Raw genomic sequence first — 64054 nt, forward strand, 5'->3', positions numbered from 1 at the left:
TGAAACAGCTTCTGTTGCTGGTCCTCTGTTGTCTTCTGTGAAAGATACCCTTCTGTCAACACTTGCAGAATACTTTTTCATACTTTTACATAAAGTAAATATTAGAGCTAACAGGGGGGATGAATACAAACACAGTTAACTTTTCAAATTTAAAAATATATATTGATAAAGAAGGATCAATACAGATTTTATAAGATTGTTTGCGGAAAGATAAGGTAAATAAAACCTATCTAACCAATCTAAAGTTACACACTAATTTTGAGCAAATAAAGAAAATATTTGCTGTAAAAGACTTAGAAGAAAGTAAGTTCTATATGGGAGAGAACTAATTAGAATACAATAAAGGGATTCTAACTTGCTCTTGAAGATGAGCGTATTGTGTTCTTAGATGTGTGCTCTTTTACTTATGCGTAAGTAAGTTCAGAGTGTAGAGAGTATCTTTGCATGGAGATGAAACACATCTATTTATACCCATTGCATTAAATTCAAATTTAATTCAACGTGGTAGGTTTAGAACACATGTCAAGTATTTAGAGAAAGACTTGTCCTTTGCTACAGTGAATAGTACAAAAGCCTATTCATGAGCAGACATCCTTTCACAAAGCTGGTGGGTAATAGAGTCGACAAATCGGCTTCGTACCGTACTATCTTTTAGAAAGGGTACGGGTTTGTCCTTTGTGTGTGTAAGGACAAGACAAAAACAATCATGCTCAACAAGCTTCTTTTGATCGCTGAATGCAGGAATAATCTGAAGCTCTCTTCAGCATTCACCGAGGCTTGGGCAGTCTTCACACATATGTAGACAAGGTTGTAATCACTAAATACCGATTCAGATCACGTACTCGCCAGTCTCTAATCTTCAGTTTCAGTCTTCGACTTTCGCTGAAGGTCCTTTGGTGTGAGTTTTGTCTTCTTGAAGTATCGTTGTCGCTGATTGGATTTACATTACAAGTTCTTCAGCGATCACTGAATAGACTCAGTGATGATCGTTGGAACTGAAAGACAGAAACGTAAATACTTTGTATAAGGTAAAATGGATTATCATCAAATCAATGAGAGAGAGGATCAACATTCTCCCCCTATTTGATGATAACAAGACAAAATAAAGAAAGTTGTCTTATCAAATAATAGTAAGGAAAAGTGACACATAAAGTACATGTTCCTTTTAACTATTTTGGAATCTTTTTATGTGAGTCAGTCTTTACTTAGAAAATTTTCTTTAGTTGAGTCTAAGAAAAGTTACAAGAAGGGAAACTGAAACTGAAAGCTTATTCACTGACTTATAGATTGTCAGTGAATGTAAAAGTAACACTGGAACTCATAGACTTGTGTCTCTATTACTTTTTTCAGGGATCTTTTTTAGTGATGCACAAAAACACATATATTAATTTCAAGGGAAATATTACAAGACATCCAATCCATGTCTAAAACTTACAAAATATAAGATTAATCACTGAAACTAGACATAGTAAGTAGATTACAATACATGGACAATGTTACAAAGAAAATAAACTAGTCTAAGTTGTTTAGATTAATGTAGCCATGTACATCTTCTCCAAGCTTCTTTCGACGTAGAAATTCCCTTCGTATCCTTCGGTCCATAATTCTTTCTTTCAAGTCATCATCTAGCCAGAACATAAGATATACGAGGTGATCCATGGGGCATAGATGTAACTTAGACATTCTCTAAAATCTTACTTCATCTTCATAGTCAAGGAATATAACTCCTGACTTAGGTTTGAAGTGCACAGTGTTGGGTGCATAAGGACCCTTCGCTGGCAGTTCAAGATTCAGCATAGAGATGTCTTGACTCTCATGATCCTTCAGGACTTCATCTAAGGAGAACTTTGTTTCATGTTCGTTCCTCGGGTATGGTCCATCATTAGGACTAAAGGGTTTTTTCTTCCGTTCTCCTTTCTTCAGTGTTGGTCTATCAGGGACTGCGGCATACATGGACATCTTCTTGATAAGATCATTGATGATGTCTTCGATAATCGACTTATATATGGATTTGGATCGTTGAATAGCTTGTTTGATATCCAACCATTCGTTGTATCCATATTGGCCAAGGTAGGAAAGGTACTCAGTCATGGCATCGAGATTATCCCTGGTGATGAGCACTGATAGTAGCTTTCCACCATCTTTTGATTTTCCGCTGATATTGATGCTCTTGATTCGGTGAGGACTGATTCTCTTGTTCATTTTAGCTTCGCTCCAGTGCTTATCTTGCTCAGCCAACTACAGACTTTTCTCGTGCTCAGCTTCTGCAAGAAAGAGTAGCTTAGCTTGGGCTTAGACAGCGTTCACCGTCTTTTTGGACTTTCTCTTTGGAAGAATTTTCTCAGGTAGAGACTTGGACAACTTTAGGTTGTCCTCTGTCTGCTTCTTTTGAAGCTCTAGCTCTTCTTCATATCTTAATGCCTCGAGTCTTTCAGCTTCTGTCAGGAAGTCGAACTCACCACCACTAGAGGTATGAAGAGGAAGTTTTACTCTAGTCTGGTCGAGTGACTCCCTAAGCTGAGTCATCTGCTGGTCGGTAGGAGCACTGGAGATAGGGTTCTCAGGGACCCATTCCAGCCGACTGCATGTAGTAGAAGAAAGGTGATGACTACCTGAGAGGTAGAGTCATCATACAAGGGTTGAGGGTGTTTAAACAGTACCTTCAGGTTCCCTTCTTCAGCAACTCCTTTGCCTTTCGACGAAGGGCCCTAGTTCTTTTCAGGCGCTGACTCTTCTACCATTTGCTCCCCCTGGGATACGGAATCCCTGAAGGCAACTCCTTTGGTAGTGATTGTTAGATGCTGGAACTGGATGGTGAAGTCATCTTCATCATCATCGTCGTCATTGTCATCAAGGTCACTGCCGGAGTCTGGAAGATCATGTTCATCACCTTCATCATCGTCTTCTTCATAAACTTCTTCTTCCATATCACCAGATACTGGTGCAGAGGTGATAGGAAGGTCATCATCAAGAGGGATGGCATCATCATGAGGGATGGCATCAACTTCCTCAGCTATAGCAGCTTCACCGGACGTTGGGATATCACAGGCAACCTCAGCTTCAGCTTCACATTCGTTGGTTGCTGGTTCAGCAAATGGTCCAACAGCAGCACTGGACCTTATCTTCCCCTCTCTGGCTAAGGCTTGAGAGCATATGCCAGAGAGTTGGTCCACGCTTTGAATTTGGAGAACCATCATCTCCTCTAGTCGTGTCAGAGTGCTGGCCAGGTTGTTCATCGCTTCTCACGTCTTATTGAGCTAAGTGCGGTCATCAGCGGTGAAAGAGGGAGGGATCACTGGTGTTGGTTGGTAAACAGTGACCAGGACTTGTTGGAGGAGCTCTGTTTGCTGGAGAGATTAAGCCTTAGCTTCATCAGCCCTGCTAGAGAGAGCAGCGATGGCTTCAGCATTGGCTCGAACTGCCTCTTGAAGAGAGGAGAGCTGGCTCTTGACTTCTTGAACTTCAGCTTTGATAGCTGAGAGGTCCGCAACGATGTCAGCCTTGCAACATATGTCCTTATGGACTTCGTCCATTTGATAGAAAATGGTATCGACGACTGGAAGGAGGAGCTTGACATCAGAAGCCATGTCCTAATCTTCATCTTCTTCGTCGTACTCCTCTTCTTCTTTGTCCACGGCTTGAGGCGCAAAAGGACCTGAAAGAGATGGAGAGTGAGCAAAGAGAAGCTTAGGGTTAGAAGAAGTGAAGGGGGTAGAAAGATGGAATACCTAAGGGGTCATCAACGACATCCAAAGGCTTATCATTAGCTTGCTCCATGATGCCCTCCAGAGGATGAGCATCTGTATAATGAGGAGCCTCGAAAGAAGCAACCTCAGGTCCAGTAGTGTGTGTCTCATCATCAGGGGGGACATTCGCTAATGATTCATGAAAACGTGTAGCGACCAAAAAAGGAGGAGAAGAGAAGATAGCTGAGAGAACTAGTGAGTGGTCAGCGGTGGCGGCGCTGATAATCACACCTTCAGTGATTTAGGTCACTGAGGCGGTTGGGGTAGGTACCACTGATACGACAATGATTTCAAGGATCACTGAAGATCTTGGGAAGCTAGACGAAATTGCCTCGGGGTAAGGCTAGTTTCAATAGCTGAGACCTGTCGAGAGGTCACAGCCAGAGATGTGGCTATCCCCTTTTTGGCTTTCTTGGCTCTCTAAAGAAAACCAAGAGTTGGTTGAGAAAGTCGTTTGGAGGAAGGGGTTTTGGTGGCTGGGATAGATGCAAGGGGGTTTGTCTTTGTCTCCACTACCTGAGGAGGAGAAGGAGGAGAGAAGTGCACCACTGAGGATAATGTGACATCTCCTTCCTTAAGCTTATGATCCAGAATCCTGGATCCAAGCTTGCACACCGGGAGGTTACCTTCCTTGGAATATTTTTCGCCAAAAATGTTGGCAAAAACCATGGAGAGAAACCTGGTGTAAGGAACCACCTTTTCTCGGTGGCGCTTGTTGAGCTTTAGCACCAAGTCATCGAAAATGACTGCAGCATAATTTATAGCGCGACGCTGAATTGTGGATACTCCGATCGTGAGGGTGACATGAGAGGCCTGATCCTATCTGTCAGTTTTCCCACCCATTGATTGGATGAAGTAGGAGAATAGGTATTGCCAGACAGCTGACATCCTGTTCTTCTCAATCTTGGACAAGGACTTGATAGGCTCGATGGTGTCCTTCTTCAGTAGCCATTGATAGCCAGTGGCGTCAAGACAGGCAATGATCTTGTAGGTGGAGGGTTCGCTGTCGAAGGAACCCTTTGGGAGACGTAGAGCGTGCCTCATAGTGGCCACACCAAAGTTGACAGTCATACGGTTGAAGGTGAAGGTGATTTTCTCCACCTATTGATCGTGTTTGTCTTCTTCTTGCACCACTTCAGCAGTAAACGAGAATTGTTGAAGGGCCTCTCTAACCATGACAGGTTCATGGTTGAGAGCAAAGGCGAGAGGGGACATTTTGAGGAATGCAACAGCGTCCTCGTACATTGTTTTTCTTGAAGGGATGTCCAACAAGGCAACATGGTTGTTAGCCTTGAAGGAGACGTCTTCAACGGAGAAGTTGACGTTCTTGGCAGCCATTTCTTTTTTTACTAACAAAGATTAAGAGGGAAAATAGTTGTTAGTAGAAAAGATTTTTAATTGTAAATTTTAGAACAAGTAAAACTTCTTTTGAAAAATCCACAACAAGATATTATGGTTCTTCAAATAGAATACAGTTTTTGAAACAAGATCATAACCAAGAAAGAGAATGTGTTGATAATCTTTTATGTTTGTTTTTAAGGAACAAAGTTCTTAAAAATGCAAACAAATGTTTCAATAGAAATAAGAAGAAATAGTTCTAAGTAACAAAGAAAGATATCGAGGTTAGAGTAGTAAATGAGGTCGAAAGTATGAGTTCTTAGCTGTTCTTGAGTTCTTGTGTGCAAAAAGACAGAGTTTCATCAAAGATATTTGAAAGCGTAAAGAAAAATATGAGAAACATATCCCATATTTATAGGTAGGAGGAGAGAGAAGCAAAGTAGGAGAGATAAAAATACAACGGTTGAGAAAGAGGCCATGATGAAAAATATGGCATGTTCTCATCCATGATTGAATGGTAATAAATGAGATCGCGTGTGACAGACCTTTTTACGCGTCCCAAAGCGTTGCGCATTTTAAACAGAGAATGTCGTCATTAAAATGGTTCATTAACTATTTCTTTTAAAATCAAAAAGGTTTTTAAGAAAATCGAAGAGTCTCATTTAGTGATAGAAAGATCACTGAATAAACCTTCTAAAACATTTTAATCGCTGAAGAAGAAAAGCTTCAGTGATGAGTAAGTTTTAAGATAAGAAACTGAAAATAACTTAGAATATATTTTCATAAGGACTTCAGTTTCAGTGATAAGTGAATCACTGAGACTGCCATTTAAAAACATTTGAATCACTGAAAAAGGAAAGGTTCAGTGATAATTTTGATTTTTAATAAAAGATAAGTATAAAAGAGATATACTTGAATAAAAATGTTCAGTGAATTAAAGAATCACTTAAACAAACTTTTAAAACATTTTGATCACTGAAGAAAGAAAAGCTTCAGTGATAGTTTTCAGTTTTAAGAAAAAGAACAAGTAAACATACCTTAGAGAGAGTAGATACATTTGCTCAAGAGTTCAGTGATAGAGATAGAGCACTGAATCATTTCACTTACTGATTGATATGTATAGTTGAAGAAATTTATTCTTCAGTGTTTAGCATCCTCAGTTCGCTGATCAAGATGTTAAATCTTGTCTCATTAAGAGACTTGGTAAAAAGGTCAGCGAGTTGATAATCAGTTGGAACAAAGTGAAGTTCAATATCACCATTCATAACATGATCTATGTTAAAATGATATATGATCTCTATATGTTTGGTCTTGGAGTGAAGAACAAGGTTGTTTGCGATTGCAATAGCATTGGTGCTATCACAATAGATAGGAATCTTCGAGAACTGAAGATCGTAGTCCTTCAGTTGGTTTTTCATCCAAATAATTTGGGCACAGCAACTACCAGCGGCTACATATTCAGCTTCTGTGATGGATGTGGACACTGAGTTTTGCTTTTTACTTGTCCAACTCACCAACTTTCCACCTAGAAGTTGACAGCCTCCAGTGGTGCTTTTCCTATCGATCTTGCAACCTGCATAATCACTATCTAAATAACCTATTAAGTCAAAACCTGAACCCATAAGGTACCAGAGACCCAAGTTATGAGTTCTCTTCAGGTATCTGAAGATGTGTTTTACAGCAATCAGATGGGATTCCCTAGGTTCAGATTGATTTCGTGCACAAAAGCATGTAGAATACATGATATTTGGTCGACTAGCTGTGAGATACAGTAGAGAGCTGATCATTCCTCTATAAACGATTACGTTTACAGGCTTTCCATTTGGATCCTTGTTGAGAGAGAGTAGAGGAGCCATTGGAGTCTATATAGATGAGCTATTTGATAAATCAAACTTCTTCAGCATGTCACAGACATACTTACTTTGACTGATAAAGATGTTTTTATCTGATTGCTTGATCTGGAGACCTAAAAAAGGTTAGTTCTCCCATCATGCTCATCTTGTATTCTTTCTTCATGCGATCAGCGGATCAAAAACATAAAGAGGGATTAGTGGAACCAAAAATAATATCATCAACATGAATTTGGGCTAGAATGATATGACCTTTAACATTCCTAAGAAATAAGGTCTGGTCAATCTTTCCATGAACAAATTTCTCAGAGATGAGAAACGAGGAAAATGTATCATACCAGGCACAAGGAGCCTGTTTCAACCCATAAAGAGCTTTATCCAAACGATAGACATGGTTTGGATACTTAAGTTCAAGAAACCCTGGAGGTTGTTCAACATAAACTTCCTCTTGAAGTTTTTCATTAAGGAAAGCGCTCTTTACATCCATTTGGTAGACTTTAAAGTCTCTATGGGCAATAAAGGCTAGAAAGAGTCGAATTGCTTCGAGTCTAGCTACTGGTGCGAAGGTCTCATCATAGTAGACCCCTTCTTCTTGTCTATAAACCTGAGCAACAAGTTGAGCCTTGTTACGGGTTACCACACCTTTTTCATCTAACTTGTTGCGATAGACCCACTCGGTGCCTATCACTGTCTTGTCAGATGGACGTGGGACAAGGTACCAGAATTTGTTCCTATCAAACTCAATGAGCTTCTCTTACATGGCAATGACCCAACTAGAGTCTGAGATAGCATCACTGATCTTTTGGGGTTCAACTAAAGAAAGAAAATTAACAAAGAGATAGATACTACCTAGACCACGACGAGTCTGAATACCTGCACCTGGATTGCCAAGAATTTGATGAGTTGGATGGTCATTAGTCTATTGTTGAGCTGATAGAGGATTATCATCAGAGTAGATACGTTCAGGAATAGATGATGAGGCTTCAGCTGCAATATCTTTAGCGGTTGGAACAATTGATAAAGAAGCCTCAGATTCAGTGACTGAAATAGGTTCAGATGCTGAAGGCATTTCAGTCACTGATTGATCAGTGTTTGAAGAAGAAGGAGGAACATAGTTAATAGGCACAACAGTGATCTCTGAAGAAGATACATTGGTGTGAATAGCTGCAACTGGAATGATTAATGGTTCATCTTCAGCTTCTGGGGCTTCAGTGTTGTGAGGAACGCTAAAGGAAGCTTCAGGTTGTCCATAATGAGAGAACATCTATCTTTCTAATTCTTCGTCATCATTCAAGATGGGTTTTGAATTAGCTGACTGAGATTCATCAAAAGTGACATTAATAGTTTCTTTTATCGTCTGTTGATGTTTGTTGAATACTCTGAAGGCTTTGGATACTGAAGAATATCCAAGAAATATTATTTCATCAGCTTTGGGATCGAACTTTCCTAGTTGATCACCGTTGTTGAGAATATAACATGCAACTGAAGATGTGTAGGAAGCTAATAGAAGGCTTTCTTCCATGGAAAAGTTCATAAGTTGTCTTCTTGAACCTCCTAACAATCGACGACCGATTTTGAATGAAACAAGCAGTGTTGACAGCTTCAGCCCAAAAATGAGTAGGAAGATAGGACTTGCTGAGCATTGATCGAGCAGCTTCAATGATTGTTCGATTTCTCGTTTCATCAACCCCACTTTGCTAAGGAGTTCTCACTGAAGAAAAGTTGTGAGAAATTGTCTTGTCCTCAAAGAAGTTATCCATAGTACTGTTTTTGAATTTAGTACCATGGTCACTTCATAGATCGTACTTTAATGTTGTTAAACACTTTTATTTTCATGATGAACAATATGATGTCTTCAGGTGCTTCGCTTTTGGATCTGAGAAAGAAGACACATGTGTATCTGCAACACTCATCAATAATGACGAGTGTATACTTCTTTCCAGCAATATATTGCACGTTGGCAGGACCAAAGAGATCCATGTGCAGTAGCTGAAGAGGCGCTGTCACTGAATAGATTTGCGTTGATTTAAAGTTATCTCTTGTTTGGTTTTCTTTCTCACACGCTGAGCAAAGAGATTCATTTGCAAAGGAGTGTTGAGGAAGACTAGTGACAAGATCATTTCTAGACAACTCACTGAGTGTCTTGAAGTTAAGGTGAGAGAGCCGTTTGTGCCACAACCAGTTAATGTCTGACGAGGCTTTAGAGAAGAAACAGTTGTTCTTAGTGATAGAAGAATCCATATTGACGATATAGACATTCTCTAGGCGAGAACCGGTCAAGGCAACCTTATCATCTTTGTCATAGACATAGCATGAATTATTGGAGAATTTCACAGTGTAGTCTTTGTCACACAGCTGATTGATGCTGAGGAGGTTGTACTTCAGTCCTTCAACGTATGCAACACGTCTGAATGTGGTTGCACCATTGGTTAATATACCAAAACCTCTGGTATATCCTTTCCCATTACCTCCGAAGGTCACGGAAGATTTTCTTTCTTCCTTGTAGTTGATGAACAGGATTTGTCTCCGGTCATGTGCCTTGATCATCCACTATCTAGATACCATATGCCTTTGACATCCTGCACAAGGAAACAGTTTAAAAATGCTTTTGGTACCCATCTATTTGGGTCCATCAATGTTAGAGGCTTCATCTACTGATGCTCAAGAGCCAGGATCAGCGGACTGGAGAGGTTTTAGTGGAAAGGGGATCAACCTCTGACGCTAGTGAGATAGAGTCAGTGGATGTCTTGACTGAGCCTGATGAAGAGGCTTTAGTGGTGGGAACTACAACATTTGATACCTAAGGCTTAGCAGCAGTTATTGTCTTCAATGAGACTGAAGAAGAGGCTCTAGTGGTTTTCTTCACCTTGGTTGTTTTAGCAGCCTTAGTGGTTGATTTCTGGCAATGTGTGTAGTTTTACGACAGTGCTTACACTTCTTATAGCTGAAGGTAGCTTTAGGGCCAGGAAGTACCAGATTTGAAGATGGACCAGCTCCAAGGATTCCCTTCTCATTAGTTCTAGGAGGAACTTTTGAGGCTTTGGAGTCCTTAGGTGAAGCATTCACCTTGAGCTGAGACTTAGATTTCTGAAAGGGTTCAGATTTCTTAGTCACTAAAGAAGAAAGTTTACAAGCTGAAGGAATAGTTTTAGATCTATTAGACTTGTTAGTCTTCTTGGGAAGAGGTTCTATGACAATGGATTTACCCTTGTCTTTGCAACCTGAACTCGAAGGAATTCCATCAAGATAACTCTCAGTGAAAGAAGACTGAGAGAAAGAAGTGTCAGGAATGGAAGAGACAAAGGTGCCAAACTTGAGCATGGACCTGTCAGTGACACTATCTTTCTGATCATAGGAAAATCCTAGACCAGTCTTTATCTTGGTCGGGATCTGAGCGTTAATGATCTTTGAGGCCTTAACAGAGGCTTTGCACCATCCTTGTATGGTAGCCTTCTCAACCTTGAGTTCAGCGATTGCTCGCTCACGCTCAGCTATAGCCTGTTTGCGTTCGACAGTGATGGCTTGGCTCACAATGACCTGATCCTTAAGGTTTTCTTCAACCTTGGTCAGCTCTTTGATCTTTGAATGGCAAATCTTCAATTGTTCTTGAAGATCAAGATTAAGCATTTCTGCTTTAGACTTTCCATTCAGGCCATTGTAAAGGTCCACGTCAGCGTGTCTAGTGCTGATAGGCTAGAAGAAGAAGAAGATGATGAAGAGGGTTCATTCATGATACATACCTGAGCAGGTGAAGATGATGAGGGATCATTCGAAGTTGATGTCTCTGGAGCTTCCTCTTTGACATATTTGGCCATTAAGCAGAGATAGGTAGCATCTTCCTCATCAGATGAATCAGCCCAGTCGTGCTCGTCAGCGACAAGACCCTTGGCTTTTCGTTGGTTGTTCTTCATCTTTTTATACTTCTCCTTTAGCTTCAGGTATTTATCATCCCTGGATTTGAAGGAGGATGGGGTTTTTGAAGATTGCATCACAACCTTCTTGAACCTACATTCACCAGTAAAGTGACCTGTGCGGTGACAGTTGTAGCAGATTGCTAAAGCCTTGTCTATCTTATCAGACTTTGGCTTTTCCTTTATGGTCAGTGAAGGAGATCTGCGGAAGTTACTTTTATTGGCAAATCTCGTAAAAGATTTAGTTAATAACACCAGTGATTCATCAAAATCTGCAAGATCAGATTCTGATACATCCTCAGAGTTAGTAGAATCTAACTCAGTAATAATAACAGGAGGAAGAGAAGAAGAAGAAGAAGATGGGATTTCAGCTGAAGATTCTTAAGAGATTAGAGCTAAAAGAGAGCTCTTCATTTCCATGGAATCTTTAATCAGATTTCTTTTCAGCTGACGAGATTACTCATAATTGAGCAAGATCCCGTAAAGAGTGCTAAGAGAGAGAGAGAGAGAGATAATATGTGACATCTTGGAACACATGGAATAAGTATCCCAAGATTCAGGAAGACAATCTAGAAACTTAGTTAAAGTTTCAGAATTAGAATATTCTCTGCCTACAATCCTTAAATCAATAAGAAGACAGTTAAAACGTTGATGTACTTCAGAAAATGTCTCAGTCTTTTCACAGAGAAAGCTTTCATATTGTCTTACTAGATTAATTTTCCTAGATTCTTGAACCTGAGAAGTTCCTTCATATTGAACACATAAAGTGTCCCACATGGCTTTAGAGGTTTTGAGTTTCATCACAGAGTGATAAACCTCATCAGAAAGAGACATGGCTATTATAGACCTTGCACGAGTGTCTATAGCTATCTTCTTCTTGTCTTCATCGCTCCATTGAAGAGGGAGCTTTGGAATTTGTCGTTCAGAAATCGCGGCATTCGTAGTTGTTTCAGGAACAACCGAAGAAATAGCATATGGAACATATGGTCCATTTTCTATGTAGTGTGGAATTTCAGGATCCACATCTTCTAAAAAGAGGGACATCTGATTTTTCCAAAGACTAAAGTTGTCTCGGATAAAACAGGGAGGTTTGGCAAGAGAGTCATTATCTTGAAAGTGTGTGTTTGTGTTTTATAAAGCCATTTGAAAGCAATAAGATTATCTAAAGAAGAAGATAATATAATGCAGAAAACAACTAAACAACTAGAATAAAGAATACATTGCTCTGATACCACTTGTTGGTCCTGTTAGGGTTTACAAGATGTGTATAACAGTTTGTAGAAGGGGAGGGATAAATACAAACACAATAAACTTTACAAATTTAAAATATATATTGATAAAAAAGGATCAATACAGATTTTACAAGATTGTTTGCGAAAAGATAAGGTAAATAAAACCTATCTAAACAATCGAAAGTTACACACTAATTCTTAGCAAATAAAGAAAAGATTTGTTGTAAAAGACTTAGAAGAAAGTAAGTTATATTTGGGAGAGAACTAATTAGAATACAATAAAGGGATTCTAACTTGCTCTTGAAGATGAGCATATTGTGTTCTTAGATGTGTGTTCTTTTACTTATGCGTAAGAAAGTTCAGAGTGTAGAGAGTATCTCTGCATGGAGATGTAACACATCTATTTATACTCATTGCATTAAATGCACATTTAATGCAACGTGGTAGGTTTAGAACATGTGTCAAGCCTTTAGAGAAAGACTTGTCATTTACTACAGTGAATAGTACAAAAGCCTATTCATGAGCAAACATCCTTTCACAAAGTTGGTGGGTAATAAAGCCAACTAATCAGCTCTGTACCGTACTATCTTTTAGAAAGGGTATGGATTTTTCATTTGTGTGTATAAGGACAAGACAAAAAAACAATCGTGCTCAACAAGCTTCTTTTGATCGCTGAATACTGGAATAACCAGAAGGTCTCTTCAGCATTCGTTGAGGCTTGGGCAGTCTTCACACATATGTAGACAAGGTTGTAATCACTGAATACCGCTTCAGATCACGTACTCGCCAGTCTCTAATCTTCAGTTTCAGTCTTCGACTTTCGCTAAAGGTCCTTGGTGTGAGTTTTGTCTTCTTCTTGAAGTATTGCTGTCGCTGAATGGATTTACATTACAAGTTCTTCAGCGGTCACTGAATAGACTCAGTGATGATCGCTAGGACTAAAAGACAGATACATAAATACTTCGTATAAGGTAAAAGCGACTATCATCAAATCAATGAGAGAGAGGATCAACAGAATCGTCGATGGTAGGGTAGGGGAAGGGGAAGGGATCGTCAGCGAATCGATGGTAGGGGTAAGGGAAGGGATCGTCGCCGATTTGAGATGTGGGAGTCACCGATTTGGTAGCCGATTTGAGATTTGAGGGTGGTGCGGCTGTCGATGGGGGTCGCTGATTTGAGATTTGTGGTTAGTGCGGTTGTTGATCTAAGGAAGATGGTAGGGTTTTATTTTAGGATAGTATCGGCGGATTACCAATGGATATGTCTGCCAGGAACATTTTAAAAAATTAAAAAAAACGGGTTTTCATGAAAATTTTGAAATTTTCATTTTCCGGTGGACAAATCTCTCGGTAATCCGCCAGTTTTCTTTTTTTATTATTACTATTATTATTTTTAATTATCATCATCATCATCGTTGCTGTTGCTGCTGTTGCCGTTGTTGCCGTTGTTGCCGTTGTTGCCGTTGTTGTCGTTGTCGTCGTTGTCGTTGTTGTTGTCTTTGTTGTCATTGTTGTTGTCGTTGTAGTTGTCGTTGTCGTTGTTGTCGTTGTTGTCGTCGTTGTTGTCGTCGTTGTTATCGTCGTTGTTGTCGTCGTTGTTGTTACTTTTATTATTATTATTATTATTATTACTTTTTCTTATTACTTATTATTATTATCATCATCATCATCATTAAAACTCAACTAACATCTATTTAATTTCAATAGATCCATTAAAGCCCAATAGATCCATTGAAGCCCAATATGATTAAATAAAGTCCAATAGATCCATAACAGCAGAATACGATCAAATAGAGTCCAATAGATCAAGTAAAAACTCAATAAGAACCATTAAAGCCCAACTAACATCCAGTAAAGCCTAATGCGACCAATTAAAGCCCAATAGATCAATTAAAACCTAATACAACTAATAAAGCCCAATAGATCCAGTAAAAACTCAATAAGAACCATTACATCTCAACTAGCATCCATTAAAACCTAATACGACCAATTAAAGCCCAATAGATCAATTAAAGTCCAATACGCCCAAATAAAGTCCAATAGATCAATTAAATCCTAATAGATCTATTAAAGCCTAATTAAACCTTAAAACCCTACTAACATCCATTAAAGCATAACGGATTTATTAAAGCCCAATAGATCCATTGAAGCCCAATAGATCCATTGAATCCCGATACGACCAAATAAATCCAATAGATTCAGTAAAAACTCAATAAGAACTATTAAAGCGCAAGTAACATCCTATTAAAATCTACAACAAAATAAAGCGCAATAGATCCATTAAAACCCAACAGATCCATTAAAAACTCAATAAAAACCACTAAAGCCCAATAGATTCATTAACAACTCAATGAAAACCATTAAAGCCCAATACGTGTTTGTGAGAAGACATGTATTGCATATGAACATGTGGTGTGTTTTGGGCTCAACTAAAATCCGTTAAAACCAAATAAGACTTTTGTAATAGTTATTATAGTCCAATAATACCAATGACGTTGGATTATGTGTTTGTATATAGGTATGTATTGCATACATGTATGTGAGTGTGTTGGACTCGATAAGAGGATTATTATCCACTACACATACCATGTGGAAATCCGTCGGAAATCCAACGGAAAAGAGCTGCCAGAAATCAGCTGGAAACTAGCTACCAGAAATCTTCAAACAGTGATATTTTTTTAAAAATTTTGAAGAATTTATTATTTTAAATTACCAACGGATTATCGGCGGCCACCTGCATCCGCAAGAAATTTTTAATAATAAATTTTAATCTGTAATTATTTTCCGAGATTACCAACGGACATTAATCTTAAAAAATTAATCAAAAATCCATTGAAAATCCGTTTGTAATTTAATGTAATTAGAGTTAATAATTTTCCAAATATTTAATTTGTATACTCCGCCGGAAATCCATATGAAATAATGCCTGGATATAAGTTATTGTTTTCCCAACTAATTAGTGGCGTATTTCCGGCGGAAGTCAACTTTTTTTATGTCCGCCAAAATTCTCCACTATTTTTACGGCGAATTTTTCCGTCGAAAATTTCGCTGGAAATAGTCAGTTTTCTAATAATGATAACGTATCTTGATCCGAAATTATATAATCATCAACAAGAAAACTGAAATACACCAACAATCGATTAGTTTAAAGTTTTAAGAGATAATTTCAAAAAAGAAAAACTAAGGTATCAATTTTTATTGACCATTTGACTAAATATTTAATTTATATTTAATCGATCCAAAATAGTCATATATATATATATATATATATATATATAATTATTGTTTATTTAACTTTTATTTTACAATTGATTATTTAATTTATATTACAATAATTATTTTATAAAATTTAAATAGATATTTCATCATCCATACAGAACTTATATATCGTACATACACAATTTTAGGATCAAAGATCAAGCAATAATCACGAATCTATCTAAATATGAACAATAACAAAGGCCTTTAACTAAATTTTGATCTAAATTTTGATTTTTATTGGCCAAAAATCCATTGCTAGGTTTCACTCCTAATATTGTTTAATTTCCAGATCTCGAAGTCCAAATCTTACATCACAACTTATCTACAGAGTGTTCCAATTATATTCCAAACTTTGTCAAGCGATTTGTCCGAAGGACCTTAGGTCACGAGTTTGATGAAAAGTCACGTCAAGAATCATGTATTATATACCAAAAGCAGAGCCGATCTTATAGTTTTTGGAGTCCTGTGCGAAAGCGCTAAAAAATGCCCCTATCCAGAAAAACCACTAAATTGTTTTGGATTTGTAACAATGTTGAGCATGATGTTACCGAACAAGAAGTTCACACACAATATGTATTATAATAACATAAAAAGCTTTGCTCAATTATTTTTAATTCTTAAAACTTCATATAAATGTAAAGTAGCAACCATATTATAAAAATAATCATTTAATAAATAAAGCATAAACTACATTAACATATGGTAGAATCTAATATATGTTCTTGCTAAAACAATATTTTACGTTGATTACCAAATAGACATTTGGCCAAGTGGTATCCGAACTTTTGGCCTTCGTGGAAGTCGTGGGTTCAGACCTCAGTAAAGATGACGAGTGTGTATGAATTTTTTGGTTGCATTTGCCGTATATAGATATTATATACCTAAAAAAATTACATTGATTGCTTGTAGAGTACTATGTATGCTCAAATAGTTACTATTTGAAGCCAATTATCAAACAAAGTTTACAAGAGTCATTTTATAGAAATTTGAGTAAATTATATGATTGGTCGTTGTGGTTTACACGAAATCACACTGTATGTCCCTAAATCAAAATAATTATTGTAAATGTCCATGTGGTTTACATTTTCACACGCCTTTGGTCCCTTGCTCTAACTCCGTAAAAGAATTTATGTTAAGTAGGTTTACTAGAGGGGCATTACAGTCATTTCAGTTTTTCCATATTTTAATTAAGACTTTTAAGAAAACCACAAAGGGACCAAGAATGTAATTTTACTTTATTACAAAACCCATGTCTCCCTGACTTCCCCTCCGTCTCCCCCTCCCGCTCCCACCCTCCAAACCACTACCAATGACCATGAAAACTCTTCTCCACCACCACGAATCAAAACTTTTCCTTTCTCCGATCAACCCCGCCCTATCAAACCTACAATCAAAAGCCCTCTCCTTTCCAACCGCCACCATTCCATCCCATTTAAAAATGGTCAAAACTTGATCAAAACCCTTCAATCAAAACTAGGTGTGTTCCATCTCCATCAAGAACTCTTCAAGCGATGGATGCCTTTTATTTTGGTGTTGGGGTCCCAATAGAAAACACTAAATAAATATCACAAGTCTAATAAGATTGAACAAATTTCGTGAAGCATTTTGTTGGGGGCCTTTGACCCCTACCAGCCTCATTTGTATCCGTCCCTGTTCGACGACCCCCTTCTGCCATCCTCATCCACATCCGGCAGTTGAAACTCCATAACAAAAGGATGAACTCTGCATACACTCCATAAGAGCATCTCCAACCATATCACCAAAAAGAATACCAAAAACACTAAATATGATGGGCCCATCAATACTAAAAAAATCATCCAATCACACTCTAAAAAAAACACTAAATTTGTGAACCCGACATTAATAACTATTTTTAATAACAATAATTGTAATTTGTAATAGATATCATAATAATAAATAATTAGGTATTAATTTATTTAATGAAGATCGGTTAAAATAAAAACCACAAATTTTTAATTAATACATTTTACATTAAATTACATTAATTCAAATAGCACAAACTAAAAAAAAGCATAAATAATACTAATTTTCCGACCCACAAATGATTAGTTAATGCATTACGAAGTTCAAAGTGAGCGTCTTTATCCTTGATCTTTTTGTATCGAGCAAGAAACTATTCAAGTCCACCATTATTATCGTTCATCATCTCAATTCCTACGTCTTGCACTTCACTTCGTTTTTCAATTGGTGCATTAATATCACGTTCATCATCTGTGATCATTTTATGCATAATGATGCACGAAGTCATTATATCATGCAATATTTTCATCTTCCATAATCGTACAGGTCTTGCTACTATTGCAAACACTGATTACAATACGCCAAACGCATGTTCTATGTCTTTTCTACATACTTCTTATTTTATTTGCAACATACTGTTTTGTAGGGCCAAGTAACAATGAAGTTATGATGAGAAAGAATGAAGTTCAAGCTGAGAGAAATGCAATAGATATAAGGTTGGCGGATGACAAAATCATGTTCACCGATCTAAATTCTATCAGTGATCCTGTGTGTTATAAGTTCATAAAATATGAAAAAATTTGAATAATGAGAAAGAGAACAGAACCTGAGATTGATACGTATGGACAAAGATCAGAATATCAGAATGTCAATATCGAGCATCTCAACATCAAAAATTTGGAGAAGAAGGATTTCAAAACCAAAGTGAAAGATCTTAGAACGTAGCAGAAAACTTTCGTCACTATATGGCTAGCGAAAACCGATTGACATTTTAATTTATGTCTTAATTTTTAAATTTTTCGTTACGAAACTATATTTATCCAGTATCATGTATGTTAAATTATGTTATAAATTTGTATTTTTTGTTATTTTATGTTAATGTTAAATTTTCTTTTTCTTATTTACAATTTAAATTTTAAATATATATGTAAATATAAATTCACATGATAAATATAAAAAACAAAAAGAAAATATTTGTGTTATTTATTTATAATTTATTAAATAAAAAAAGGTAATAGATTAATTGGAATGTTGGGTGGGGACCACCTTTTTGTAGGGGCGGATGCATCAAGGACTTGTTGAGGTCCTGGCCCCCAACAAAAAAATATTTTACAAAGTCCAAATTTTTTTACTTGTAATTTTTAATTTAATACAATTGGGCCCCTAACATGATGATGTAAAAGGCCCCCCTCTTCACGCCTTCATCCCTTCCTGGTTCCTGCCCTTTACCGCTTCAGCCTTTACAGTCACACGACAGTTCACGACTTCACAAATCACGCCATTGAACAGCTCATCAATCTTCACTTCTTCTTCTTCATCAATCTTCATGGCTATAATTGTTGCCTGCTGCCCTGCTTCTTCGGTTCTTCCTTCCGGCTTCCTAGACGTAGACTGGACAGTGGACTGGAGTCACTGGATTGAAGCAACTCTAATAATTTGGGTAACAAAATTCTAATTTCCAAATTGCAGTCTTTAATTTTGTTTACTTCTTTGATTTTGTTGTTTGCTTATTGGTGATTTGGTAAATGCTTTGTAGGTTAATTTTGTAGGCAAGTTTGTAGGCAAATCAAATGGAAATATCAAATGTTAGGTTAATTTTCTAGGCAATTCTGTAGGCAAATCAAATGGAAATGTCAAATGTTAGGTAGGCAAATGGAAATGTTACTAAACCATTGATTTTTATCTTGTTATTGTTATTACTAGAAAAAATGGAAAGATTTTTTTAAAAGGAAAGCATCAACACCTGAATCGAGCTCTGCTCCTTCGATGCCCAACGAAATTGATTTGAACGATCTTCCTTGGGATCCAGCAGATAGAAATTTTTTTTTGGAATATCATCCTAATCAAAAGGATTAAATAAGAAGGAAATACTTGCTTAGAGGACCTTGTCAACTACGGGGTCATGCATTTCCAAAAAAATTTGTCGGGAGTAAAGGAAGACGTTTTTGTCTGGCTTAGTTTGATCAATATGCTAATTGGTTGGAGTATAGTGTAAAAACAGATAAAGCTTTTTGTTTGTGTTGTTATTTGTTTAGAAATCATTACGTAGGACAATGTGAGATTGATGCTTTTGTAACAGATGGTTTTAATAGTTGGAATAAAACGGAAAGACTTGGTCTTCATGTCGGCGACATTAATAGTTTTCACAATAGAGCACTTAAGAAAAGTGAGGATCTAATGAGCCAAGATCAATCTATTGTCGTTACCTTTCATAAGCAAACTGAGAAGGAGAAGAATGAGCACAGAATACAATTAAATGCTTCAATTAAGGCCTGTAGATTCTTGTTGAAGAATGCATTGCCCTTTCGTGGTCACGATGAATCTGAAATGTCTATTTCTAAAGACATGTTCTTGGAAATATTAGCCTTAATTGGTGATTGCAATTAGGATGCAGGTAAAGTTATATTAAAAAATGCTCCAAAGAATAATCAATGGTGTCTCCAAGTATTCAAAAAGATATTGCTACTTGTTTTGCAAATCAAATATTCAAATACATTCGTAAAGAAGTTGGTGATGATGTGTTCTCATTGCTGGTTGATGAGTCTAGTGACGTTTCTAAGAAGGAACAAATGACGGTGGTTTTACGATATGTTGATGCACGTGGTATTGTTAAGGAGAGATATTTTGGTATTGTTCATGTGACGGAGACATCTTCTTCAATTCTTAAATCTACCATTGATACTTTATTTGCTGAACATGGATTGAGTTTGAAAAAGGTAAGAGGGCAAGGTTATGAACAATGGATTAAAGGCCTTGATCTTGAATGAAAATAGCTCGGCATATTATATCCATTGTTTTGCTCACCAACTTCAATTAGTTGTTGTGGCGGTTGCCAATAAACATGACAAGTTGAGAACTTTTTTAATATGTTAGGAATGGTGATCAATGTGGTGAGTGCTTCTTGCAAGCGTAAAGACATGCTTCGACAAAGTTACAAAGATAGAGTGCAAGAAGCAATTGGTAAGTGTGAAATTGATACTGGAAAAGGAAAATACCAAGAGTTTTCTCTTATACGAGCCGGAGATACACGGTGGGGTTCTCATTACAAAACCATTTTGAGCTTGATTGCTATGTTTCCGAATGTTGTTGAAGTGCTCCGGTATGTTGAAGAGGACGGGGATAATGGTTTTAGTCGCATTCAAGCAACTGGTATTTTAGCATATTTGAAGACATTCGATTTTGTGATTTATTTGCATTTGATGTTTCATATTTTAGAGGTCACAGACTTGTTGTCACAGACTCTTCAAAAAAAGGATCAATATATTTTGGAAGCGGTTTCATTGATAAGAGGAACCAAACAACTATTGCAACAATTTGGAGAAACTGGTTTTGATCCACTTTTGAAGAAAATATATTCTTTTTGTGAAGCAAATGGTATTAAGGCTTTGGATATGTAAGACCGTTATTCAAAAAAGAGAAGACAAAGGACCAACATCACCAATTGTCATTATTACAAGTTTGATATTTTCAACACTGTTGTGGACATGCAAATTCAAGAGTTTGGGGATTGATTTAGTGAGGTAAGTACTGAATTGCTTAAAAATATAGCAGCTTTGAGTCCATGCGATTCATTTTCCCAGTTCAATGTATCAGATTTATTGAAGTTGAGTGAGTTGTATCCTCAAGATTTTAGTCATATGGAAAGGATCGCTCTTGAGAAACAACTGAACATGTACTATTTGATTGTGCGTCAAGATGAAAGATTTGCCAATTAGAGTGGTATTGCCGAGCTCGCTAGACTGCTAGTGGAAACAAAAAAGCATAAGACTTATCCTCTAGTATATCGGTTATTGAAGTTGGCTTTGGTTTTGCCAGTTGCTACTACAACAGTCGAAAGATGTTTTTTTACTATGAAGATTGTGAAGTCAAATTTGCGCAACAAAATCCGTGATGAATTTTTTAATGCTGCAATGATATGTACTATAGAAAAAGAAGCACTTCTCACAGTTTCAAATGATGATGTAATTACTCAATTTTAAAAGATGAAGAGTCGTAGGTCACAGTTAATTATTATTTTATTTTATGTCATGCCCCCTACAATATATTTTTCTGCATCCGCCACTGCCTTTTTGGAGCCCCAAACCTACATGGCATATTTGCCGTCCAAATGAAGCGACTAGCAAAAACAAGGGAAATTGGCATCCGATTGGAGTCATAAAATGACAAATTTACTTTGTCGTCCGATTGGAGATGCTCTTGTTTTACCTCCAACTCCGGCCCATATCGAGACCCACCTCCATATCCGACCAACAGGGAGACTCACCTTCATCTCCAGCCAACACCCGAGACCCGCCTTCGCTCTCTGTCGATGAGTACCCCATCATGGCCCTTCTCCCCCACAACATCACCAACCCGTGAGATGAGTTATTTGAGTTGATGAAGACGATGGGAATCTGTAGATTGATTTTTTATGAGGTTCTGTTCAATGTTATTGATGGGTTATTTCATGATTTTTTGATTTATTAAGTTTTTAGTTCTTCGTGTTGAAGTTGGTTTTATTCATTGTTGCTGATTAAGTTAAAGATGAAAAAGATGGTGGCAATCATGAAGTTGAAGGTAGCCAAAGAAAAAAAGCTCTTACCACCGAACATATGTTGGCACTAAAATAGGAAGTAAAAAAACAATTTTAAGATGATGAAAAAGATTTAGAAAAGGGGGAAAATGACTAACAAAAATAGCAGACTTAATGATAGCTTATACCATTATTATTGTTGAGGTCTTAGGTTCAAGACTTTCTTGCAACAATTTTTTCTAAGTATTTTTTAATAACAATATGACAGGCCTAACATATGAATTGATGCCCCTCGGCTTTCTATGCCCTGGGGCCAACCCACCCACCCCATAGGCCGACCATGAGTCCAAAAGTTGGAACAATTTTATGGAATTTGCCATGCGACCTAAGGTCACAAGTCTATGAACAACTTAGAGATCGTTTATCAAACGTCTATCGGGTCACTTAATATACTATCATCTACTAGATGAAAATGACAATGATTAAGAATCTTACCCGGTAAGGGTGATGCCAATGACTGTAAATCTTACCTGGTAAGTGAGAGTGACGACTTTTATCTAGTAAGCGTTTACACAATGCCATTGATGGACTTGAATCTTACCCGGTAAGGTAAGCCAGAATGGGAACTCTTACCGGATAAGCGTTTGGCTACACGCCCCCTTAATCTTGCGAGCTTATATTGCAATATTGTTGATATGCTCAACATAATTTTTCAAAACTTAGAACCATTTCTCACTCCAAAAATAGTATTATTCTTAATTTATTCCATGAAGTTACAAATAGACAAGACATGGATAACATGGGTTGGACCTTATTTTCAGTTACATGGATACATTATTTGGTTACGACTGTATAAATTATCCACATATCTATTTACCATACCATGTATAGTATTATTGAAGTAAAACATTTTTTTTGTTTGGGGAGTGTTTCAAGTTCCACAAAACAATTTTATGGCTCTCTCGTCGATGTAAACTGGGGATTTGGACATATGATCAACATACTCGAGATGATTGAATGACTTGAATCTTGATGGGTGTTCTTCATCAACAAATTCTTTTGGTATTTCTATTACCCCTTTCTTGAATGTGAATAAACCTATCGAATATCTATCTTCTTGCCCATTCATCATCACCCGGTGAGGAGCACTTCTCAATCGACCATTGCTCCATGCCTAATTACAAAAATATAAAATAAATGTAACATCTTTAACAAATTCTCTAAAAATAATATAAAGACACATTCATATACATTTACTGATTCACTTGATGAATGATGCTCGACAAATATTCTCTTAAAAAAAACTTAAATTTTATGTGAAAGAAAATTGTTTTGCAAAACCCCTCTTGATAATAAAAGATTCCTTTGTAAAATTAATCTATGTTTTTAAATATTTTTCAATTTGTTCTTGGGGAACGTGATAGCAATCTTTGTAATGGAATCGAATTTCTGTTTGTCGTTTACACACAGGATATCAACAATCTGTAATTGTTTTAATATGAAATTTGTTTTTACTTCACACTTTTTCAAAAGGTGTTTTATATAAAATAATTATATGACATTTTTTCGATAAAAATATCTAAGATAACTTATTACGGTATTCAAAAATGTCATATAAACTTATTACAATATCTTCAGATATAATGTTTTATTGTTTTGTTTCTATAAATTTAAGTTTTATAAAACAATTTATTATATGCCTAGAAATTGTTGACGTCTTATAAACTCCATTTTGTAATTGGTGAGTGTCCATTTTTAAAAAATAAGTGTCTATTTTCTTGTTATATACATAAATATGAGTTGGTGAAAGTTTCTTTCTTTATTGTTAAAGATAAAATAGTCATTTAGTTAACTAAAAATGTAATAATTCATATTTTTAAACCTGTATGTTATTTTCTTTGGAAGCATTTTATTTTAAGATCAAAAATAGTCAAGAATTAAACATTGCAAGGAATTCTTTGGTGTTCTGCCAAGAAAGTTGTCGTGTCCTCTCAAATCATTGAATTATGCTTAGACATGAATATTTTTTTTGCTAATTTCATGAATATACTGCCATACCATATGTATTTCATATTGTCATAAAAGAATTGATTTATATGAGATTTTTTAAAATATTCTATAAAATAATTAATACGATATTTTATTTTAAAAATGTCCTAAAATTTGTTAAAAATGCCCAAAAAAACATTCGATAAATATATTGTAACAATTTTAGATATATATAAAACTTTATAATTTGGTCTTATAAACTTATGTTCTATAAATCATTCTATAACGACGCTTAGACATTCAGACGTCCTATTTAAAGCCAATTTTGTTATAACGTCTTAACAAGTTCTCAAAGACACTTGAAGAAAAAAGCGTTAAATTTTTATATGATATTATTCGAAAAAATGTCTTATAACAACAAAGATGCTATAAAAAGATATGTTTACGAAATACTTCTCAAAGTTGTGATATAAAAAACCTAATATGACATTTTATTTCAAGAATGTTGTAAAAAGACCTTGTTAAAAAGACATGATAAAACCTTATTGTAACACTTTCTAATAGATGACATATAGTAATTGTTTGGTTCTATAAACTTAACTTTTATGTAACTGTTTTAGACTTTTTTCGCATTCTATAAACCCAATGTTGTTAAATATTTGTTGCTAATTTCATTTGCGACACTTGTTTTATCAAAAAAATTTAAATTAACAGAGTAGAGAATACGTTAATGTTACCATGAATCCATCAGCTGCCATGACAATAAAGGACGATGGCAAGAATTCAACAGTTACCCACTTGTCATCCCTGGTTAGGACTTCCAACCCGTTCACGTGGTTTTGGCTAAGTATGCTAACGAAGCTCCTGTCCGTATGAATCGCTGTCGTCGCTATATTCGACTCGTTTGTTTTTGCGGGTTTGTATTTATTTACTCTAAGAAGATAGGTCATTGATGATTTGTCATAAGATTCGTAGTATTTCTCTACTCCATAGCTTTGAAACACCATCTGCTTCACCGCGTTTTCTAGTTCAGAGACTAGATTCGCATAGGAGTTTATATTTTCACTGAAAAAAGGGTCCAATAAAGTAGACATATAAATACTTGTCGACAATATGTAACCTAACAAGTTGGACAACTTAATATAATATGATGATATAGAACTTAAATCGTCCTATTTAAGCATCTCCACAACGGCGAACCTTTTTGAGCGAGTTTTGTCAACAAAAAAAGTGGGACACACGTTCAAAAAACTTGTGTGTAACTGCACAAGCAAAAATGTGTTTTTTGTGTTTTATTGAGGTTATTTGACCAATAAGCTTTCAAAAAGCTTTTAAATAAGCTCCATTGTGGATGCTCTTAACACTTTTATGTGACATTTTTTAAAGGTGTCATAATATGTATGAAAGAGAAATATGACATTTTTAAAAAATACCATATAAAAGGGTTAGCAAACGATTTTTTTTGTTCTATGAGTTTGTCTAAATGTATTGATAAAACTTGTTATTTAATTTGTGTTGCATTGGCAAACCTACGAAGGGCCTATAGGCTTTCGTGCATCCGCTCAACCATTTTCGCAAGTAGAAGTTTTTTGGGTATAATCTGAGCACATGCTAAACTTTAAAGGAAAAAAGGATATCAACCAAAAACTGAAAAACAATAAAACAAAAAAACCTTAAAATTCCCTTGAAATCAACCAAAAAACTAAAAAGGTACTCAAAATCAATTAAAAACTCGAAAAGGTCCATTGAAATAAACCCAAAAGCTAAAAGAAACATCTCGAAACAGTGGAATTTGGCAAAAAAAAAAAAAAAAACATAGGCATACACCTAACACGTAGTCTTGCATGCGTCTTGCTTATAAAATCGATTTTCTTTGTAAAAATGTATTTTTCCCCCAAATTGATAGAATTCACTTCTTGAGGATCAGACCATGATGAATTTTCCACAGGGTCAAACCATGATTTTACAGGCTTTTATCCACGTTAAAGGTCTACCCGTTCAACAAAAATCATGGGTCCACCGAGACAAATGCAAGATCCCACCTTAATTAAAGACCAAACCTAACAGTAATTACCTGAAGTGGTGACTTCCAGAAGGCCACATAAGGTTTGCAAAGTGTTGAACATGATCCAAACTTGTAACATTCTCAATTCCCATACTTTCAAAAAGTGGACGAGTATGAGTAGGACCTAAATAGCCAAATAAAGGCGTATCAGAAGTATTCTTGATTTTGGTTTCTGCGGGAAGCTTATACAGGGTTTTTATTGAATCAAAAACTTCCTTGTTCAGTTCTTTAGAAACCCCTTGATATATAGCCATGAAACAACCATACTCTTCAAGAGCATGTGTCACCTCCTGGCATCTCAAGACCCAAGAGTCACTTCCTGGCTTCAAATCGTTCATGTCAATCATAGGAACTTTGGGTTGGGATATAGAAACCATGATTCTTAACTATAGGCTACACAGAGAGAGAGAGAGAGAGAGAGAGAGAGAGAGAGAAATATTTTGAGAGATAGATAGATAGAGAGAATTGTTGTGCTTTTATTGAATTGAGATCCAAAAGAAACAAAACTGTATTCTCTCAATCTCTTGCTGTTATGAAATGTTAGTGAGTGGAAGCTTGTTTCCAGAGACGGCTCAAAAGATAAGGCCATCAAAATCATTTCCTAAGAGCATCTCTAAATATCCAGCAAAAATCCGCAATCTAATTAATATAATGCTCCAACCGTCTGGTTCAATTTGGTGTTGAGGAGAGAAACACTGCATATATCTCTCGTTCACCTCGGTATAGATGAGGGTTCCAATATTAATGTATATTTACTTCCTTTTTAGTAATAACTTGATTATATTAATTATCATTTTTGTTTAAGGGTTGAGTTTCGATGAGAATGAAAGTTATTATGAGAAGGATAAGAAGAAATCTTCATCCTTACATTATTCATAATTAAAGAAAAAAATCACTAGATGAATTCTCTTTCATTCTCACACGATCTTTTTTTTTTGTTTAATTGTGTTCTAATTTTCACTTTCCCATTTTGAGAGAGAAAGAGAGATCTTTTCGGGATATAGAGAGAATTATTGTGATTTTATTAATTCGAGACTTGAAAGAAACAAGAGTATTGTCTCTCAATCTTTTACGATTATGAAATATTAGTGGGTGGAAGCTTGTTTCATGTTGGTTCTACAGCTTTGGTTTCTCGTGTTGTTCTTTTGTTTTTATTGAAATGTTGGCGTTTGATAGAAAAGTAACAGGTGGAGTCAATCAGCAACAACTAGAAATTTTATAGCACTCTTAATGGTGAACATGTTGAGTAATAATTATTAATTACATGGAAACTATTTATTTATAATTATTTCACTATGAGCATCAGTTCTAAAGATTCCGATGTTCAGAGTTGAAAGCCCAAAAAAAGCTCTAATTTATATTAAAAACAAAATATAGTATTAGTTGCTAGTGGTGATCGCAATCAAGGTTAGCATATAAAATTTACGTGAAAAATCTTGAAACAATAGCTTTTCAAGTCTTGATATCTTTCAAACTTGAATTTTTTGCCACTAAGTAAACTTGAATAAAAGAAATTGTGTAATACCAAACAAATCAACTAAAACAAGAATAAATTGAAAATGACATACTGCTAGAAATTGATATCACACCTACCAATGAGGCCTAGGATCACAATAAGCATATGCTCCTATTGTTAAAATATTTGAATGTAGCTTCTTTCCCTATAACTTGCAAAAGGATACAAAAAGTGTAAACGACACAAATGAAAACATTAAATATCATACATTCAAAATAAAACGATGAATATCCAATTAAAATACAAATTAAAAATTAAAATAAATTGTTTGGACGATGCCCAACAAACTAATCCCATTGTAGACCTCCCAGTGGATAATGCAAATGTGTGAACTTTTCGATCAATGCATGCATCTCATCCATCACCTCCCGGCCTCCTCCCGCCTCTTGAACTCTTCAATTGTTTCTTTAATGCTTGAACCTATAAACATAATATTAGAGTTAGACCTCATAATATGAAGGAATACAAATCCAATGATTAGTGGACGAGCTAGCACCGGCTGTAATGATGCTACTACATGACTCCGTCAAAACTGTGACACCCCAAACTCCATATTTGCATATAACATATATATTCATATTAAAGAAATACAGATTACATCACATTGGTCCTACTAGTATAGAGTTTCTATATGTATAGAATTTACAACTGAAAATTCCAAAAGAAAACCCTGAACTATCACATGCATAACTACATGTATCTTCAAAATAACAGATTGATCTTCAAAACACAACAGATTAGCATATAAGAAAATAATCAAATTTTCTCTTTCCCCTTAACATCTCGAGACTCTGCTAGTCCTGCGATGCATATTTAAAACACAAAATAAGGGTTAAATCGGAAGGTTTAGTGAGATAACCCTTTCTTTGCAATTACGGGGTGAAAGATCACCAAAACTTATTTAAAATCAACTTTTCATATAAACAAAATCCTGATCTCTGAAATTTATATCGTGTATAAATACAGAGATATAAAACTCGTCTGGTTCAACTAGTCAGAACTCAGAACTCCCTCAGTTCTTCAAGACCATCGCTCTTCTGGTTCTAAAGACCAGAGCTCTTCTGTGTCCAAGGAATAAAGTTCTTTTTATTAAACATCTTCTCTAGTTTTGTAACACCGGTAATTTTCCCCATTCCCTTCTCCGTTGGCCTCAAGAGTTCTCGCCTCGTCTGTTAGTTTCACGTTTTATTTTTAATAAAACCTTGAGCAAGTTACTTTTTAGTCTTTCAAAAGAGTATATATATATATATATATATATATATTTATACATATATGTGTGTACTTTTTTTTGTGACTGATAGGTATGGTTGAGTTGTGTAAGAAAAGGGGGAGGGGGAGGTAGCTACTACCTCTTCCTTAGGAATGATTCCTCCTCTTACATTTGGGTCCTTACCCATTATTCTCTTGGATGGTAGGAAGTTGGAGAGGGGGCTTTACCCGCTTAAACGAAGAAAAGGGGGGAGGGGGGACTACACAACAAAAAAAAAGGAAGAAAAGAAAAGAAAGAAGAAAGGGGAAGAAGGGTTGTCGCCGTGCTTCGCTAACTACAACAAACAGCAGCAACGAGCAGCAGTTGTTGCTGTCCTGTTTTTTTTCGTTCTCTCGTCCAAGCAGCAACAGCAAGAAAGAAGGGCTGCTGTTCCCCTTCGAATCATTGTCTAACAGCAGCGCTTGCTGCCGGTTTTCCTTCGTCCCCGACTGTCCAACAGCACACAGCAGCGCCTGCTGCCGATTTTACTTCGTTCCCGACTGTCCAACAGCACATAGCAGCGCCGCTGCCGGTTTTTCTTTGTTTCCGATTGCCCAAACAACGCACAGCAACATCAAAGCAGCAAGTAGCAATCGTTTCCTTTGTTCCTTTGTCTCCATTGTGCCAACCAGCAGGTATTTCTCTGCCTAATCGAGCTACCAGCAACTGCAAGCAGCAGTTTCTGCTGTCTTGCTTATTCGTTCGGCTGCCTCACCAAAACGCAGCAGCTACTGCGTTGTTTCTTTACACCTTCTCGACCGGTCAGCAGCCGCTGTCGAAGTTGTTTCATCGCGGCACGCCCTCCAACCCCGCCCCTGGCCCTCGTCGCCTCCGTAATTCGAACCGCACCTGACAGCATCAAACAACGGACAGCAAGCAGCAGTCGCTGCTGTCCCGTTCATTTGTTTTCTGCCTGCTCTGTCGTTGATGCCGTGTTTCGCCAATCTGCAACAACAAACAGCAGCAAAGAGATGGACTGTTGTGCCGTTTCTCTCCTTTTCGATCAACAAGCAGCAGCAGCAGCAAACAGAAACAACAGGCAACAGCCTTGCTGTGCTGTTTCTTTGTTTTCTTTTGCCCAAACAGCAGCTCTGCTGCGCGTCTCTTCGTCCCCTTCCGTCAGCTTTTTAGTTCAGAACTCGGGGTTTCTCCTAAACCCTACATTGTGAGTTCATCTTTACTATATATATATATTGAAATAAAGTACCTTACCTATCCTACGCTCTAATTTACTGCACATACTCCCCTAGGTGGAATGGTTAGTTTTGAGTCAAAAGGGTGAACTTGGGTAATCTCATTACTAAAGGAAAGTCGAGTTTGGGCAAATGACTTTGATCGACGGGTAGGATACTCTTTTCAAGGTGTTGTTGGCATTTGAACTCTAAAAGCTTCGTGCATATAGTTCAGAGTTCTTTATTTGCAAGCAAAGGATATTTTGCTTGAGTTAGGACATACGTGAGACCTTATTGCTATTTAAGTGCTTTTATGATTATGACACCCTATTCATTTATTCTATTAGAATGTATCGAGTCCTAAGGCACGAAGAATCGTTGCATTGTAGTAGTGCGAAGGATGGTGTAAGTTGGACTTTGACATCGTGATTACTATGTAAATTCCAAATCATCTTTTCTCACTCCCACTCGGAAATAGGCATTGTGATTATTATGTAATTTCCGATGTAAAGAGCTTAAGATCACGACCGACTTCATGACTGGTTAGGTTGTTGTCAATGATATTAAACCTACATGTGATGCTCTGTAACGCTGAACTATGACTTACTTTGTGTTCCGTCATAGTTAGCAGCAAATCGGGTCTCCCCCGTCATCTACGAATGTTTAGCTCCACTCTGAGTTATTAGATTTGCATACCCCCCCTTTTTTTTGCAACGTTTGGATTTTCGTCTTGTATTTACATGGATAACCTTATGCATATCTTTTTATTGGCCCTTATGTTTTTTTTTCTTATTTGGACTCACAAGGCGTAGCCTAACACTTCTTCTTGTTATGGCTTGCTTATTAGGTTCCTTTAGCGGTGGGTCTCAAAAGGGTTTAGAGGAGCGTTGGTTCATGAAAGGCTCTTTTGTAGTATAACCTTTGTTACTTTCGAGCGTTACGTTTTTGATGTTCCGGTATTTTTGGAGATTGATAGAAACACCCGTTTTTAATCTAGATATAGTATAATCTAGATTAGTAGGTTGTTAATTATCTTCTCAGTAATTGATTTGTAAACGCTATTCTATTTCCCCTTTTGTTGGGTGAATTTTTTTTTATATTAAGATTTTGGTTCTCGTTATATATATTTTCGGTTAAATTTATAATTATTTTTAGGGGGTTACAAGTTGGTATCAGAGCACTAGTTTAAGCAAACTAGGTAAGGGATCATGACGCCTAGACTTAAGCTGAGATTGTAAGTGTTAACTCTGAGATGTGGGTAGAAACTTTTAGGATAGGAGAGCACTAGGGTCATCGGTGCTACCCCGTTCATGAATTGTGACGATGGTGTTAAGAATTCTTATGTACAACCTATTCAAAATTTCACTTAGCTAATGCTATTTTGAGTAAGGTATTACACAAGCGTGCTTGAACTTACTGTTATTACAAGAATTTATGAACGTATCGGTATGTATTATGTTAATTCCTTGTTCGTCCTATCATGACACTCTTTCACTCTCTTGTATGACAGTCTGTAATGGTGAACACTCGGAGTAGACGGGATACCTCTCCAGAAGATCATGCGGTAACTGAATCTACAGCGGATCAACCGCCACGAACCACCATCGCAAGAGTTCATCTTAGACAAAACACCTTGGACGGTGGAGTTAACCATGCTCTCCAAGTCAACCTTGCCACCTCTAATCCTGTGATGGAAGAAGAAACCCCGGAATCAAGAATGATGGGAACAATGATGAACGCTATGAACAGAGCTATGGCCCAACAACAAGAGTTCTTTATGAAGTTGCTGGAGGATAGGGACGCTAACAATCGTAAGCATGAAGCAGTTGCCGAGAACGTAACTATTGTGGGATCTGGGGGTACCGGAAATGGAATCCCAATCCAGGAGTTAGCAACGATTGAGGCAAGACAAGTGAGTAAGGTTTGCTCCTACAAGACGTTTTTGAGTTGCAAGCCGCCRAAATTTGTAGGGTCAGATGATCCCGTAGCGTGCATGAACTGGCTTCRAGAGATCGAACAAGCCTTCYRGGCTTGTGACTGTGATGAGGGTCAAAATGCAAAATTTGGCTCTCAAATGCTAAGAGGTGCAGCCCTTACCTGGTGGAACATCGTCATATCAACCATAGAGGTTGCAGATTTGGCCAAGATGAGTTGGGCCACGTTTAGGGAGAAGGTGTTGGAAGAATTTTGCAACGAACAAGAGATGGACCGCATTGAAGAAGAATTCTGAACCCTCAAGAAAGGAAATTTGTCAGTGAGAGACTACACGCGACTTTTTATGGAAAAGTTGAACTTAGAGAGGCTAAGTGGTGTCCCAAATGCCGCACTAAGCACCACGGCCTGTGCACCACCGACTCCGCCCCCGCAAAATGCTTTAAATGTGGGAAGCCAGGCCACACTCGAAATGAATTTCCTATCAAAGGGCCCATCTGTTTTGGATGCGGAGAGCCGGGTCACTTCAGGAATGATTGTTCGAAGATGAAGGCAGGAGGGGGCCAGGGAAGGAAGGAAAATACCCCGAAAGCAGCCGGCCGAGCCTTTCAGATGACTGCGGAGGAAGCTAAGGCATCAACGGATGTGGTGTCGGGTACGTTCCTTGTTAACTCCGTACATGCACATGTGCTTTTTGATTCAGGTGCTTCATGTTCCTTTGTGTCTATTACATTCTACCAACTCTTGCATACGTCCCCTAGTACTCTAGAGGATGCCTTGATCATTGAGTTAGCAAATGGTAGTAAAATTCTGGTGCGTGAGATTGTTAGGAGTTGCATTTTGGAAATCGAAGGAAAGGAATTTCAGATAGACCTTATACCTATGGCTATCGGCGGATTTGACATCATAATTGGAATGTACTGGTTAGCAAAGAACCAAGCAGAAATCTAATGTTCTAAGAAATTGATTCGAATTCCTTTACCGGGCGGGGATGCAGTGTTAGTTTATGGAGAAAGAAAGAAGGGAGAAGTAGTACTCCTATCCATGGCTAAGACGCATAAATGCTTAGCTAAGGGGTGTCCATCATTCATCGCGTACGTGTTGAATGCCAAGCAAAAAACAAGAAAGATTGAGGATGTGAAGGTGATCAACGAGTTTCCCGATGTATTTCCTGAAGACTTACCTGGTTTGCCACCCGTTAGACAAGTGGAATTCCGAATCGACCTCATCCCAGGAACTGCTTCTATTGCTGGAGCTCCTTACCGCTTGGCGCCATCCGAAATGCAAGAGTTGATGTCTCAATTACAAGACCTTCTTGAGAAAGGATTCATTAGACCGAGTTCGTCACCGTGGAGAGCTCCGGTCTTATTTGTAAAGAAGAAGGACGACACCATGAGGATGTGTATTGACTACCGAGAACTCAACAAGGCAACTGTGAAGAACAAATATCCCCTCCCTAGAATCTACGACTTTTTCGACCAACTTCAGGGAGCCAGTTGTTTCTCAAAAATCGATCTTCGTTTGGGATACCACCAGGTTCGAGTGAAAGAAGATGATGTGGCAAAGACAGCTTTTAAAACACGTTATGGGCACTATGAATTCTTGGTCATGTCCTTCGGATTAACGAACGCGCCGGCGGTATTCATGGACTTGATGAACCGGGTGTGCCAACCATTCCTCGACAAGTCTGTAATAGTATTCCTTTAGCAGCGGGGCTTAAAAGGGTTGAGAGGAGCGTTGGATCATGAAAGGCTCTTTTGTAGTATAGCCTTTGTTACTTTCGAGCGTTGCGTTTTTGATGTTCCGGTATTTTTGGAGATTGATAGAAACACCCGTCTTTAATCTAGATATAGTATAATCTAGATTAGTAGGTTGTTAATTATCTTCTCAGTAACTGATTTATAAACGCTATTCTATTTCCCCTTTTGTTGGGTGAAATTTTTTTATATTAAGATTTTGGTTCTCGTTATATATATTTTCAGTTAAATTTATAATTATTTTTAGGGTGTTACAAGTTTGCCCAGAGCCTCTATCTTGACCAACCATAACTTATATACTTAAACTCTCAAAATGACAAGTCTTTTATTTAACCGGAACAAAAATTTTAAGAAAAAGAATTATTAAAAATATAACCAGAGCTCCTCTTGTTCTCTGTTTTCTTTGTAAGGAGATATTTAACATGTTAAGACTTGAATGAAAATATAATAAGATAAGTTTTAAAAACAGAAAAAACCGAAGTCACAACCGTCTTGAAGAAACCTTTGAAAACTTCTTACTTTCAAAACAAACCTCATGTCACAACCGTTTTGTAAGAAGATTTAAACAATAACTTTTTCCATGTTTATAGCCTTATTTGAAAGATACAAAATGTTCTTTTAATCCCCAAAGGTTTAAACATACTTCCATCGGATAATACCATCCGGAAACCACTTTTATCAAATAAACCTTAATCCAACAACATTGTTCGATATAGATTCTCTTTAACCTTTAAATTTCCAGAAAATAAACCCATAACTGCACAAGTTTACAAATAGTTCCACACAAAATTTAAACCCTTAACAATTTTAAATACTGGATATTTGAAACAAAAACTCAACCTTTAAAATACAACAGAATCAACAACAAAAATTGCTTCAACTTCAAATCCCAAATTTCCAGTTTCTAATTTTAAAGAAGAAAGCTCTCACATTAAACTCTCTCACTGTTTTCTTTCCAAACTTTGAAGATAATCTTCTTCCAAAAGCAAACTTCATTTTTATATTGCCTTTAAAAAACGGTTTAGAAGGGATAATATAAAATTCAAAGAGACGGTATAAAGAAACATTATAATTTTTTTCCACAAATATCTTGTGCATACACATACACACACCTCCCTTACCCAACATTATAATTTGCATGTTAATAATACAATTCATGAAATCTCATGCATGTTAATAATACAATTCATGAAATCTCATGCATACACATTTCCTCATACATAAATATGCATATTTTCACACAATCAAATAATAATCATGTAAAGATTACCTTAAGTCACTACAACAAAATTGGGTTTAGAGCACACTCTCAATTTTTAAGCGTCCTAATAGACCTCTTTATAGGACTTAATTTATAGGACCTAATTTATAGGACCTAATTTATAGGACCAAAAAAATAAAATGTCATATCTAAAAGCGTTGTAATAAGTTTATATGACGTTTTTTGACGCCGTAATAAGTTTTTTAGGACACTTTTAATATAAAGCATTCTATTATCAACTTTATATAGGACATTATTTGAAAAACTGTTCTATAAAAACAAGTGTCCTATAAAGTTGCTAATGCGACACTTTGTATTAAAAATGTCCTAAAAACTTGTTAAGATGCTCAAAAACGTCATATAAACTTATTTCAACACCTTTAGATAGGACGCTTTATATTTTGGTCTTATAAATTAAGTCATATAAAACGGTCTATTGGGACGCTTAAAGATTGGGGGTGTCCTATAAACTCAATTTTGTTGTAGTGAGTGCATAACCTCAAAAACCCGGTTATCACAATAACACTTGTGGGATCTACATTATACACATGCGGGATCTACATTATACACATGCGGGATCTACATTATACCTGAAGTCGAACAACCGACCTTTCTTGCTCATGCCTGCTCCTCATAGTTAGCGCAACACCAATTAAGAAGAATGCTCAAGGAATTCTAAAAATTCTTGTTATACATTTGCTCCAAACCTCAATCTTCTTTTCGAGATTCATCGATATTGAATCAGTCGAATGTAGTTCTAACACATGTTCCACTTTTGAAAGACCTTGCTTCAATCACTGCTCTTGATCAACAAGCGATAAGCATTGACACCCTCTTCTTACATATGCCTAAGACTAACCTGATACTGTAACTATAGTTACAAGTGAATTTTCAAATTTGGGGCAGTATAATGGCTATATATCGATGTTTCCAACTCAAAGTTAAACAATCATAAAGTTGTCCAATAATTGGCAGCCTAAACTAGATATATATGACAAGCTAAACTAAAACAATATAACAAGTATGCAAAAAACTTTAACTAGGCTACATCGGAATTGATGTGGTCACATTGTGTCCCACTCCTGCTCCCCAAAGAGGACAACTCTGAACTCATTATCTTTTTGTGGGTACGCCCGAAAAGAACAACGGTGAAAACAGATAATTGTTGTAGATCTTGCTACAAGTGTCAAACAATTTGATTAGTAGTTATTGATACAATAAGACAAAATACGTATTTTAAGGTCTTACCATTTGTTTCCCATTTTATATGAATGAGATGGACATGTCGGTATGTTTGGCGACATCACCATCTACCAAGGTCTAGCAGTTCTATTGTGCTTGGATTTCCACTCGAGCGTGTTCTAGTGATCAATGATTGCATCCCGTATCGACCGAGATATATAGCCAAGGGAATGGATTCAAGACCGACATATCACTGTTGACGTCATTGGCGTTATAGTGATGCCTATACGAACCGACCTCCCTAGCGTCTTTTGGGAGCACTCAATCCATCATTATAGTTCTTCTTCGACTTTGCTTCCCCTACAAGATGTATGTCACCATTCATGTTGGGGTGCCACTGATTGTAATAAAGGTGATTTCAGACCAATAGCATTTATTGTTTGTGGCTTTTAGTTTATTATATTTAGAACTTTCATTGGCGTTAATAGCGATGCTTCCTAGTTCTTAACCATTATTTACATTGATTTCACATAAATATGGCTTAATTGCAAGTAAGAATAAATCACTTATTTTGCAAGTGTAACAATTTAGATGGTGTACTTTTAGTGTGTTGGTTGCTTCAATGTCATACCAAACATTAGCAAGAAAGCAAATGCGGCAATAGCTACCACCCAACAATAACAATCTGGATGATGTGCTTAAGGTTTTTGACTCTAACATATAAATCACCAAAAGTAGAGGATAAGAAGGGGCTTAAATATGTGGATGACTTCCATTAATGAGGACATAGATAATACAAGTTTCTAGTTTTCTTCAATCAAGTTCTCAATATTTTCTAGGTTATCAACCACATCTAGAGCCATAAACAAAGCACACATGACCACCGCACTTCTTCCATGACCTGAGTTCATCATGTAATATAGTTGTATATCCGTATAATACAACAAATGGATTTTCATTTTGAAGCCAGGGACTTGAATTTTTGAAGTTTGCTTCCTGCTTGACATTATTCTCCATCTCTCTCAATTTTATTTCTATGGTTATATATGGTATTGAAATGCGAATTGGATAATACATAACTTCAAGATTAATACCATGGATTGATCACGTTGTTTTTCTACCGGAAGTCCAAGAGCTAACTATCGAGACTTTGGACTATCCGGACAGATACTTCGTGAAATGGTTCATGCATGTTTGTTGTCGGGGGTGACAAGATCGAGTTGGTAAGGATTAAAATATCTCTTTATTTCATTTCTATGATAGATGATCATAGACGGACTCTTTACCATTCTGTATAATTAATAGGCTATTCTATTTGTACAKATATGGTAGAGGGGCGCATTCAATCCTTGCTTGTCTGTTAGTTTTTGATTCTTCTTTTCGGCGCGGGGTAGAGCAGTTTGGTAGCTCGCAAGGCTCATACGGGTTCAAATCTTGTCTTCGCATAAGAAGTTAGAGAAAGTTAATTCTTATTGTTCAGCATATTGCAATTATAAATGAGAAGTAAGAAACCTATTCAAATAACTTGTTGGATTTAATTATTCATGATCTGAAAAGTCTCGTTTAGATTTACAACGAAACTCATTTTTGGACCTAACTAAAATGGAAATAATGTTTGGAGAATATCCTGAAATTAAAGAGGAAAACTAGAATTTGTGAATAATCTAGAATCAAGTGTTTTTTTTGTTTATTTGTTTCACTTAAGTGGCTGTAAATTTGAGATAGCATAATAAGACCAATCTGTATAACTCTAATACCAAAATTCTATGTTAAGAACAGTTATGAGAAAATGTCTATTATAAAGTCTTTTTCTAGTTAGACAATTAGAATATATTTTTTACTTTTGGTGAACATAATTAAGGTATATATTGTACACTGTAGTAATTGAATCTCTATCATAACATTCAACAACATAAGTGAGTCACAAGTTTATAACATACAATATTAAGTGAGTCGTACAAGTTTATAACATACAATTTATAGCGAGTCGCATGTTTATAACAGACATTTCATGTGAATCACGATTTTGTAATAAACAATTTCAAAGTGAATCACAAGTTTATAACAGATAATTTGAATAAGCAATTTTACTCTTACAAAAGTACAACTTGTTACTTGAAATAATTTGGCTAACAATATTGAGCTTATATATTAAAAAAAACATAATTGAGGTTGTAGGTCATTTGACTTTTAAATACTCATTCATCATATATTACAAAACATTATTTTCAATGACACACTACTGATTTGTCATGTGACTACGTACTGCATTGCAAATCAAATATCAAAACCTATAAAATTGTTCGTATCTGGGACCTAAACAACATTACAATCTGGATTAAATTTTTCTAAAGCAAAAATGCACTGATTTGTAGCTCTTACAAAATTCCCTTCTCTTGATTTCCATTGTCATACCACCAGAGAACTACAATTATTAGAAACCAAGAAAATTGCAATTAGTAAAAAAGAAAAAAACAAATGTCATAAACAACCAATGTAATCTCATATCTGTGACAACAACCCTCAGGACCATCTTCATCCTTGGTGTTATAATTCCTTCTAGCACCGGCTACTTTCAATAACATAAAACACTAAAACGAAAGAGCAAATATAGTGTAACAGCTCAAAAATATTTTAAAAAAAGAGAATAACATAAATAAAAAAAGTCAGACGGGTAACACTCACAAGGATGATTGAGGTCTTGCCATAATTTCATGGTAGGTTTTACTGTTGTTTCTGTGTTATGCAAGCTAGTTATTGGGCAGAAAATGGCAAAGATTTGCAAAGGGTTTTGTTGTATGTTAATATATCGGTCATGAATCTTGAGTTTGAACCAATAAAATTAAATAGAGGTAAGAGCATTCTCCATTTTCCAAGGACTCGATCAGTAGATCTTAAGCCAGAAAAGTTAAAATCAATAAGAGGTTCTCGATTCGTCTCTTTGCTCCTCTTAAAACTTGCTTTACGAAATTGAATAGTTCTGGTTACTACATACAAGTTATAGAAATCATGTCTATAACAAAGTTAATAAAATAGGTGTCAACAACAAATAAAATACCACTCTCAGCAACTCAAAGGCAACCAACAACAAAATAACCTTCTCATTTTAGCATCTTGTTACCATCTCTTACAAGAAAAAAAAACCGAAATATGAGAAAGACCTTCCCTGGAGAAAGCCAAATATGGAAAAAAGGTAAGATTGCTGTTCCATTTACAGGATGCAAACAAATTTTTTTTCACCAAATTGCTTTCCATCCTGGAAAACATTTTGACGATCTCACAAAGATTTTTTTTTCCAATGAATTTCCATTTGAGTAAAGAGAAATGGCCTTCTAGCACCTCTCTTGTAAGTTGAGTGGCATTTGGTTAGTGTAGCTCTTGTAAGGCAAGAATTACGGAGACAGGAGTGAAAATTCCGGGTAACTGGATCACCCCGACGGGGTTGCTTTTTGAGTTGATGATGCCCAACAAAGGAATCATATTAAGTTTGTAAAAGACTTTGATTGTGGATTATTAACTTTTGCCTTGACATATTTTAGTTTATTATCATATATACATAAGACAGAATTAAACTTCTAACCAAAGTTATTCGTTTATACAACTAAATAAATAAACAGAATAACATATTAAGGAAGAAGATAGAGTTTACAAGCTAGCTTGCTTTCTTTCTTTCTTGTATTTACTACCCATGTCATGTTTATATATGAAAAAAATATGAACTTATTGAAGCTTCATTGACAAAACTTCACTATAAAAGAGACTATAAAAAATGGTAAAGAGTCTCCAATTACATTTTCAAGAGTCTCCAATAGAGGCGTTAACTAATAAATCAATATTTAAATTCAAGGTTAGAAACTTCTTACTTTCAAGAGTATCCAATTGTGAGCCATCAATGCAAATGACTCTATCCTCGACCTTCCCCACTCCAGTTTCTTGTTTCTCTTAATCTACATTTGCACTTTCCTAACGTAAAATACTCTTTCCAATCATGTATGCTCTTGTCTAACGCAGTTGGGAGCTTCAGTGGCATATCACCTGTAGCATAACACTTTAACCGAAATACAAAAACATTTTTCAACCAAAATACAAAAACACGACTTAGTAAGTACAGGTTGTAAAAGCAATAAAGACAACCAAGCACATTTGTGTGTTTTAAGTTATATGAGATAGAATCATAGACCAATATGCATTACCTTAACATGCAAGGAATTCATAAGAAGATGCTCAATCAATGGTAAACCCTCAAATAAAATGCCAGAATCCCAAATCTTACAAGTGCACTGGTTATAAATGTTTATGCTTTACAAGTGTAATGTTTTATTAGGATTTCAATAGTTAAAAAGGTTTTGAAAGCTCAAGACATATATGATGGTTGAAATTGTTTTTCACTCAATAAGGATATAATAACAATAGACTTCCATCGGCAGATACGTAAGTTTTGCTCATGTGTCGGCTTGTATTGTAGAAAGAAAAATGGATAACGAAGCCAAATGTTGTACTTTTCATGGAAGTACTGAACAACATATATCGTTTCTCCAATAATGGCATCAACAGGAAAACTAACAAAATTTAACAAGGAAGAGGCTTAGCCAATGATAATAAAAATAGTATCACAAAAGTACAAGAAGTAGACTATATAGAAGGAACGAACATAAAATATGTTATAAGTGCAACTGTATCATAACTCTAATATTAACCCTTACAGAGATAGTCCAATGAATAGAATCTATCTGAATAGTTTCTACCCTTATTACATTTAGAATATGTTAGGCCCAAAATATACTATGTCCGAGATCACTAAGTATGAAGACGAGAGTGGAGAATGAAGAGGTCAAAGCTTCCAAGGCGAAGTCAAAGTTGTCAACAAATTATGTAAAGTAAATGTTTGCAATTGTAGTTTGACTTTGTATTAGTCAATTCTTATAAATACTTTGTAATGTTTGTATTAGAAGAGATAGCTCATTTTGTATAGATTTACATGTTCTTATTTGTAGAGATTTTCTAGAGAGAGAAACAATCAATAGATATTATTTGAGCTTAATTGTTGTTCTTCATTGTGTAGATTACTTGTTACTTGATCATAGAGGGATTTTTAATTGGCATCAGAGCTAAAGAAGAAGAATTGTGCAAGTTTTTGTCGAATTTTTGAAGATTTTTTGAAGAATTTTGAAGGTCTAGCTAGCGGGTTTTATTGAAAATCATCGATTGTTTCTTGAGATTTGATGCATTTTTTTTTCTTGAATTGGTTGTGGATTTGTTGTTTGTGAATGATTTCTACTTATCTTTCATCAAAACATTTTGAGTTGAACATCAATTTTGAGATTTGGATTTGAAATTTTTGCATAGAGGAGTTTTAAAGTTCATGTGTTCTTGAGATTTTTGGTCAAATTGGATCATTTTGATTCGTTTTTGGTGAACCTTGGTTCATTAAAAGTGTTCATAATCATGTTTTGATCAATCGTTCAAAGTTATATCAACTTTCATTGAGTTTTTGATGTTTTGAAATTTTTTGTTCTTGAAGTGTTCTTGATGTTCTTGGTAAACTATGATATTTTAATCCATTTTTATTATTGAGTTTTGTTATATTTGTGTTTTTGGGTAAGTTTGATTCTAGAAACTAACAATTTTGAAGAATTTTGTGTTTGTGAAATTTCTTGATCGAACATAGTGAAGAAGAAGAAGATGAAGCTCGTCAACAAAAGTGAAACTTTGCTGTTGGAAATTTCGTTAGTTGTTCCTTAAGTTCGTTAATTTTGTGATATTTTTAGTTATTTTTCTCGTTAAATTTTCGCTATGTCCGTTAAATATGATAATGTCAAGTGATATTCTTTTTGTTAAGTCCGTTAGTTTTATTGCATTTTTAGTCCTTTTTTCCTTAAGTCTCCGTTAAGTCCGTTATGGAGCGATATTCTCAGCCTGCTTCAATGATATTCTCTCAAGGCTTGAGTGATATTCTACTGTTCCATTAAGTTTTGGTTAAGCCCGTTAGTTTTGTTACATTTTTAGTCCTTTTTGCTGTGAAGTCTCCATTAAGTTCGTTAAGTTTGTTAATTTTTTTCTTCAAATTTTAGTCCTTTTTCATTTAGTGTTGTTAAATCTGTTAGAGATAACTTCGTGTTAGTTACTTTTCAAAGTTAGTCCTTTTTTCACTAGTTCTGTTAGGTAAACTTTCTGTCTTGTCATTTTTAGTACCTGGACTTTGAAGTTTCATATCTTGTCACTTTCAATCCTTGGACTTTAAGTTTTAATTTTTGTCACTTTTAGCCCCTGGACTTGAAATTTCTAATTTTTACATTTCTAGTTCTTGTACTTGGGTTTTTGTATTTTTTAGTCTTTCAAGTTTTAGTTTTTATCATCGTTAGTTCTTATACTTTGTCTCTAGCACAATTCAATTTATAATCGAAGTTTCTGTCACTGATCATTTGGTCAGGTAACAAGTTTTCATATTTTTGATATATTCAATAACTGATTTGCAGTATTTGATTTTCACAGGATTATTTCGATATGACTTCCATTTTGGAGAAAGAAAATCATGAGCTTAAATAACATATTTCTATTTTGGAGAAAAAGCTAGAAAAGGAACAAAAAGATTTTATAAAAATTTATGTTGAAAATTATGAAAATCTTGGTTGGGCAAAAGGTTTAAAAAGCGATAAAGAAAAACTTGCTGATGAAAAAGAGTTTTCACAAGCGCAATTAGATGAACTTTATAAGAATGATAATTATCTAAGATATGAAGATGAAAGTAAAAAGAGAAATATTGCGCTGTTAAAGAAAAATTTTGAATTGAAGAAAATGATTTTAAAACTTGAGAAGGTCTTGGATTCTGAAAGATGTAATTTTGAGAAAGAGAAAGGGAAGTTTACTGATGAGGAAAATAGAGTTGTTTTTTGAAAGAAAAGTATTTGAAAGCAAGATTAAATCATTTGAGTTGAATACTGTAAAACTTTCACATCAAGTTTCTGATTTTGAGAAGATTGTGATTTTAGAAAGAAAAAAGTTTGAAACTGAGAGAAAGGAGTCTGATAAAAAGTGTTTGGATCTTACAAAGAAGATTGATGTTATTCAGAAAATATTGGAAGATGAAAGAAAAATTTTGCTAGTGAAAGAAAACTTATTGCGAAGAAGAATGTTGAATTAGTGAAAGATATATTTGACAAGAGAAAATGGATAGCAATTGACTGTGAAATGAGAAGAGTAATTTTGAGAAGGAAAGAGCAGATTTTGAAGCTCGATGAAACTCTTTTAAAATATAGTTTGCTGAATTTTCAAAGAAGATTTCTGACCTGAAAAGAATGTTAGATGAAAGGAACGTGATTGATTATAAGGGAAACGTTTTTGAAAGAGAAAGAGTTTGAGAACGAAAGGAAGTTTTTGAGAAGAAAATTGCTAAGCTTTCAAAGAAATTATCTAGATTAGAAACATATTTTGTGATTGAAAAGAATATGAGATCTGAATTGACTAATAAATGTGATTTGATTACTGAAGAAATAGATAAATTTGTGAGAAAAATCAAAGAGATTTTAGAAAAGACTGCAAGTTCTATTGATTTTTTCTCTCTAGTTAAAGTTTGTAAGAGTAACTATTCTTAAAGTGTTAAATCAAATAATTATTCTAACATATATTCCAAATCATACGGGTCTTCAAAGTATCAATTTCGTACTTCTAAACAGTATTACAATAATTTTCTTGTTTGTTCAGATAATTATTATAAAAAGGTAAAAATGATTTGGAGAAAGAAATCAACTACAGAGGATAATTCTGGAAACAAGCCATATAAATCTTCTATAGTTGATGCAAAGTCGTTTGTTTCAAAGACTGATTTACCATGCTTTGTTTATTCTACTAATCAGTTAAGCAGTGTTAGTCAGAAGAAGATATGTTGTTCAACATGCGGAACAAATGACTTTGTCAATCAAATGTACGTTAATAGATGGTATGGTACTTATTCAATCCCTGAGCCCCAAGTGATAATATCTACATTTAGAACATCTAATCGAAATATATGGTTCGGTACTTACAGTATTCCCCAAACCAAAGCTAACATACAAGGACCTAGTAAAACTTGTGTACCAAAATATGTTTAATTTGTTTTGCAGGTTTATCATGTGTGGTGATGAATTTAGATTGTTTAAACACATGATCAGACAAATGCTTGGTTTGAGGAGGAGTAAGTCTATTCCATCTTTGTACCATATGATTTGTTTGAAAAGTGATTTTCAAAGGACCGTGATATTTCAATCTGAGAAACTTACTTGTGTTAGTTTCTTCTCGATTGTCAATTTATTCTTCAATTAGTTATTCCATGTCTCGTTTATTTGTTGATATTTTTCAGTGGAAATAAAATCGTTTGAAGTTCTAATTGTTTTCATTGTGCGTTATTTCATATCAATGATTAGATTCTTATGTAATATTCACAATTAAACATTCTAATAATTGAATATTTGTTGGTAAACACTGTGCATATTGAGTCATTCTGTTTAGCATTTGAATTTGTTCCTTGACAATTCTAAACAGATACCTTTGTTATTTTAGCTTCTAAACAACTTAGTTCAGAATATGTTCTACATATTAGACTTCTAGATACATAAGTCTAGAACTCCGATTTCAGTATTTTGATTTCTGATTAATTCAGTTTAGAACTCGTACTTCATTGTTATGACTTCTGAATAGTTTTGTTCAGGACTCGATCATAATTTTTTTATATGACAATTCTATTCAAATGGACTCAATATTCAATTTTAGGATGAGATTTAATGTGTAAGCTTAAATGAATTTCTATGGACTACCAAAACCGGTAAACCTACCCAAGAAGTTATTCCCGAGTGTTGAGAGAAGAGGGCTCTTAAAATATAAGAGTGGGGAAGATAACTCAATTATATTGAGGAATGTCATTGTGTTGAGTAAAAAAAACGTTAATGAGGGTTCGGTTAAAAGTGAGCTAAAAGAATATGGTGAGTGTGGGAACAGACTTAAAGGAATAACATAACTTTGCACCAATTATTTCTGTTATAACAGGGTTTTCTACAAATCTGGGTTAAGGTAAATTTATGTGTTCATTACGTGAATTATGTGATAACATGCATAATTACGATAATACTTGCATAGGTTATATGTACATGTGTGGTAAATTGATATTATGCATACATGTGAAATTATTATATAAATATAAGCGGTTATGTGATAATAGAATATTATATATACTTCATGGTTAAGATATGGCTAGTTTTAAAAATAATATCTTCACTGCCTAAAGATTTTTATATTGAATAAAATAGCCATCACCGCCTCATTAAAGTATAAAAGAAAGAAGATAGGGTAAAAATCTCATCTGCTTTCTATTTTTAGAAAAGTGAGTGTTTTAAGAAAGAGAGAAATTTAAAAGACGGTGAAGGTGTTCCGGAAGATGTTCTTGGAGAAAGAATCTGTTTTTTAAAAACAATTGTTGTATTATTATCTGCAGGATCGGTATTCGATTTTAAGGTGAGTTTAACCACTGTTTTGATATGACCTATGAATTCTTAATTACTGTTACTTGCAATTTGTGAGTTATAAATAAACTTTTGATTATAAACGTGAGTTTTAATCTGCTGTTTGATCTTATAAAAAGTTTTGAAAGAAATGTTTTATGATTCAAAGATTGGAAGCTATTTAGAAAAGAGTAAACATAAACTGTTCTTTAGAAACAACTTTGAAACAATACCCTGTTTGGGAAGAACTAGAGGAGTTGAGCAATCATATATAGAACAGAGTGTTCTTATGATTTGGAAGGTTTGAATATAAACCTGTTTTGAGATTATGATTGAATAAAAACTATGAATGAGATTCACTCTAACAGAAGGGTCTGCAGCCTGTCATTGGATGATATAGTTCATACGAATTTTAGGGGAAATAAGGATGGTCGTTGTGTGTGATGGATAGCTATTGCTATGAACAGGGGATTTATGGATGTAATAAGGATGGTCGTTGTGTGTGTGTGCATGGTATAACTCTTGCTATTATATCTATTAAGATCACAACAGATTAGAGTCATCTCTTCTTGGTGATTTGAGGATTCAGAGATGTTGTTCTTATTGGAAATAGTAGTATTGATGTTATGGTTTTGGGAAAATATGGCCTATGGTCATTAATTTTGGCTAAAAAGTGTTTTGGAACAATATGTACATTTTAGGAGAACCAGAGGTGCTCTGGTTGGTCCTCACTATCGGACCAGAGGACTCTGGTTATTTAATTTAAGAAGTATGCTTGTTCTTAATAAATTAATTGGACCAGAGACTCTGTATCTATTGATTAGCGCTTCTGTCTCAACATTTGCATTTTAAGAAGATTTAAGAGAAAGGGATTTATACTTATTATTTTTCTACTAAAAATAGACAAGAAGGGCTCTGGTCGACTCACACGTTGAATCAGAAGCTCTGGTTGGTCATAACTTTTGAACCCAAAACTCTAGTTAGTACAACCAGAGGCTCTGGTCGAATAAGAACTCTGCATAACTATTCTTTAAGAAAAAGGCTATCTTTTTGGTTGGAAGCTTAGCTAAAGAACATTAAAAGAAATTATATATGAGCCAGAAGCTCTGGTTAGTACAACCAGAGGCTCTGGTCGAGGAACCAGAAGCTTTAGTAAAGAGACCAAAGGGGCTCTGGTCCTGTTTACTGAAAAATATTCCAAAGTCTGGTTTTGGAACCAGAGGCTTGATGGACTGAAATAGAATAAGATTTTCAGCCCACTATATGGAATAAGTTATTTTGAAATAAATGTTTTGGTGATCTTCACCCTGCATTACATAAAAGGGAACCTCACTAGACATTCATGTCTAACCCTCATTTTGTGTTTTCAAAAATATGTGTGCAGGTAATGAGAATAAGGGAGAGAGCATTATGTGAATTACTTTCTTATGTGTTTAGCTACGTGAAGATCTTGATTAGCCATATTTTTGAGTATTGATGCTAGGATACAAGAGAATGTACTTTTGGAATTTTTGAGGTATGTAATTTACATTATAGACTCCTGTATTATGAACCAAAGTGGGAAAACATGTATTATATATATATATATGAAATATGTGTTATATGCAATATATGGATTTGGGGGTGTTACAGAGATGGTATCAGAGCCTGGCTTTAAGGGATTTAGGTATTCACATGCATGATGCATAAACTTAAACTGTTTCATTGCATATTAGGGTCCCAGAAATAGTTAGCACATTTGAAATAAATATGATAAGTTAAGAGATCAGTGTGTAAGGTATTTTCGAATTACATCTGGCCAATGTAATTTTGAATTTACAGGTACATAACTGAACTTGAAAACTTTATTATATTTGGGAATGTGAAAATATGTTTATTTAATTTTGAAATCGACAAATGACAAACAGATCTAGAAGGTCAGAAAGGATCACCCGCCCCAACCCCATTAATAAAGAAGAGGATTCTCCTATTATTGCTCCTATTGGCACTTCTGAGGGCAGAAGCAGAGGCAGAAGACGGGGTAGAGGCAGAGGTCAAGGCAAAGGACAGACCAGAGGTAGAATAAGTCAACCAGAAGCTAATACAGATCAAGCTGAATCTAATTCTGAAAACATGAATCAAGAACAGGTACCACAACAAGAATATGTGACCAGAGATATGCTTGCTGAAGAAATGGGGAAGCTAAGGGAAACCTTGACTTTCATTATGGGGATTCTTGAAATAATCCAGACTGGCAGAATAGAAATTAATCCAGCAGTTCCAGTTATCAATAATCGGGAAGGAGATATAAAAATGTTCTTAACCTGCAAACCACCAACTTTCTCAGGAGATAGAGATCCAGTTAAAGCCATGTGTTGGATCAAAGAGATAGAGTCTGTATTCAACACTATTCGATGTGCAGAATCAGATAAATTCAGATTTGCAGTTTCTGTTTTGAAGTCAAATGCCTTGTTTTGGTGGGAGGTAGAATCATTGGCCAGAGCGGATATTTTGCAAACTATTATATGGGAAGAGTTTGTAGATAGATTCAAAGAACAATTCTGTCCTAAAACAGCTGTCAGACAAATGGAAGAAGATTTCTTAAAACTAGAACAGAGCTTTGGGTCAGTCAGAGAATACACAGAGAAATTCATAGAATATTCAAGGTTTGCTGAGTATTACATCTCAATAAAGGCTAGAAAAGTAGAATGATACATTTGGGATCTAAAACCATCCATCAGGGAATTTGTTATAGAGATGAATCCTGCTACCTTTCCAATGGCAGTAGATGCTGTAGAGATCACCGAGAGGAATAAGAATAGAAGTGAAGAAGGGAAACAGATGAAGAAAAGAAAACGGGAAGGATCTTCGACCAGTTATCGAGGATCAAAAGCTGCTAAGTCTAATAATAAGGTAATGAAGAGACCGATGGAAAGAGCCTGTCCTTGGTGTCGGCAGTATCACCGAGGGAATGCAGAATCGAGCCAATAAAATGTTTTAATTGCAGTGAAATTGGACATACTTCGAATTTTTGTCGACAAAACAGGAAATGTTTTCATTGCAATTCACCAGACCATTTTAAGAATAATTGTCCACAGCTGAAAGCTCCACAGCTCACAATGGGGAGCAATACATCTACTGGCCGTGGAAGACCAAGTATGGGCAGAGAAGGATCAGGTGGGGCGCGGGGTCGATCTTTTCAAATGACCAAACACGAAGCAGAAACTACACCCGATGTAGTAACAGGTACTTTTCCTGTAAACTCATTTCATGCTAAAGTGTTATTTGACTCGGGTGCAAACTTCTCGTTTGTATCCCCATCATTCGCTTTGTATGCTCGCATGAATTCTGTCTCTCTTGACGAAAAATTAGCAGTTGATACTGCTAATGGTCAAGTTTCTGTGAACAATGTATTCAATAATTGCATTATCATGATTGAGGGATGTGAGCTACCCATCAGACTATTTCCTATGCCTATGAAGGATTTTGATGTAGTAGTGGGAATGGACTGGTTGGCCGAAAATCAAGTCAGCATTGTTTGTGATAAGAAGATGATTAGAATAGTATTGCCAGACAGAGGAACAATTGTTATTTTTGGTGATCGTTAGAGTCATTGTACTAGTTTGTTATCAGTAATGAAAGCCAGAAGATGCATGCAAAAGAGGTATCAAAATTTTTTGGCCTATGTAATCAATGCCAAGAAGGAAAAAGAAGAACAGAGATTGATTCCAATGGTTAGCGATTTCCCAGAGGTATTTCCGGAGGATTTGTCTGGTCTTTCACCAGATAGAACTATGGAATTTAGAATTGACCTATAACCCGGGGCAACGCCTGTAGCCAAAGCACCATACAGATTAGCCCCACCAGAGCTAAAAGAGTTAGTCACGCAGTTAAAAGATCTGCTCGATAAAGGCTTTATTAGACCAAGTACATCACCTTGGGGAGCCCCAGTTCTATTTGTCAAGAAGAAAGATGGATCTATGCGAATGTGCATAGATTACCGAGAACTCAACAAATTAACGATCAAAAATAGATATCCATTACCCAGGATAGACGATCTGTTTGATTAGTTAGCAAGGGCTAGCTACTTTTCCAAGATTGACCTGCGGTCTAGATACCATCAACTGAAGGTAAGAAATGAAGACATTCCTAAGACTGCTTTTTGAACAAGGTACAAGCATCATGAATTTTTGGTTATGCCTTTTGGATTAACCAATGCGCCTAGAGCCTTCATGGACTTAATGAACAGAGTATGTCGAGAATATCTTGATAAGTTTGTAATTGTATTCATTGATGACATTCTGATTTACTCGAAGACAGAGGTAGAACATGCAAAGCACCTCCGTCTTGTCCTGAGTCTCTTAAGGAAAGAAAGATTATATGCTAAACTGTCAAAATGCGAGTTTTGGTTGTTAGAAGTTCAATTTTTGGGGCACGTAATATAAGAAAAAGAGATACAAGTAGATCCAGAAAAAATTGAAGCGGTTGCAAAGTGGGAAACACCAAAATCCCCATATGAAATCCAAAGCTTTTTGGGATTGGCGGGCCTATTACCGTAAGTTCATACAAAACTTTTCAAAAATAGTTGTGCCATTAACCAAGTTAACCCGGAAGAATGTCAAGTTCCAACGGGAGGCAGAGCAGCATGAAGCTTTTGAGTTATTAAAGGATCATATCTGCATCGCCCCAATTCTATCTCTGCCCGATGGAACAGAAGATTTCATATTGTACAGTGATGCATCAAAATTGGGATTGGGTTGTGTATTGATGCAGAGAGAAAAAGTTATATCGTATGCATCTCGCCAACTAAATGATCATGAAAAACAATACCCCACTCGTGACATGGAACTAGCAGCCATAGTCTTTGCACTAAAGATATGGAGGCACTATCTTTTAGGAACAAAATGCCAGATCTTCACAGATAACAAAAGCTTACAACACTTGTTCAACATAAAGATCTGAATAAGAGGCAGACACGATGGATTGAACTCGTTAACGACTACGATTGTGAGATTCTCTACCATCCAAGAAAGGCAAACGTAGTGGCCGATGCTTTGAGTCGAAAGGAAAGAAGTGGCACGATCAGAGCAATGAGAATCTGCTTAACTTCGGACTTTCACCAAGAAATTTTGAAAAATCAAAAAGAAGCTATTAAAGAAGAGAACCAGAAATCTGAAAAGGTTGGAAAAATGATTTCTACCATGGAAACCAACAACAAAGGAATTTTATGTTTCCAAGGCCGGATTTGGGTACCAATTTATGGGAATATACGGGAAACTATTCTAAAGGAAAGCTACAAGTCCCGTTACACAATACATCTAGGTACCAACAAAACGAATAAAGATTTGAAGGTATTTTATTGGTGGCCAGGTCTCAAGAAAGACATAGCAAGATATGCGGAGCGATGATTAACTTGCTTACAAGTTAAAATTGAACATCAAAGACCCTATGGGAACCTGCAATCATTAGAAATACCAGTATGGAAATGGGATCACATTACAATGGACTTTACCATGAAATTACCTCGAACACCAAAAGGATATGATGCAATCTAGGTAATAGTGGATCGTCTATCAAAGTCTGCACATTTCCTACCAATGAAAGAGACTTATTCATTGGAAAGACTGGCTCAATTATAGATCAAGGAAATCATGACTAGACATAGTGTTCCATTATCCATTATTTCTGACCGAGATAGTCGTTTTACCTCAAAGTTCTGGGAAAGTCTGCAAAAAGCTTTGGGATCTGAAATCAAATTGAGTACAACTTATCATTCACAAACAGATGGACAGAGCGAAAGAACCATCCAGACTCTTAAAGATATGTTGAGAACTTGTGTCATCGACTTCGGAGGATCGTGGGATGAACATTTACCATTGATAGAATTTTCCTACAATAACATTTACCATTTTCTTGTATGGAAGAAAATGTTCAACACCGTTGTGTTGGAATGAGGTATGCGGTGGGCCCGGGGGAGCGTGCGGGCCCGGGTCGGGCCGACACGTAGGAACAGTTGGGAGACGGGAGGCGGGGGAGACCCGGGGTGGTATCCATCAAATCAAATCCTATAGATCTAACAATGATGGAATTTCGATTCTATGAATCTTTGACTGGAATCTATGAGATAGGTTGAATAAAAATTTATACTTAACTTAAAAAACAGTTAACAGGTCCTGAAATTGTGCAAATAACCTCTGAAAAGATTGAACAAATTCGTACAAAAATTAAGACTACCAAGGATCGTCAGAAAAGTTATGCCGACAAACGAAGGAAACCAATTGAATTCAATGTGGGAGACTTGGTGATGTTAAAAGTATCTCCATAGAAGGGTGTTACAAGATTCGGGAAGAAAGGAAAGCTCAGTCCAAGGTATATTGGACCATTCAGAATCTACAAACGGATTGGTCTAGTAGCTTACTAATTGGAACTACCCGAGGAACTCAGTCTAATTCATGACACCTTTCATGTATCGAATCTGCACAAGTGTTTGGCAGACCCGAGTCTAGCAATACCACTTCCTGAGATCAAAGTTGATAATAAGTTGAATTTCATCGAAGTACCAGAGGCAGTGACTGACAGAAAAACCAACGTATTAAGAAATAAAGAAATCCACATAGTAAAGGTACAATGGCGTTTTTATAAGGGTTCAAAAGCAACATAGGAACTAGAATCTAACATGAGAACCCGATACCCTTGGTTATTTGAATGAATTCCGGGACAAAATTCTATTAAGGGGGAGAGCATGTTATAACCGGGTTTTCTACAAATCTGGGTTAAGGTAAATTTATGTGTTCATTATGTGAATTATGTGATAATTAACAAAATGTAACACCCCAATACAACACATTGCATGTAACACATACTTTATACAGTAGAAATACATGTATATATACCATTCAGGTCCCTTAGTACATGAATTTACCATACTAAATACATGTCTCAAAAATTCAAAATAGATTTCTTGTACTAATCCACGTTCATCAATAAAAACTATACATCAGAGACAAATCTTCATGTAGAAATGCATATAGAAAAATGTCACATTTTCCCCTTTCTCTTACTGTCTGTACCTCCTGCAATACATATTTAAAATCACAAAACGAGGTTTAGACTGAAAGGTCTAATGAGTTACCCTATATATGATATTGCAGGATGAAAATCACCAAAACTTTTATGTAAAACAAATTTTCATATAAATAACAAATATATGAGCAAGTGAGAATACGATACCAATACCTTTCACTTTTCAAACTAAATTCTCTGCTTACAAATAATATATCAAATTCAAAACAGGTTTGTATTAGCCAGACTAACATGATGCCACTTTTAAACCTTTCGAATCAAATTGTGATAACCAGATCTTGGTTGTCACCTGAGGTAATGAATATGTGATTGTTTGTTATATATGATTACGTGACAGCATGACAAATTAATACATTTGATCATGTTGGTATGTGAAAATGTGTATTTATGGATGCACATGATATATGTGTAATATGTATGCATGTATGTGCATGTGTGCATAAGAGTATATATATATATATATATATGTGTGAGTGTGTGTATGTGAGGTAAGGGTATGCATGTGGGGAGGGGGCTGTGTTGGCCGACCTTTCTAGTTATAGAAAGGTATAAAAGGGAGGGTTTGACCTCCATTGCATCTCTTACCATCTTTGAAATTAAATTTTGAGCGATTTAAAGAGAGTGATTGACCGGACTTCTTAATTTGGAATTACAAGAAGGCTGTTTTGAAAAGGCTTGATAAGGTGAGTGGTTTATATTGTTTTAAAACTCTCCATGGTTGTATAATTGATTGTAGGAACTTTGTTTTTAATTAAAAGTTTTAACTTTGAAGTGTTGTCCGAATTGGACTTAAACCGGCCAAGAGTCAGCCGATTTAGTCTTAAACCGGACAAGGGTTGGGCGATTTAAGCCCTAAATCGGTTAAGGCTCAAGCGATTTATCAATAAACCGCCTGATGAGTATTGTCCAGATTGGACTTAAACCGGTCAAGGCATAAGTGATTTAGCCTTAAAACGGTCAAGTGTTGAGCGATTTATAAATATTGAGTTTGATGTTTTGAACGGAGAAGTATGAATATGATCATGTGTTGTCCGGATTTGTTATCCAGACAAAAGTGTTGGAATTGATTCTAAGTGTTAAATCAGACAGGCTTTGGGCGATATATTGTTCAGATTTGGTAAACCATCTAAGACTTGACCGGAGATGAAGTCCGACCAAGTTTATGTTGACCATATTTGTATTTATGCCATGTGCATGGTTGATAAAATTGTTGTTTTAACATAAAATGGGAATTTTGATAATTTGGAACTGATAATAATTCCATTGACTGCGGTCTATTTGGAATTGTTTTTGTGAAATATTTTGATGAGGAAATAAGAGTGGCATATCAAGGAGAGGTGTACCATGGGATAAGGGTGGCATATCAAGGAGAGGTGTACCATAGGATAAGGGTGGCATATCATGGAGAGGTGTACATTTGGATATAAGGGTGGCATTTGTGTGTGTGTTATGAAATATGACTCCTACTATTATTTCCTTTAAGATTACCGTGGTCTGGAATCTTTATTTCTTTGTGACTTAAAGGTTTAGGATCAGGGTTCTTATTGGAAAGCATAGTCTGGATGTTATTGAGGAGAAGATACCAAGTTTGGCCTGAAACTATAAATTAATCTTATTTGATTTGAAAGGTTTAAAAGTGGCATCATGATAATCTGGTTAGTACAACCTGTCTTTGGATTTGATGTATTCTTTGTAAGCAGAGAATTTGACTTGGAAAGTGAAAGGTATTGGTACTATACCCTTACTTGTTCATATATTTGCTATGTTCATGAAAAGTTGTTTTACTTAAAAAGTTTTGGTAATTATCACCCTGTAATAACATAAATAGGGTAACTCACTGGACCTTTTGGTCTAACCCTCGTTTTGTGATTTTAAATATGTATTGCAGGAGGTACATATGGTAAGGGAAAGGGGAAAATGTGATATTTTCCTATATGCTTATCTGCATGAAGATTTATTGATGGCATGTATAGTTTTGTTAGGAGGATCTGGTTTAGTGCAAGAATTGTATTTTGAATTTTTGGACCTTGTATTATGTAATGATAGATTCTTGTACTTAGGGACCTATGTGGTGTACAAACATGTGTTTCTTGTATATGAAAAATATGCTACATGCAATGTGTGGAATCAGGGTGTTATAGAAAGTGGTATCAGAGCCTGAGTTTAAGAAATTTAGGTATTTAACAGCATGATACTTAGACTTAAACTGTTTTATTGCATGTTAAGGGTCCCGGACATAGTTAGCACCATTAGAAATAAATATGATGGGTTGAAAGAACAGTGTGTAAGGTAAATTTTAATTACATCTGGCCAGTGTAATTATGAATTTACAGGTACACATCTGAACTTGAATACTTTATTATATTTGGGAATGTGAATACGTGATTATTAACACTAAAACCTGCAGATGTCTAGCCGAACCCGAAGATCTGAAAGAGTGGCTCGTCCAGAATCTGAGGAAAGGGAAGTATCACCTATTAATCTTCCGACTAGTACGTCTGGAATTAGAGGTCAGGGAAGACCTAAGAGACGAGGCAGAGGAAGAAGTCAATCTCAGGGAAGGTTTCGGACCGAAGTTCATTCTGAACATGAAGAATCCCATTCTGGGAGTACTCTGGAAAGATCAGTGCCACACCCTGAATACATAACCAGGGATATGTTGGCTGAAGAAATGGGTAAGTTGCGGGAAACTCTGACTTCTATCATGGGAATACCAGCCATGGTAGAAACAGAGAGAATATAAGTTCGTCCCTCGGTACCAGTTACTCACAACAAGGAGGGAGATATTAAAATGTTTTTGGCATGTAAGCCACCAACATTTTATGAGGAAAGAGATCCAGTGAAAGCTGTGTGTTGGATCAAAGAAATGGAATCTGTGTTCAACACCATTCGGTGTCCGAAAACAGATAAAGTTCTATTTGCTGTTTCTGAATTAAAATCAAATGTTTTGTTCTGGTGGGAAGTTGAATCAACGGCCATAACAGATGTTTTACAATCATTGTCTTGGGCAGAATTTGTGGACCGATTCAAGAATCAGTTTTGTCCTAAAATAGCAGTGAGACAAATGGAAGAAGATTTCCTGAAGTTAGAACAAGGAAATGGAACAGTTCGGGAATATACTGAGAGATTTATTGATTACTCTCGCTTTGTTGAACATTAGGTTTCAACCGAATCCAGGAAGATAGAAAGGTATATTTGGGGTTTGAAACACTCAATTAGAGAGTTTGTCATTGCTATGAACCCCAATACCTTTTCATTGGCGGTAGATGCGGCTGAAGTGACTGAATGAAATAAAAACCGACAGCTAGAAGAAGAGATTATAGAGAAAAGAAAATAGGAGGGGCCTTCATCTTTCCGAGGACCGAAAACAGTAAGATATGTTAACAGATCTGAGCAGAAGATAAGTGAGAAAGTCTGCTTACAGTGCTTACATTGCTATAAATGTGGTGAAGCGGGCCATTTGTCAAGAAGTTGCCCAACTAACAGAAGATATTTTAATTGCAATTCTCTGGACCATTTACGACCAAACTGCCCGTTGTTGAGAACTCCACAACTGACAATGGGAAGTAATGTGTCGGGTACTCGGGTAAGACCTACCGTGAACAGAGGAGGGCAAGGAGGGGCATGGGGACGGTCCTTCCAGATGACTAAAATCGAGGCACAAGCATCACCGGCTGTAGTAACAGGTACATTTCTTTTGAATTCAATACGTGCTAAGGTGTTATTTGACTCTGGTGCAAACTTTTTGTTTGTATCACCACTGTTTGCTCAAACTGCATGTCTGAATTCTGTGACACTTCATGATAAATTAGTAGTTGATATCAAGAAACTGTTACTAGTATGGTCAATAATTATATTATTGGTATTGAGGGTTATGAACTTTCGATTCGGTTATTTCCCATGCCGATGAAGGAATTTGATGTAGTGGTCGGTATGGACTGGTGGGCAAGGTATCAGGCTAGTATTGTTTGTAATAAGAAAATGATCAGAATTACTCTGCCAGACCAAGGAATGGTTGTTATTTATGGTGATCGTCAGAATCACCATACAAGTATTTTGACAGTAATGAAAGATCAGAAAAACATTCGGAAGAGGTGCCAGGGATATTTGGCTTACGTAATTGATATTATGAAAGAAAAAGGAAAAGAGAAGTCGATTCCAATTGTTAGTGAATATCCAGAAGTCTTTCCAGAAGACTTATCTAAATTACCACCAGACAGAGTTATAGAATTCCGAATTGATCTTGTACCAGGGGCTGCACCAGTAGCAAAGGCACCGTACCGGTTAGCTCCATCTGAATTAAAGGAATTGGTTGCACAGTTGAAAGATTTATTTGACAAGGGATTTATTAGACCCAGCACTTCACTTTGGGGTGCTCCGATCTTATTTGTCAAGAAGAAAGATGGGTCTATGCGAATGTGTATAAACTATCGTGAACTAAATAAGTTGACAATCAAAAACAAATATCCTTTACCAAGAATTGATGACTTGTTCGATCAATTGGTGGGAGCAAGTTATTTCTCCAAGATTGATTTAAGGTCAGGGTATCATCAGCTCAAAGTCAGGAAAGAAGATGTTGCCACAACAACATTCAGAACTAGGTACGGGCATCATGAATTCTTAGTTATGCCTTTTGGCTTAATTAATGCGCCTGCAGCCTTTATTGATTTGATGAATAGGGTATGTAAGGAATATCTTGATAAATTCGTTATTGTATTTATTGATGATATTCTTATATACTCTAAGACCGAAGAAGAGCATGCGGAACATCTTCGTCTGATATTGGAATTGTTAAGGAAAGAAAAGCTGTACGCAAAGCTGTCTAAATGTGAATTCTAGTTGAGAGAAGTTCAATTTCTGGGTCACGTCATTTCAGAAACAGTGATAAAAGTAGATCCAGCGAAAATAGAAGCATTCACAAGATGGGAAGCTCCGAAAAATCCTTCTGAAGCCCGAAGCATTTTGGGATTGGCCGGCTATTACCGTAAGTTCATTCAGGACTTTTCCAAAATAGTTGTGACATTGACTAAATTGACTCGGAAGAACATTAAATTCCAGTGGGAAGGAGAACAGCAAGAAACCTTTCAATTATTAAAAGATCATCTTTGCAATGCACCAGTATTGACTCTACCAAATGGATCTGAAGACTTTATGGTTTACAGCGATGCTTCAAAGTTAGGGTTAGGATGTGTTCTGATGCAGAGAGGAAAAGTGATTTCTTATGCGTCAAGACAATTGAAAGATCATGAGAAGCAGTATCCAACCCATGACATGGAATTAGCTGCAGTGGTGTTTGCTCTGAAAATYTGGAGACACTATCTTCTGGGAACGAAATGTCAGATTTATACTGATCATAAAAGTTTATAACATTTGTTCAGCCAGAGAGAATTAAATATGCGACAGCATCGGTGGGTTGAACTAGTTAATGAATATGATTGTGAAATCCTCTACCACCCGGGAAAAACAAACATGGTAGCTGACGCCTTGAGCAGAAAAGAAAGAAGTGCAAGCATTAAAACTGTGGCAATGAGAATGAATTTGGTCCCTGACATTCGTAAGGAGATATAGAGATGCCAATAAGAAGCTATGAAAGAATAATTTGTTAAGGCAGAATGGTTGGGTAAGATGATTTCAACCTTGGAACAGAATGACGAAGGACTAATGTGTTTTCAAAGGCGAATTTGGGTACCATGTTTTGGAGATATCCGAAACACTATATTAAATGAAAGCCATAAGTCCCGATACTCTATTCATCCTGGCACCAATAAGATGTATAGAGATTTGAAATCTTTTTATTGGTGGCCCGGATTGAAGAGAGACATAGCTATATATGTGGAACAGTGTATGATATGTTTACAGGTTAAGATTGAACATCAGAAACCGTATGGAAGTCTTCAATCTTTAGAGATACCTTTATGGAAATGGGATCACATTACAATGGATTTCGTCATGAAATTGCCTCGAACCCAAAAGGGGTATGACGTGATCTAGGTAATTATTGATCGTTTGTCTAAATTTGCGCATTTTCTGCCAATAAGAGAGAAGTACTCTTTAGAAAAGCTAGCACAGATTTACATCAAAGAAATTGTTACCCGACATGGTCTTCCATTATCTATTATTTCTAATAGAGATAGTCGGTTTACTTCAAAGTTCTTGGAAGGGTTGCATAAAGCTTTGGGGTCTGAAATCCGACTAAGTACAACTTATCATCCACAGACAGACGAGCAGAGTGAAAGAACTATCCAGTGTAACTCCCCAAACCACAAAATGCATGTAACACATATTTCATACAAAAGAAATACATGATATTATCCCATTCAGGTCCCTTAGTACAAGAATTTATTATAACCAAATACAAGGTCCAAAAATTCAAATACATTTCTCGTACTAATCAATCAAAATTATACATCAAAACAGATCTTCATGTAGAAATACGTATAGGAAAAATATCAAATTTTCCCTTTTCCCTTACCGTCCGAACCTCCTGCAATACATAGTTAAAATCACAAAACGAGGGTTAGACCGAAAGGTCTAGTGAGATACCCTATTATGATATTGCAGGGTGAAAATGACCAAAACCTTTATGAAAAACAACTATTCATATATATAACAAATATATGAACGAATAGGAACAAAATACCAAATCCTTTCCACTTTTCAAGTTAAGCATTTGGCTAATCAAATATCATACATTTGAACCAGCTAGGTTTCATATAATACCACTTTTAAACCTTTTTCTAATCAACAAGGTCTATATAAAGTTTTAGACCAAACCTGATGTTTTCTCCTCAATAACATACAGACTATGATTTTCAATAAGAACCTTGATCCTAAATCCTTAAATCACAAAGAAATAAAGATTCCAGACCATAGTAGTCTTAAGGGATATAATAGAAAGAGTTATATCATATAACGCACATACAATTGCCACCCTTATATCAAAGGTACACCTCTCCTTGATATGCCACCCTTATCCCATGGTACACCTCTCCTTGATATGCCACACTTATTCCATGGTACACCTCTCCTTGATATGCCACCCTTATCCCACGGTACACCTCTCCTTGATATGCCACCCTTATTTCCTCATCAAAACATTTCACAAAAATAATTCCAAATAGACCGCAGCCATTGAAATTATTATCAATCCAAAATCATTTATATCAAATCTCCATTTATGATAAAATAACAATTTTTATCAATCAAGTACAAGGCACAATACAAATTCGGTCAACATAGACTTGGCCGGACTTCATCTCCGGTCAAGTCTTAGCCGGTTTACCAAATCCGGAGAACTCATCGCCCAAAGCTTGTCCGATTTAACACTTTGAAATATATTCCAACTTTTGTCTGGATAAAAAGTCCGGACAATACATCATTCAAAGCTTGACCAATTTAAAATTAAACCGCTTAACGCTTGATCGGTTTAGGGCTTAATCGCCCAACCCTTGCCTGATTTAAACTTAATCCGGTCAGCCTTTGTCCGGATAAAACCCTTAGCAAAATAACTGATTTCTTTCCAATAATAAATAACATTCAAATAAAACCAGTAACAAGTTTTATGCAAAAAGGTTTAGAAATTACTCACCTTAACAAGCCCTTTTTGAAAACAACCTTCTTGAAATTAAATACTTGAAATCAAATACTTGAAATCCGGTCACTCCCTCTATCCTTAAATTGCAAAACTTTTAAAATAGGCAAGAAGAAGAGAATGGAGACTTCAACCTCCTTTTATAACTTTCTAAAACTGGAAGGTCGGCTAAACAACCCCCTTCCCATGCTAACCCACTTAATGCACATGCATACATTCACACACCACGCATTCTCATAACATGCATGAGTGTATAATCACACACGCAAACACACACACACACACACACACACACACACACATATATATATATATATATATACTTCTACATATGCACATAATCTCATACATGTAACTATATTATGCACATAATTTCCACACAAACTAGCATGATCAAATAAACCAAATTTATCATGCTATCACGTAATCATTTAATCAGATAATCACGTATTAAATACCTTGGGTGATAACCAAGATCCAGTTTTCACATTATCCACCCCTCAAACGAATTCCGAGATGGAATTCCTTTAATCAAAGAGCCAAGGGTATTCTGATCTCATCTTTGACTCTAGTTCCCATGTTGCTTCTGGTCCTTTGTGAAACTTCCACTGAACTTTAACCAGACTTATCTYTTTGTTTCTCAACACCCTGATCTTTTGATCAATTACGGCTTCTGGTGTTTCCACAAAGTTCAGCTTACTGTCTAATTTAAATCTCTAGCATCGGTATAGCTAGACTCAGATCGACTAAACATTTTCGTAGATTCGACACGTGAAAAGTGTTGAGAATCAGACTCAGTTCTTCTGGCAGCTCTAACTGATATGCTACCGGCCCAATTCGCTTACATATTTTGAACGGCCCCACATACCTCCGACTGAGTTTTCCTTTCTTTCCAAATCTGATAACACCCTTCCATGGCGAAACTTTTAACATCACAAAATCACCTATATCAAATTCAATTGGTTTTCGATGATTGTCAGCATAACTTTTCTGGCGATCTTGTGCTGTTTTGATTATTTCAAGGATCTGTTCGATCTTTTCAGAAGTTTATTGACAATCTCAGGAACCGTCAGCTGTTTTTCACCCACCTCATTCCAACACAACGGCGTTCGGCATTTACGTCCATACAACACTTCATACGGTGCCGCTTGGATGCTGGAATGGTAACTATTGTTATATGCAAACTCTATTAATGGCAAGTGATCTTCCCACGATCCTTCGAAGTCAATAATACAACTTTTCAACATATCTTCGAGAGTCTGGATAGTTCTTTCACTCTACCCATCAGTTTGCGGATGATAAGTTGTACTTAGTCGAATTTCAGATCCCAAAGCTTTCTGTAACCCTTCCCAGAATTTTGAAGTGAACCGACTATCTCTATCAGATATAATAGACAATGGAACACCGTGTCTGGTAACAATTTCTTTGATGTAAATCTGCGCTAGCTTTTCTAAAGAGTACTTCTCTCTTATTGGTAGAAAATGCGCAGATTTAGACAAACGATCAACAATTACCCAAATCACGTCATACTCCTTTGAAGTTCGAGGTAACTTCATAATAAAATCCATGGTTATGTGATCCCATTTCCATACAGGTATTTCTAAGTATTGAAGTCTTCCATACAGCTTCTGATGTTCAATCTTAACTTGTAAACATGTCAGACACTGTTTCACATATCGAGCTATGTCTCTTTTCAATCCTGGCCACCAATAAAAAGGTTTCAAATCTCTGTAATCCTGGCCACCAATAAAAAGGTTTCAAATCTCTGTACATCTTATTGGTGCCTGGATGAATAGAGTATCGAGATTTATGGCTTTCATTTAATATCATATTTTGGATATTTCCAAAACATGGTACCCAAACTCGCCCTTGAAAGCACGTTAGTCCTTCGTTATTCTGTTCCAAGGTTGAAATCATCTTACCCAACCTTTCTACCTTAACAAATTCTTCTTTTCCAGCTTCTTGTTGGCATTTCTGAATTTCCTTACGAATGTCAGGGATCAGGTTCATTCTCATTGCCACAGTTTTAATGGTTCCACTCTTTTCTTTCCGACTTAAAGCGTCAGCCACCACGTTAGCTTTTCCCGGATGGTAAAGGATTTCACAATCATAATTATTAACCAGTTCAATCCACCGATGCTGTCGCATATTTAATTCTTTCTGGCTGAACAGATTTTGTAAACTTTTATGGTCAGTATAAATCTGACATTTCGTTCCCAGAAGATAGTGTCTCCAGATTTTCAGAGCAAATACCACTACAACTAATTCCATGTCATGGGTTGGATACTGCTTCTCATGATTTTTCAATTRTCTTGATGCATAAGAAATCACTTTTCCTCTCTGCATCATAACACATCCTAACCCTAACTTAGATGCATCACTGTAAACCAGAAAGTCTTCAGATCCATCTGATAGAGTTAATACCGGTGCGCTACAATGATGATCTTTTAACAGTTGAAAAGCTTCTTGCTGTTCTCCTTCCCACTGAAATTTAACGTTCTTCCGAGTCAACTTAGTTAATGGCACGACTATTTTAGAAAAGTTCTAAATAAACTTACGATAATAACCAACCAATCCTAAGAAGCTTCGGACTTCAAAAGGATTTTTTGGAGCTTCCCATCTTGCAACTGTCTCTATTTTTGCTGGATCCATTTTTACCCCTGCTTCTGAGATGACATGACCCAAGAATTGAACTTCTCTTAACCAGAACTCACACTTGGACAATTTAGCATACAACTTTTCTCTTTTCAACAATTCCAGTATCATACGAAGATGTTCCGCATGCTCTTCTTTGGTCTTAGAGTATATAAGAATATCATCGATAAATACAATAACGAATTTATCAAGATACTCTTTACATACTCTATTCATTAAATCCATAAAGGCTGCAGGCGCATTAGTTAAGCCGAATGGCATGACTAAGAATTCGTGATGCCCGTACCTTGTTCTGAATGCTGTTGTGGCAACATCTTCTTCCCTGACTTTGAGCTGATGATACCCTGACCTTAAATCAATCTTGGAGAAATAAATTGCTCCCATCAATTGGTCAAACAAATCATCAATCCTCGGTAAAGGATATTTGTTTTTGATTGTCTATACACATTCGCATAGACCCATCCTTCTTCTTGACGAATAAGACCGGAGCACCCCAAGGTGAAGTGCTGGGCCTAATAAATCCCTTATCAGATAAATCTTTCAACTATGCAACCAGTTCTTTCAATTCAGATGGAGCTAAACGGAACGACGCCTTTGCTACTGGTGCAACCCCTGGTATAAGATTGATTCGGAATTCAATAACTCTGTCGGGTGGTAATCCAGATAAGTCTTCTGGAAAGACTTCTGAATATTCATTAACAATCGGAATCGATTCTTCTTTCCCCTTTTCTTTCTTTAGATCAATTACGTATGCCAAACATCCTTGGCATTTATTTCGAATACTTTTCTGGGCTTTCATTACTGACAAAATACTGGTATGGTGATTCTGACGATCACCATAAATAATAACTGTTCCTTGATCTAGCAAAAAAATTCTGATCATTTTCTGATTATAATTAATACTAGCCTAATACCTTGCCAACCAGTCCATACCCACCACTACATCAAATTCCCTCATTGGCATGGGAAATAACCGGATCGGAAGTTCACAGTCCCCAATAACAATAATACAGTTATTGAACACACTATTAACAGTTTCCTGACTATTAGAAGTATCAATTACTAACTCATCATCAAGTAGCACAAAATTCAGACATGCAGTTTGAGCAAACAATGGTGACACAAATGAAAAGTTTGCACCAGAGTCAAATTACACCTTAGCCCGTATTGAATTCAAAAGGAATGTACCTGTTACTACATCCGGTGATGCCTCTGCCTCGTTCTTAGTCATCTGGAAGGACCGTCCTCGCGCCCTTCCTAGCCCTCCTCTGTTCACAGTAGGCCTTCCCCGTGTACCCGACGCGTTACTCCCCATTGTTAACT

At 36.0% G+C, this 64054-nt stretch overlaps 2 protein-coding genes across 2 annotated transcripts; one reads left to right on the top strand and one right to left on the bottom strand.

Moving 5' to 3' along the window:
- Positions 1–20193: 20193 nt before the first annotated feature.
- LOC112501970 lies at positions 20194–20715 on the top strand. Its single transcript, XM_025105771.1, has one exon. It carries the CDS (start codon positions 20194–20196, stop codon positions 20713–20715), a length of 522 nt encoding a protein of 173 aa, XP_024961539.1.
- A 2046-nt stretch (positions 20716–22761) lies between these two features.
- Positions 22762–26261, bottom strand: LOC112501972 (probable inactive 2-oxoglutarate-dependent dioxygenase AOP2). The gene is made up of 3 exons (XM_025105772.1): positions 25894–26261; positions 24557–24884; positions 22762–23004 (listed from the first exon to the last, which is right to left on the bottom strand). The coding sequence occupies exons 1-3, from the start codon at positions 26259–26261 to the stop codon at positions 22762–22764; spliced, it is 939 nt and encodes a 312-aa protein (XP_024961540.1).
- Between the last annotated feature and the right edge of the window lie 37793 nt (positions 26262–64054).

Source organism: Cynara cardunculus, unplaced genomic scaffold (assembly GCF_001531365.2).
Source record: "Cynara cardunculus var. scolymus isolate 2C unplaced genomic scaffold, CcrdV1 Un_Scaffold_768, whole genome shotgun sequence".
Classification (NCBI taxonomy): domain Eukaryota; kingdom Viridiplantae; phylum Streptophyta; class Magnoliopsida; order Asterales; family Asteraceae; genus Cynara; species Cynara cardunculus.

What these genes read in the sequence shown, in the direction of transcription:
- LOC112501970 (XM_025105771.1), top strand. Translation starts at nt 20,194, where the DNA reads ATGGTGATCAATGTGGTGAGTGCTTCTTGCAAGCGTAAAGACATGCTT.
- LOC112501972 (XM_025105772.1), bottom strand. Translation starts at nt 26,261, where the DNA reads ATGGTTTCTATATCCCAACCCAAAGTTCCTATGATTGACATGAACGAT. An exon ending in TCTGGAAGTCACCACTTCAG is followed by an intron (nt 24,885 to 25,893) that starts GTAATTACTGTT and finishes CCCTTTTTTCAG; the next exon opens with TGAAAATATAAACTCCTATG. An exon ending in TGGCAGCTGATGGATTCATG is followed by an intron (nt 23,005 to 24,556) that starts GTAACATTAACG and finishes TTTTGTAATTAG; the next exon opens with GCATGGAGCAATGGTCGATT.